General features: G+C 36.7%; 1 pseudogene; it reads right to left on the bottom strand.

Moving 5' to 3' along the window:
• Nucleotides 1–35,979: 35,979 nt before the first annotated feature.
• LOC128861982 (jerky protein homolog-like) lies at nucleotides 35,980–42,487 on the bottom strand (annotated as a pseudogene).
• Between the last annotated feature and the right edge of the window lie 29,602 nt (nucleotides 42,488–72,089).

The following is a 72,089-nucleotide window of genomic DNA, read 5'->3' as shown; positions in this document are numbered from 1 at the left end:
CCTCATTCTTTGATTCTTATACTCATTTGGGCGAAAGGCTGCGATTGACCTCGCAACGAAAAGTAGATGCGAGTATCCTTAGAATTTGGTGGGTGATAAATTTGCTGCTGCAATGCGCAGTTCGTTCGATGGCAGACATGCCATCAATAACTCGCCTTTTTGTAGGTGTATGAGTGAGTATGAATTTGCGGAGTATTGACGCCTCTGTCAAAGCTGTGTGTTTGACAATGGAAATTCAATTCAGTTTAGTAGTTCGCATTTTTACCGAATGTTTCCTTCTCTTTTCAATATTTACTTCTGACAGTACTCGTAGTGCTTTATTTGCTCTCCTAGCTAATGGCATTGGGTTTTTCGTAGATATTTTGTTGAGGTCGTCGAAAGTGGGGCGCAAGCGATACGGTTTACTTTAACTGAGATTAAAGTTAAAAGAATTTTGGTGCAATGGAGTTTATGGAAGTAAACATAAAATTGTAGTGGCAGTCCGGGGGATAGATAAATTATTTTGTGCCAGCTAAAATTATCAAATATTTTATTTACGACTTCGCGTTCTTTGGGTGTGAAATATTTTCATTGCGGTAGAGGAAGAAGATTGATAATTATCATATATATATGTACATAGTAGTATGTATGTATGTATAATTCCCACATGCATGCTCAAATTAGGTGTTTGACCGAACTACTTCTCCGATCTATGGATAGGATAGGATTTTTCGGGTTAATCGGTAAATCACTTATCAAATATGGGAAGATCGGGGTTAAAATTAAAAAAAATTAGGCCTTTTGTGATTTTCAAGTCTTTATATAAAAGGTAGCTTTAAACCTTAAATTTGATCGTTTAGAAAAAAAACACGTAACAATAAAAAATGGAATAGAGAAAACGTTATGTTAGGCCAGATTAGATTATAGCGACTGTGATGTCACATGGTGAACTTGTCCTGACCTACCTTAAACTTTCGACCGGGCTGAGATCTTCCACCTCATTGAAAGAGTGGCTATCTAAGGTAGTGAATTTCCGCCTAGATGGAGCAGGGCAGTGGAATGAAGGGGTACGTCTCTTCCTCTCCCTCATCTAAACAGGTGGGCTGAAGTCATGTGTCTGGGTACCTAGCCTCTGGACGTATCTGCCTATTACACATTGTCTCGTCATAACGGAAATGAGTGAGCTAAAATTGTGCTTGTGCAACAGAGATTCTGCACTTTAGCATTAAGAGTCGGTCAGACTCTTAATCGGGCTATTCTGCAGACGGAGTGGATAACCTTTTCACGTGCATGTACCAACGAACTTTGTTTTTTCGATTTTGGACAAAATACTATAGTTGGTAAAAAATTTAAATATCCAAGAAGAAATTAAATTTTGTTGTCCCTGAATGGATTTGAGGTTTAAACTTTCATCTAATTTATATCTCAAACCGGAAAATAGGAAGCGGATGCTAACAGATAGATAACGGATGTGGCAGATAGATACAGGATCTGACAATCAAGCACTTGGAAGAGTTACTTTTGACACTCCACGTCCTCATATTGGCAGTAATTGTCATAATTAATTAATTATGTTGAGTTTAGAAAGCTCCAATTAAGTATGGCCAACCACTATGTACAGAATGAAGAGGTGTGCCCAACCTCAGACTGTTAGCATATTCTAAGTATTAATATTTGTACTTTTGGGAGAGTTTCTGGTTTCGTTTTGTGTGTTAGATTGACAAACATGGTGACCAACTATCAAAGGAGAGGATTGAGACATCTCGGCCAATTGCAGCCAGCCTACATTCAATTCAACCTAACTTTACCCTGAGTTTAATGGGCCTGGAACTGGGCCTGGTGAGGTAACAGACCATGAGGTCGAAGTACAAAACCTCGAAGTAATCTTAACTAAATTTAGCTTTCAAAACCTTTGCCTTTAAACCAGCAAAGTGTAATCGTAAAAATGATGATGATGATGATGTAACAAAATAAAAATTGCGTACAAACAAATATTTTAATTTTTTTAACTATTAGCAGTACCGAACGCAGAAGTAGAACAGCTATATATCTGAACTATCTGTGTATTTTTACTTGATTTGATTGGTCAAAGAGCTCCCTAGTTGACGTTGTGGAACAATAAATGAGACTATTACGAAAAAGTATTTGGCAAAACTTTTCTCTATATTTTAATATTTGAAACATTCAAATGTAGCTCCTGGTTGAAGCGCATGACACCAAAAATATTTTTTAAAAATATGCTCTTATTTCAAGAATACAACTTGAATTTTGAAGTTTAAATAATATGGACAATTTTTTATGCAGATTAGAAAGAAATTATTGACTTAAAGGTGCAATTTTCAAGACCAACATTTTAGTTACATATACATTTGTTTTAGGATTGACTTTTGTAACTCATTACAATTTTTTGGTAATCATGTGATGAATTCTTACATTTTCTTCTAATATAATATATGTATGTACAATCATATGCAAATGAAGTATTTTAAAAATAAATCATGTAGTACTTTTTCTTATAAAGCCCTCAATATAAAAATTTGCAGCGCAAACAAAAAACATTTTTCGTGGAAATTTTTTAACATTTTATATTCACTACACAGATTGGCGTCAGTTAACAGGAGAAAAGCACACGGAGAGAGAGAAAAGGACTAAAAACGATTAGTACACTTTGGTGAACCCAGCCTAAAGTCGCTTATTGCTCCAAACAAGAAGGAACAAAAATTACCTTTAATGTGCTTGTCTAAACTCCGTTTGCCTCTTATATTTTCGGGCAGCCAACTACATAGCCTCTGCTCCAATTGATTCCCTGTGCGTACATTTTTTTGTAATTTGGAGGTACGCATATATTGCAATACAGTTCGATCCTGAAGAGTAAATGCCAGTTGCTAAATGAATGCCTACCTACAAATGTGAATTCCCGAAACACTGCGCCATCCATATAATAAAGATATGATGTTTACTCTGCAACACTTTTCTATGCAACATTATTAAAACGCGCGAGCAATGCCACAAAACTATTACAATTGTTGTCAGCAATAACATGAACAACAAACAACACTAACAACAAGCCAAACAGGGCCAGTGAGAAATTCAAAAATAATTTTGTCAAGGATTTTTCTGCTCACGCGCTTCCCTTCTCGTATTTACATATATATTTGTTCCATTTGTCATTGCTTGCTTGAAGTTTGCATTTTGTTTAGGTTTTAGGGTTGCTTAGAGAAATCAACGGGTGGTGGTGAGTCAGGTTTGGCAGCGCGCCCTCTACCCCCATGCCCGCGCAATGTTATTCTTGCGTCTGTCGTCGTGGCTTCAATTCAATACAGACGATATGGCTGTGTAGTTTTGCGAGAGTGGGTGTGTACCACTAGTCTAAGTATGTGTGTTTGGTGCTGGCCGGCTCGCCGGGGGCACTGTCCTATCGCATGTTGCCTTATGACTGCTTGCCGCTACCGCTGGTGCATGCGGAATTCGTCGTTTCCGTTGTTGCGTCATAACGGAAACGTCGCAGTGCAGCGGTGATGGTAACGACTACAACAAAAATAATAACAACATGAGCAACAAATCAGAAAAGTGTGCGCGTTGATAAAAATTAAAAATCTATTTCTTCCTTGCCACAGCACACTTTGCTCTACCTCGCTGCACTTGGCGGCAGGGTGGTCGCTCTACTGATTGTTAGAGTTTGTAGGATAAAAAAATCGTTAAATTTGACATTGGATTGCGCTTTTCCCCCTTTCGAGACTTCCGCCAACTGTTCATTTATACTTTGTGGTGGCTGTGGGTGGTGGCATTGCATCCCCGATTCACCACGAAGGGTAGGCTTGAGAAGTAGCAAATCAGTTATAAAATTTTTTGTCGCTCGCCAGAAATTTTTTTCATTTCTACCAAATTGTCTGCCTTTGAAACGTCAAATTGTAATCGAAATTAGAGACTCGTTTAAGTATTGCAAGGATGTTTTGCCACAACTAAAAGTGTATAACGAAAATGAGTTAAAGTTTAGTTGGCGGCGCATAATTTTTTTTTTCTTTGTTTCGATAAAAAATCTTTCTCATATCAAATGTATAATAAAAATCTGGAAAAAAGTTCCGAATTGGTAATTTTTCATTTTATGGAATCAAGGGAGATTTAAACGACCACCCGAAGCCGAATTCAAACATACGGCATGACGTTAGACATGCAATCAGGAGCTATTAAGTGGATGGATACATTAAATATGATGTTGAGTACGTTGCGCATAGAAATTCACTCCCGCGAAATCGAGACGAATCCTGCATTCAGTCCCAGAGGGTCTTCAGGCTAAACGTCCCTCTCGTTACCTAACGCTGCTACCATTTTCCTGATGGAGGTAATGGGGTGGATGACAAAGCTTGTAGGGTTTTGGTTTGCAGATTTGGCTCATTTAAAACAAGTCAAATACAGAAGGCCTTCTAGGTATATATGTGAAAAATTATGTTTTCAGGCTCATGGGCCCATATAGTCGTAACACCAGGAGCCGTAGCCGTTATGCTATACTGATTGTGTGGGCGACAGCAGTAGTAGGAGACTTCGGAATGTCTGCAATTTTTCAAGATTTTTCACTGGTTTTCGATTTCATCATTTACCATCCACCATTTAAAGATTACTATATATAATATGTTCGAGTTTTTGACGTACCAAGATATTGCTGATAAAGAGCGAATCTTATCTCTTTAAATAAAAAGTCGGCTTACCACGTCACTGCTGACAGTTATGATTTTGAAGTTGTAAGAATGTCACTTGTCAACAAGTGCTACTCTAGAATAAGTGGGCAATTTAGTAGTAAAATCCTCTCTCGATGAACAAAACCCACACTTTATAAATCTCTCATCATGCCTCTCTCCTGGTGAGGGTATCGCAAGTGATGCAAGAATGAACTGTATGAGCTTTACGACGGCATGGACATAGTGCAGCGAGTAAAGATCCAGCGGCTCCGCTGGCTAGGTCAGTTCGTCCGAATGGATACCAAAGCTCGGGCCCTGAAAGTATTCGATGCGGTACCAGCTGGTGGTAGCTAAGGAATAGGACAGGTTCCTCTGCGTTGGAAAGATCAGGGGGAGAAGGAATTGACTTCACTTGGCGTATCCAACTGGCGCCGGTTAGCACGAGAAAGAAATAATTGATGCGCTGAGTTCCGAAAAACGAGTTCTTATTTGCCAAACTACGCCAAAGACTTTGATACGGTGATTTAATTTTTTGTTTATTCTATTATATTATATATTTCAAAATTCAATTGATTTCAATTATTTACAATATAAATCTTTATGTGGTGCACCTGCGTTTGCTTGTTCACAGATAAAAAGACGGGCAGACAACCAATATGGCCGCATATTCGCCTCTTTTAATGTCTATGCTACAAGTAACCGTTGCATGCGCAAAGTTACAAGTAACACTTCTGTTTTGTGTGTAAACAACTAAAAGCGTGTGTCAAAGCGTTAGTGGTGGCAGCAGCAGCGTGTCTTGACAGCTGCATAAGAGTATGAAAATCGATTTGGTCACTTCACATCAGGACACATCACTTCCACTTCTTGCGCTACTAATACGATTACGGTGTCAAATGCAAACATCACTTTAATTAACGCACCCATTGACACGCAAACGCCAACAGCGTCACACACTCGCCCGCACCGCGACACACATGCCCACATCCCCATTCAAGGGGGTGTCGGGAGTTTAACTTAAATTACCATCCCTTATCATGCCAAGCTGCGAATTGGCTGGTGGTTGACTCGCACAATTCAGTTTGTTGAAGCGTGAAAATTGCAGCCCTCTGTTCCCACCTCGAGCTGTTCTCATCCCACAGCGAGCCCACATGTGTGCTTAGCTAAGTGTCTCGCCCTTTTCAAATCACTTCGAGGTGTTTGGGTGACTGTTGGTTAGATATTCAAATTTTATAACACACAAAATTTTCATGCATTCTAAGGGTTTGTTTGTTTTGCCAAAGCTTGAGATATCTCTGAAAAGCAGTAAAATAAGACGAAGTAAAAGGAAACAAAAAATACAGCGAAGGCGAATGCTGCAATAGCCGCATTATTTCCAGTTTGTTTGCCTACATATTCACTTCTAGCAGTTATTTACATACTAGATTGTGTTTGAGGTTATATTTGGACGAGTGAATTTTTCGTAAATTTGATTTTAATAGATGTCTCACACTTTTTTTCATTGCATAGTGCGCCGAGCCCTTGTCTCTCAGGCGTTTTGACGTGACTGATATAAGATAAACCTTAAGGCGTACCAAAATAAATAGATAAATTAAAAGTAGTGCTTGAGTGAAGTGCAAATATTAGTTCGTGTGCTTGAACATAGAAAACGGATGAGCTTGCACACATGAAGGGCATCTTAAGTTAGGTTAGTTTGGGCCTTTGTGATGGTACAGTGTTGTTAACAATTTGTTCTCAAACTGAACTGCGTCAGGCTCCCAGCATTCATAGGTGTGAGTTCTTAAAATTTCTGAAAGAAATGGATTGTGCCCTTCGCTTAGACAAAGGCGAACAGTGGCAGAGGAGTTTTTATACAGTATCTTGCTTTTCCACATCCTGATAGCTTCTGCTTAATATCTAGTGCAAGTGAGGAGAGATTTTCTGCGTGGAGCGCTTAGAGATGACCCGAGTGGGTTCAACTTGTAATTGTAGAAAACTATTCATTAAAAAATAAATTGGAGACATGTACGTAAAATATGGTGCATATCTAACTGGCTAGGTCGCTAGCCTTGTAGGTATTCTCTATGTTATCAACATCTTGTACCGCGTCTGATCACACCAAACTTCCCGACAAGTGCAGAATTGAACATGAAACAGTGTTCCAGAGGAGGTCGACTCATATGCACCCACGACAACTACATACGCTTGAGTTATCGACTCATGACTACATCATACGTAGACAAGACGCTAATGCACATGACATTATCGCACGCTTTCGAAGGTCCATCTCCTTTATAACGAAAGTAATGGAGACTATCAGCGGCGTATAACCTCCGTACGTCATAGGTAGAGAGCCTGGACGCAGGTTTCTTTTGCGGTTGATAGACACAATCAGGTCTCCACCCTTAACGTAGTGGAAACCCGGCCCCGGGGAGGGAGCATGCCCCACAGAAAACAGAGGTGGCGACATCCGCGTACTGCTATTTTGTTCTCAACGAATTTTAATAAAATATTTCTACTTATTTTGTGGTTGTATAGTTTTTCACTTTTATTGGTATTCACGATCGAATTTCCCCTACAGTGTCGCTCTCATTCTTATTTATTTGTTGTTATGTCTAAGCCAGAGTTACTTTCGTTATTGTCGCAATTTTATAATCTATAATTCATATGTGGAAACATAAATTTCATGACTAATAACACTGCCCTGCAAATTTCAATTTTTCTGATGCGAATAAGATGTGACCTAGTGTTCCCGAAGGGAATTTTCGCGCTGAGCACGAATCCGAGTTCAAAAATTTTCCATCACGTCAGGTTTTCAAAAAAAAGGGGGTTGAAACCCCTAAAAATAGCGTATTTGGTCATTTTTCAAAAATTGTGGAGTAGAACCCTGACGTGCTACGATCTTCGTTATTGTCAGTAATTGAAGGTTGAACTTTGCTCTTTGAAATAAGCTCAAACCCAAATCGTTCGCATGCACCCTTAGAGTAGGAGGTGTACTTATGTCTACGGGGGTAGAGAAAAAAATGAACATAGGAACATATCTACACCCAAGATAAGATATAAAGAAAAGTGCAGTGTTCCTAAGGTATTTAGTGTCGCTGATTACAAATCTGAAGTCAAACATTCCATTTAAAAAGAAATAAAAAAAATCAAATTCAAATTTTCAAATCTAATACATCGTCTTTTTTATGTATTTTATCAGGTGTGCGGTCGTGTGTCAGACGAGGTATTAGATTATAATCGCACAGCTTGCACAAATTTTCCCGCTCTTCAGATAGCTACGCGTATCACTCAAGCGATTTACCGATTCTTTTAGCATGAGAAAAAGCGAACTTTCCTTTGAAATTATGATTTTTCATTGCGGATATTTTGACTCTATCTTTACCAAATTTTTATATTTTGTATTTTTTTTCGAATTAATACAATGTTTTACATTGGCTGTTTGGAAACAACACAGTCAATTTTCTTTGCAGCTAAACGATAATGAAATATTTCGTCGGTTCCTACTTTATCTGTGGACTATGGCTTGAGAGACCTGCAAACTATATATTGTATAATATTAGAATATTTTGAGAAAATTACCTGGTTCAGAAAAACGGTACACAGATCCGTAATCTACGACCCAAAATGCAGGCGGATTTGTATATAAATTCAGAGCTTCATATTTTATTTCGAAATGTATATGGCAAAAATTATGCATACCTGGAAAGAAACATTAGAGAGCCTTAATTAGTTTATTATAACAAAAAATGTATAATTAAAATGTATTTTCATTTTGATATTAGCAGCCTTAAGCTGTATACGGGATAGTACTTGGATCAACCGATCAGCTTTAAGAATTGAAAAAAGAAAATAATTAAATAAATGTAACTTACGCTAAAAGACTTGCGTAAAGCGTAAAATAAACTCCAGTCGACACTTAACAATTTATAAACGAAATGGGAAAGGAAGCGATTTTAGTACGAGGGGTGCCTTTTATATGTCGGGATTAGAGAACAAAAACAAATTTTAATCATCGAAAATCACTTTATTGTTTTTCAAAATATTCTCCATGAAGATCTATACACTTTTGCATGCGTTTGAACCAATTGTCGAAGCACTTTTGCCACCCTGAATGAGGTACCTCCAAAACATGCATTCTGAATGCCGCAACCGCTTCTTCAGGTGTCGAAAAACGTTGACCTCTCAGTTTGTGTTTTACGTACGGGAATAAAAAGAAGTCATTCGGTGCCAAGTCAGGACTATACGGCGGATGACCCATTAATTCGATGTTTTGGGTGCTCAAAAATGCAGTTGTTTGAGTCGAGGTGTGAGAGCTCGCATTGTCCTGGTGAAGAGTGATCCGTCTTTGGCGATTGGTTTTCCTAATTTCTTGGAAGACAACTGGCAAACAAATGGTTGTGTACCACTCAGAATTTACTGTTCCACGTTGTTCTAGTGGTACGGTTGCGACATGTCCAGTTTTTCCGAAAAAACAGGCGACCATTTGCTTGGAAGTGCTTCGTGCGCGAACAACTTTTGTTGGATTTGGCTCATCTTGAAACACCCATACAGTCGACTGCTGTTTACTTTCTGGCTCATACGCGTAAATCCATGATTCATCACCTGTTACGATGTCATAGACGTGTTTCGAAGCCCCGCGATCGTATTTTTTGAGCATTTCCTTCGACCGATCATCACGAGCCTTTTTTTGAGCGATTGACAAATTGTGTGGGATCCAACGCGAACAAATTTTTTTGGCAATCAAATGTTTATGCAATACTGAATGTATGCTGGCCCCACTAATGCCTAAGATTGTCTCAATCTCACGATAGGTCACATGACGATCTTGCAATATCAGTTCGCGCACAGCATCAATGGTTTTCGGAACAATAACTGATTTTGGACGACCTTCACGAAATTCGTCTTGGAGTGAACTACGACCACGATTGAATTCACCATACCATCGATAAACTCTGGTCCTTGATGGAGCTTCATCGCCAAAAAATGAATTAAGTTCTTCCATGCAATGTTGCTGAGTTAATCCACGTCGAAAGTTGTAAAAAATAATCGCACGAAAATGTTCACGATTTAATTCCATTTTTGGGCCGAGATGAATCTTTTAAGTTACTGTAAACAACACAAATAGCGCTGGTATTTCAAAACGTTCCGAGTACGTAAAAGCCAAAAAATGTCAAACTTAGCGATACAGCTGTCAGTTGCCAGATTGCAACACCAGGGTTGCCAAATCCCGAAATATAAAAGGCACCCCTCGTACACTGAAGAGTCGCTGCATTTTGATAGATCTGAAAGATTACTGATAAATTTGAAAGTCTGGAAGTTTGTTTATAGGCTCCGTGAAGATAAATTAGTGGAGAAATTGCTGGAGTTTTCCATCTTATGGCCGTTTTACAGTTTTAACGGCAGGGACTGAAAATTACGCTAAGTTGAATTGAATTGATTCCTATCTGTTAGGGTTCAGTTAGTACCCTCACTAATATCTAAAGTTGCAGGTGGGATAGCTTCTGAAGCTCTCTTGACCGAAGTTGCTCCTGTTTATACCAGCAGGACCTAATGAGCTGACTTGATGCCCACTTGCACAAACGCCACTGTCTCTTAGCTCGAAGAGACCATCTCGAGGGTGCATTGTGCTATCAGAAGCTATCTACGTTTCCAAAAACAAGCGTTTCTTTAACTGGTTTCAATGCTCCCTAAATTTGTAGTCACAATTTAATTAACTCGTAGAAGCTTAATCTTATTCCGCGTCACCACAAATTTCAGATTTGTTCTGTGTCAATCGCTTGGCTTCATTGCAGATTAAATTTATGGCGCGCGTTTCCAAATCCATCAATCGTCTCGAATTGTTCGATGGCCTTCCTCGTCTACGGCTGCCTTGAGGATTCCACTCAATATCGGCGCTTGTTAGGCCATCAGATTGTCTACAAAAAACGTTTCCAATTCAACCCAACTTTCTTCTGCAAATTTCAAGGAGTATTTAATTTGGCAACGCTGCATTATTTTCGTTTCCGGCAATCGATATTGTGCTATGTTTTTGGCGTGGAAAAGCGACAAGAATGTAGGGAATATTGCACCACTTATTTTTTAGAGAAGCGCAGAAAAGATGGAGCTCTATTTTTTCGTGTGCTATTTCGAAAACCCTGTACCGCCAGTACAATAGTCGGAGGACTTAGAAAGCCCTGGGGACACCACCCCATTCAATTTACAAACTCGCCATGTTTACCGGTCATTGGACGAACGGCACACACACAGAAAAGCTAGATTTACTATTTAACCCCCATGCAGAAACAGTGGGGACTTTTCAGAGAAGGAGGCTGTGGGCACATTCTCTGTTCGGGCTTGGCCGCTAGACGATTAAGGTCACTGGGTGCTCCTTTCTGTGATAACCTAGGGTGGTGCACCAAACTAAATCTCATCAACCTTCTCCGGTGCATCAACAGCTCTGGCTGGCTGTAGATATCTGCATGTTAGAGGTCTCACAATAGTATCAGAACGATGCTTTTTTGCTACTTGGCGAGGGCCAGAATGGTTCGTAAGCAATATTAGAACCTTTCTTGGCTATTTTGAAAACGCTGAAACCCATAAAAACCATGTCCAAATAAAGTCTTACAAAAATGTAATTCCTCTATTATTACACTTAGTGTTTCAGCGCAACAAGGCTATCGCAAGTCTGATCTGTTTACAGAAGCAAGAAACTTTCGGAAGAGAAGGCCGTGCGCTCACATTCATTCGAAAATTTGTTTAGCGTGCTTAGGAGGTGGATGCTCCAAAGTTCCTGGGTAAAATACTTCTTAGTTTGCGACTACCTGTGAGTTGTCATTTAAGAAGTAAATGACGTATTTGAATCCCCCGTTGTTCCATTGGTCGGTAACAGTGCGATCCTCTATATATAGTCATCCCTCCTCTTTTCTAAGTAATTCTTGGTCCCATGCCCAGAAGAGTTGAGTTGGGTATTGTCTCAGCCTCCAACTCGATTTCCGTGCGTACTGCTTATACTTACATACATGAACAGTTGTCTTCTGCTAGAGTAATGAGTCTAAGGTCAATAAAGGCTCTATTTCGTACGACGTTGGGGTATTGGTTTATGAAAGATCTATTGAAATCTATCAGATATACCCAACCTAACCTAGGGCATTGAATATAGCGCGACTACAATTTAAGAGGCAAGGGACACCCCTAACATACTTCATACATACATACACATGTATATGTGTGCATGTGCATGTGCACCTACCATAGCTACGCGTTCCCCATTCGTCTCCGAAATTTTCGCAAAAAATTCGTATTTATTTATAAATGTTGCAAAGCAATTTACTCGTACAAACTGCTGGGAGAATAGAAAGAAATTGTAGCATAACGCGACAACGTTGTTTATGAGCGACAAAATCCACAGCAACACGTACACCAACTCCATATAAAACCAAATCTCTTATTTTGCTTTCTCAAAGTGGTGTGAGTGATAGCAAAATGCCACATTAATACCAATTTAAGCGACTGCTGGCGTGTTAAGCATGCAACACATGCAACATATATGTACATCATTTCAACGTTAAGTACAGAGCGTACATGTCTGTATGTGTGTCTGTAGAAGTTGCAACAAATGGCAGACTCATTCCATTCTTCATAAAGCATCAGCAATCTTTATGCAAGCGCATGCTGCTGCTTCTACCTTCTCCGCTGCCGTGGCGAGTGTGCGTGGCATGTGAATGAAGCAATTGATGCCACGCGAGGCAACAGTGATATAGTATGATGGCAAGTGATGGCCTGTGCCTTATTTGTTTCTCGCTTGTTTTTTTTTTTTTTGTGTGAAAAATGAACGAGCAATAAGGAAAGTCATCCGAAATGGAATAATATATAAACAAAAGACAAACAAAAGAAAAAAGTGCTGGGAATGTTAATAAAATGTTGCAACATGTAGGTGCCATCAAAGTGGGAGCGGTGAGGTGGTCTAACAGCTTTGCCATTATGACAACAATCTATTGAGGAGGATTATGAGTCATGCGCCCGTCCGCGAGCGCCTCATATTCTAGCATAGGCGCACATACACACACATGCATACACATATTGTATTAATAGCCATGCACATATGTATGGATGTATGCACCACCTATTTATAGAGACGATCTTCCATGCCATAATTCACTTTATTATTACACCATAAGCGAATATAGAGACAACAGCCAGATATAGAAAAAAAGAAACACTTTTTAATATTGCCAACGAATTGCTCCAACGGCCGCCGCTATATTCTCCCACTTTCTTTGATATACAGACGGGCGTAGTGGTAAATCCACCACGAATGCCCCCAATATGCCTCCACATTTTCGCCCTGGATGAATACAAATGTGCTACGTGTGAATATTTACCAATTAAATTGAATTTCCCGAAATGCATTTTATTTATTTTTCTGTTGCTGCTGCTGCTGCTGCTCTGGTGTTGGCTTAGTTGCTGTTTTGTCGCTTCTAGCATTTCATTCACTCCGCCTTCTATAAGTATTCCTATATGTACATACATATATACGTATGTATGTATGCGTGTATGCGTGTGTTCGCACATGTGCCATTATATTAAAACCTAAATGTCAAATGCTGTTTTGCATATTGAATGCTACAGGCGTTGTTGCTGTTGTCGTATATTTTTGCGGTGTTGAGGTTCTAAAATTGGTACATGCAAGCAACAGCCATTGAGAACTTAAAAGTTAACTGAAACTATGTGAATTTTTTAAAAACAAACCTTCCACCAATCGCAGTTTAAATTGGGTTGAAGTGGCGCCTTGTACATTGTCATACCACTGCTTGGAGCAGCTCTAGTGATTTTCTTCCTTTATATTCTTTTATACTCAATTACTGATTCCATTTAATGCTTGTATAGCATAGACGTTTATGTGTGCTTGCTATGTCGAATTCCGCTAGTCTTTCAAGAAATATTCCTATGGGGAAGTGCAGAAGGTTGTTCTCTGCATATTTCGCTTCCTTTCATGTATACCCATTAGACCCTCGTGTATACCCTCCGTTGGGCACCTGGGTCTGACCAGACTGACTTTTTCGACTTTGGACGTGACTTTAACATATTTCTATTATAGCTAACGACTTGAGCTTACAGTAGCTTCCTAAAATTTAAGCTTTCATCGATTTATTGATATAACTTTTTTAAAAATGATCAATGATTGAAAAAAGACCAGACCCGGATGCCCAAAGAGAGTCAATGTCGATCACTGAACCTTTGGAGAGACCTTCGAGCCATACTAACACCTGAGCCCTTTTCATCGACCTTTGAACAGATCTGGTTCGTCATCACAAATGTGGGTGATATGGATCATTTGTCATATTCATTATCAATGAAAGTCGTTATTCCACGAAGAAGGTAAGATGCTTACACTTTAGCCAGAATTCATTCACAATAACTTCAGTTCTTTTCTTACTAACTGATTCGCGGCTCAGTTCCTACGCACGTTCTAACGACCGAGAACGCAGGAATAAGAAAATATTAAAAATATAAAAAAATAAATAATTGGCGCGTATATTGTTCCACAAGTGGAGGGACATACAGTTTTAAGCCAACTTCAAACAGCAAATGGTTTTATATGAGGAGTTTTTTCATAGCAGAAATACACTTGGAGGTTTGACATTGCTTGCCGAGAAACGACCGCTATTAGAAAAAACGTTATTCATTTGCTGTTTCATGCACGGAGATTCTAACTTACGCACTCTCGAATAGTAGTCACGCACCATCCCATTCGGCTATGGCGGCCGCCAAGAATAAGAAAATATTACTCTAAGAATTTTTGTGAATGAGCCAAAAACTTGGGATATTTACAACCAGCAGTACGCCAGTTTCCACTAGGAAAGATACGCGGCGTTTTGGATCCAGCATTTCAGCGGACAACTTTCCTTTTGAAATCATCAAACCTGGGGATAAACCGACGAATCACGCTTGCTAATAGGTGTTACTAGGGTCTCAGAAAGCAAATGCGTAGCAGAGATCTCTCCCGCCCGACAAAACTGATCTTGACGCTGATCTTGCCCGTGCTACCCTATGGCGCTGAGGCATGGCTTGTGTCGCAGACTGATTCTTCGGAAAATCTTCGGTCCTCTTCGTGTTGACGATAACTACTACCGAACCATGAGCTCTATGAGCTCTACGACGAGGTGGACATAACATAAATATTTAGCGGTTGCGCTGGCTGGGCCACGTCGAGCGTACGGATGCAGAAGCTCCAGCAAAGAAGGTGTTCGGCTGGACAACGACGTAGGAGAAGATCATGCCTCCATTAGAAGGATCAAGTTGAGGGATTCCTATCATCGCTTGGTGTAACAAATTGGAGAAGGCGCGCGCAAAGCAAGACGCCTGGCGAGACTTGTTACAGTAGGCCTTAATCCGGTAACGGGTTCTGATGCTCGATCAGGCCATATAAGTAAGTAAGTACGCCAAGACAATCTGAGAGATTTATTTTAGCAGCTTTCGTGTAAGCAGACAGCAAATATCTTTATTAGATTGTTAGCGGATTGGTAGCTACTGTTACGGGACGAGTATAGAAACTGTAGCTAGCTGATTTGATCGAATGATCACAAAACCGCATTTACTAGCTGATGCGCGTTCGGGTTGCAGAGGTGTTAGGCCTCAAATGTGTTACATGTATGTATATGAGTCGCCTCCACTGGAATTTAGAATTTTCTGGGAATTCTGAACTTTACGGCCGCCAGATTTATGCACTCCTCAGATCTCTACTTATAGAAAAAAAACAGAACATCACGAAGACTTGGCCTAAAGCTGTTAATATTGCTTCCAAAAGGCAATTATCATATTTTTATAAAGTTAACTCTAGCAACAACCTGTAATGGCGCACAATGTTAAACATTAGTTTTGACACTTATGTGCATAAATATATGTATACATTCACTTGTACTACATTACAACTATGTAGAGCCTGTAAATGTGCCTGTGTGGTATGTACATATTTACATTATTATTTAGAATCTTGTCATTTACGAGTATTGTGCACATGACACCTACGGCATTATGCAGAGCTTTCCTAAAATTCCACAACACCCCAAATGTCTTGTTAAGTGTCAATTGTAACAATGGCCTATTCTTCTCACCATTGAGACAACCAAACAGGGTTATGTGAGCTTATTGTCCGACCCATAATAACAACATTTACATAAGTATTTATGTGCATATGTATGTGTGCACGTGCACTTCTGAATGTAAATATTTGTAAGTACACATGAAATCATGGGCAGGGCAACTGACACATTTGAAAGCACACTCTAAATGGGCAGTTGCCAAATGCTCAGTTCAGTGGGATTGCGGGTAATCGCAGAATATGTTTAGTGGAACTTCGCTTGAATATTGTGTATGCTTGAAAAGTGAAAATAGAAAATTCAACATAAAAATGTCCAGTAAGTGAAATACAATTTTTTCTCTTTTTTCATAAGCAGAGCTTCGGCATTCGAGCTAAATAGACAAAGCGCAGTTACAACACAAAATAGACTCTTGTACAACTACCTACTTAAATATATACATAAATAACATGAAGAAAGCATTGGCTAGAAAAGGTAATGAGCAGCCAATTACATGAATTTGAATGAAATCCGAAAAGGCAAGGCGATTATAGTAGCAGATCGAGTTTATGGGTGGCATACCGTCAAGGGGATATGAAATGTCAATAAGTTTTTGCCAAAGCGATCGTCTCTCGTCAAGCAATACTTTTGCTATGAAAATGCTTCTCACACAACCATTAACCGATCGGAGACGATATATGTACAACTTACCAGTCACTTACAAGGCGCACACCACGCACAGTGGGCGATTTGGCTGATCTAGCGTAACGAAATACCAATTTTCAACATTTAAAATTATGCGCCATTTGATTTCCCTCCGATAGTAATATGTTCATTTAGCAAATCGATAGCATTTATATCGATAATATGTATATCGTTAATCAGACCTGAGCTCACAAACACAAAATATCGAAAAACAGCTGTTCGTTGAACTTTACCCACGTGTTTACACAGATCTTAGATTGTTGAAAAAAACGTTGTTTTATTCATTTTTTATCCAGTTTTTTTGTATTTCACAAAGTGAAGGTATGTATTTTAAGAATCTAAATGTTTTGTGACCTGTGAATATATGTTGTGTTGTTTAATTGTACTTTTAACCATCTGTCTCTCTAATACCCTATTGTTAACCAATTTCATCTTCTGTAGAATAAAAAATTATGAGGCCGGTATTGGCCCGTAAAAATTTTATTTTTGTGATATTATATTGTTCGTCCACTATGTGAATTGTCCAACATTAGCTGCCCTGAGCTGCCCATTCTAACAAAGTACCTTTTTTTAGAAACCATGTCGGTCTGCAAGCGGCAACTTTTTATAGTATGGCATGAGGAAAAATGCGCTTTAAATAAGTATTCCGCACTTGTCGACTACATTTTTTCTAATGTTCTCAAGAAATCGGACTGTAGTGAGCAGGACTACCATTCAATTATGGATAAACTCAAAATTTTCCACAAAAAATTGTCTGAAAAGTGGAAAAAAAGCAACAGAGATAAGAATCGATTGGAGAGCAACAACGCAGCCTGGCTCAACGATGATTTGGTTCTTCTGAGTCCTGAAGAAAAATTTAGCTTTAGAAAATATACGATAGAAACTGCGAAGATATTTGTGCAAGAATATTCTTGGTTTTACATGCCCAGCTCATTGCACAAAATATTAATTCACGGAGCCGAAATTATCGAATGTGTACCACTTCCGATTGGCATGATGTCGGAAGAAGCTTTGGAAGCAAATAACAAAAATTTACGAAATTTTCGGCTCAAGCATACACGAAAAAACTCGCGTGTAAATACAATGGAGGATTTAATGAATTCATTATTAGTTGCTTCAGACCCACTTATAACAAGTTTGTGCAAAAACAAACGAAATAAATCTAGTAAAGAAATAGTGTTTGATAAGGAAGTTCGAAGTCTGCTATTAAATTACCCTTCAGATTCAGAAAATTCCGATTCGGAATCGTATAACTAATATTATTAATAATAATAATAGTTAAAATAATAGTTAATAATAGTTAATAATAGTTTATAATAGTTAAAAGAATAGTTAATAATAGTTAAAAGAATAGTTAATAATAATTAAAAATGCAGACAATAAAAATGTTAAAAACATGTAAATATAAATAAAAAAAAAGCATAACAAAAATTTTTAAGTTGCAAAAAGTTATTAAATATTGTGCCTTGAAGGGTCTAAATAATATAAACATTACCATTATTGCAAAATTGTTTTTATTTTTTGAGTAATTAATTTCGTTACGCTAGATCAGCCAAATCGCCCACTGTGCCACGAATCGAATTATTATATAAATGTTTCTTAGCCTGATACAGGGGAATGGAACTACCGAATGTGTTCATCGATATCAACTAACGGCTTGCTCAGGAAGTGTTGTCTTTCAGCGGCGTAGGCCAAAGGGAAATGCGCATTAGATGGCAAAAGAGGCTCAAAAAGACGCTTCCCCTAGCAGGGCATACCCATATATACATATATGTATATGCGAAGGTCGTATGAAAAATCCGTGGAAAAGCCAGAACTACAACAACAAGTGGTGCGAGATCTCCAAGTCTGGAGAATAGGGGAAGTGAAACGCATCGTAAAACCTATTTCCATTGACTCTGCTGACACATGAGCCGGTGCGTTTTCATAATGGAAATGGACACCAAACATGAAGCTTAGTGTCATTTCTTCCAAGAGAAGTTACTAACTAAACATAATCTCGATGAGGGCCTGTAGTGCCATCTCTCTGACTTTGCACGGATTTTTTAAACGCCCCTCGTATATACCTTTGAAGTGTTAGATAGCGATATGTAGGAGAGTTCAATCTGCTGCAATATCCGAAACAAAAATAGCACCAGTACCAAGTGGGTCTCATGGAAACTGGTGGGCGATTATTTGTTGTTGTGGTAACAACATATTTTATATAACATATCAAATATTCCATTATCGGAAAGCTTAGTGCGGAGTCGCGTAAGTTCAGTAACAGATGAAGATGTAAACTGCAGGCGAAACAAAGCAAGGGCGATGTTCGGGTGGATGCATACGGCATGCGAACAAGAATGATAGAAAGAAGATTGCGCCCATCAAGAGTGCGTGACGTCACGTTTGCCAAGTTGTGCAGTGTTGCCAACCATTTGCTCTTCACAATAAATTTAATGCTTTTTTATACCCAAAATGCAAACATGTTTAAGTTTCGTGTTTGTTTCTTTATTTTAATTTAAAGCTATTGAAACTTTAGGTCAAAAAACAAGCTATATTATTTAACAAAAAAAAGGTTAAAAAAGGTCACTCTGAGAAGATTTTAGTGCTAATGAAAATTTGTTTACTCTTATAAAATTTGATAATGTTAAAGTGCAAATTTAATTTTTGGCTCCATTTAAGGTTATGCAAGAATATTAAATCTTCTTCTCTCAACTCTTCTTAAGATTGAAAACCTTCTCACACGTTTTAAAAATCGTTTGAACTTACTGAATGCGAATTAGAACCATAGAAGTGTAATCGTTTCTTCCGGTCATCAATCCTTAGTGAGACATAGGACATTAAGACTTGTATTCTTTGTAAAAATAAGCCACAAAATACCAAAAAATACTAAAGAAATCATATGACATTTTCACAAAAAGGGTACCTTATCTAGTTACATAACCTCAAATATAGCAAAAAAGTCGTTTCCTTAACAAAACAGTCTCGCTTAACAAAAATAACTCATAAATTAAATTGTACATAACCATAACACATTTATTAAACAACGCATACAAAGTTCTTTAAGTAATATATTACAATAAAAATTTCGTGTTTTATTTTATTAAATGGGCATTTTAGTGCGTTTTTATATCCAAAGCTAGGCAACACTGCAGTAGTGAGAGAGAGATTTGACTGCCGAAAGCAGAAGAACACCAACAACACCTGCAATCGCGAGCAATGCCACCAGATGTTAAAAGTAAAGCTAAATAAAACTGAATGAATTATTTAAATAATTATTAAAAAATGTATATTTTACAATATTATTGTATAAACATTACATTTTAATTAGAACATGCTAGAAAAATGTCAGGAAGAAAGAACTAAAACTCTGAGACTAAATAGCAAAAACAAATGCTAAATCAAGTTACGATAATGGTAATCTGGCCATACTGGAGCTAAAATCACGTAACTAGTTGTCAAATTCGCTGAGAGCAAAGTAACGGAACCACGATAGGCGCCGTCTCATTATTCTCTCCATCGTGGTATGCGAATATTCAGCTTATGTGTGAAGTCAGTATTGCGAAACATGGCTGGTCTGTAACACCATCTCATAGAAGCTACAATCTTTCGTCAACAAATGTCAAAGAATACTTGAAGGAGATCGATGATGCGCCAGCTAGCAGAAGCCGACATCACATGGGACGGCGCAAAAACAACAGCCCAGAACCTTGTACGATGGAAAACGAATATATGTATATAAAATAAAAGTGCTAGGAAAATATATGTAAGTGCTGCGCTAAAATTGAGCTGAAGTTTGAGAAAATGGTGAACATAAAATGGTAAGGAATTCTGAAATTCAAGTTCAGAGCTATGCGTTTTTGAAATAGTGGAGCATACTTTTTCTTGTGTTTGCCAAATTTTTTTTACAAACTCAGCATGCATGCCACAAATAGGAGAAGGAGCTCGGTCAACACCTAACATTTGAGTGAACTGTATTTGCTTTAATTTTCGCAAGGAATCTTACACCGATATAATAAATATTAGTTGCATAATATCGCACGTGGAGGAAGCGATTCTTTTGATAACTTCAAATTAAAAACTGCTTATCAGCCTCCCTAAGACTGCTCATTGATGGTACACACACGCACACAGCCATAAACTATGTATATATGTATGTATGTATATACATGAATAATAAATCTATAGGAGGATTCTGTTGGTAGGAGTAGTTGATAAATTTGCCAAAGATAAGAGCAAATAAAAGAAAGCCTGAAATGGAGAACAAATGCGTTTGTCAGCCTTTAAGTGTCGAACGCAAAAAATAGCACTACTAAATAATGTAATTTAAATTAATGTCTCCCATTAGAGAAGCAAGCAAGAATGAGATTCGCGGCAAAAGAACGATTGAAGTCAACACATTTATTTGAACAACAAACTCACACGCAACTCCATACGCTCTCACGCGCGCCACCTACAAGAAAGTTCAATAAGAATATGCCAAACCGATTGACTACCTTGCTAGCGCCGAGCGTCCACTGCTTTAACCAAGCGCATACATGCATCCGTGGCTGTATGTATGTGTGTGTGTTTTTGTATTTGTTTATATGGGTATGTATGTGCCCCGAGTGGAGCGTCGTGGTCGTATGTGGGTCTTTGGAACTACCGGTTGTTTATACCTTGTATGTACGTCTGTTTATAGGCCTGTGTGTAGTACTACGACTGCCGTTGGTACCTCGCCAGTCATTTAAATGAATCAACAAAATGTCTAGTAATAGCACAAAATTGAACAGCAAATGTTTATTTGTATTGGCAATGACCGTAGTAATGGTTCCCACATCCAAGCAAGTAGTTTTATATAAATTCACTAAATACGCGTACATACATACATATACATATACTCGTATGTGTGCAATCGCAGTGGGCATGCCATCAAGGAGTGGGAAGAAAATGAAATTAATCCCGCATCGCGTATTCCAGGCACGTTCTACAACCATCCATACTTTCCGTGGACTTGCATACGTATATATGTGTGCATGTGTGCGTTGGATACTACTTAGCTGTACTCGTATTTTGCTATTTTGCAGGCTTCTTGTTCGTGATTGCTGTCCATAGTTCGTTTTCTTCGCTATTTGTTTTATTTTGACCCTGTTTATTTATTTATTTTTTGTTTTTGTTGTATTTATATGTTGTTTGCTGAAGTTGTTGTCTTTCGTTGCTGAGTTTGTTTTCGAATTGTGCTAATATGTGTTTTCAATACGTTTTTCTAATTTCATTATTTCCTGTTGTATGTAACTTCTTTTCTTCTATGGGCAGGCTACCATTCTTTCGCTTCCGGTTACTACTTTCGAAGCACGTGCTCTTTGGTTTCGGCAATCTTTTGCAACTCAAACAAAACAAGGTAAAGTGAATGAATGAATTTTTTTGTGTCAATTCTTCTACGGCTTTTTTGTTAAATGAAGAAATCGTACTAAACAGAATGTCTATACGGAATCTGGTAAACATCTTCATATCCGATTAAATGAGAAACTACAGTGGGATTCTTAGATCTTAAGCTGCAAAAAATGTATTGGTTCTTAGCAAATCTTCCGCCTAATCCCATTTCGTTTAAGTCAACTACGTTCCATAATGAAAACTGCAAGGAATTTATGAAGTAATAAACGAAGTCAACGAAAATGTATTGACGAATCGAGCTTTGAATACTCAGAATGAATTTTGCTCCTGCCGGTAAAATTAAATGCATACATACAAGGTGTGACTGTTAAATATGATGGCATGCCAGTTTCTCTTCTACAGGTGCAACGTAGTATAATCTCTTTGGTTTTAATGGAAATTTCCATCGCACGGCGATTAACAAGGCTAACCTAATATCGGGATGCTGCCTAATAGAAGGGCTACACAGGCGTGAGTCGTCTTCAACGTCCTCTTATGTAGCCCGTTTCAAAACACTCAAGCCACCAGTCAGAATCTAAACTGAATCTAGGTGCTGATAACCGTTTCTATCAAGATAATGTCGTAACTATTCTCATAACTTAGAAAGACTACCCCAAAGGTCTGACAGAGCGATACAATGTCGTGTAAGACAAGAATTTTGGATATAGCCTTAAATTTTTCTCAAAATTATTATATTCGTAGACTTGGGTAAAATAAGAAGTAAACTGAAAATATTTTGAAAAAAAATTATAATTTGAGAATTATCAACGTTGAAAAGTTTTGGTAGACATTTTTCAAAATTAAATATCATCGATTATATTTAATATTTCTTAATTTTTTTAATGAAGAAATCCTTTTTTTTTATTTCTTTTTTTGGACAAAAGCCATCGAGAGACATCCAAGAGAATATGAAAAAAATGTTTGTTTACCAAATTTTTTCTATTTTTGGTAATTTTTTTTTTTTTGTTATTTATTATAAATTAAATTTTATTTGAATTTTTTTTTTATTTCTTTTGGTGAAAACAAAATTATTTTGTCATTTTCAAAGCTACTTCGCTTTCACACTTTGTTCGTATTTTTTTTAGGTTTTTAGAATAAAAATATGTACTTAAAAAAATAATAACAAAATTAATAATTTTTTTGGAAAAAATTTTTATAAAAATTATTAAAAAAATATTTTTGTGGAAAACATTGTATTAATGTTGTTCAAAAGTTTTTTTTTTATAAATTACTGCGATGATGCTTAGTAATCCCTGATAGTTTCATAGTAGGAGTCCTCTCATTTTTGGAGTTATATTCAAGTAAGTGCAGCAGACCATGGAAAATATCGTGTATTTGCTTACTAGTGTACGTAGCAAGGTTTCGATCGGTTTGCAAACGAATGCGATATACGAGTACATAATCAAGTCGGCCGAGAAGTATTCTGCACTGATTTTCTACCTTGTTCGCTGAGCGTTTTTGAATATAACTCGAAAAACTAATGGAGTCGGACTGTGAAACTTTTAGGGATTACTGAGCGTAGTCTCAGCTAATAATAAAAAAAAACAACAATATAAGGAAAAAATCCGAGGGGATGCTTTTCATAAAAAAAAATCATGTTCTCTAAATACTTTGAACAAAAAAAACTGCTCCAAATATTTTGAATAAAAAACCAAAAAATGCCCAAACACTTAGAAAAAACCAACAATAACAAAATTTGTTCCAAATATTTTGCACAAAAACAAAAAAAAACGTCCAAGTACCTTAAACAAAAACAAACAAAAAACACAAAACTGTACCCAAATACTTTGAACAAAAAAACATAAATATTTCCCAAATACTTTAAGCAAAAACAAAACACTGTTTTCTAACTACTTTAAACAAAAAAATTTTTCCAAAGACTTTTTAAAAGGTATATTTTATAAGAAAATCAACAAAAAGTTTATAAAAATTTAATAACAACCCAAGGTGTTTCATTTTAAAAAACTCGATAACAAAATGTTCAATATTGAATAAATCTCAAAGATGTTTTGAAAAATTGTTTCAGTTTACTTCTTATTATACTCAATCCTACTTTTTTGTATTAATCTTTAAAATCATTGAAGAACAGAATAAGAATACTTGAATCAATCGCTCTTTTAAAAATTTTGAAAGTTAGAAAAAAACCTCGAAAACATCCTGTCTAGAACAGAAACGAGTTCTTAACAAGTTTAAATGAGTAGATTCCAATGCCAGGTATTCACTAATGTTGAAAAATCTGTCTTAACAGCCGACTAGTGGCAGCGAAAAACCCGAAAATCTCTTGAATTCAGTCCGTACGTATGGGCTTCAATTGGATGTAATGGTCACGAAGTACTTTATTCTCTGCGTTGCCACTCCTGCTAGTCTTTTCAACTTCCATGCACCTCTCATACGCCTATTACGCTTATCGGACTCTTTCACTTATTCGTTTATACAACCATTTAAAAGCCGTTATCTATCAGCTCTATTCCGGTACGTCTATCTTCGTACGGAAGGAAAACGTATTTCCTTTGTTTCGTATTTAAGTGCCGGAGAAGGTTTAAGGCGACGGATTTATACTTATAGTGCACGTTTTTTGCTCTTCACTGCCTACAGATTTAACGTTTTTTGCTTTGCATCAGAAATTTACTTTCCTACTGGTGGCAGCTGTTGCCTTTAGCCTATCAAAAAGAAAAGAAAACACAAAACTAACAAAGGAAGCATAAAATAAAATGGAAATGCCTATTTTGTTTCGATGGCAACAAATGCCCATGCAAGCTTTTTACGTGCTTGTACAATATATTGTTTGTGAAGCAGCAGCACCTTTATCGAGAAAAATTGGCATAATTGGTTTCGTTGCCTACATAACGTACGCTAGTCGTACATTCGCGTCTGTTGGCTGTCAGTTGAGTCAGTTACCTGGCAACACAAACGCCCGCAATGCGTGTCAGCATACAAAAAGTCCTTTGGCTCCACGACTCTATCGGCGTTTTATTGGATGCTGCCTTTTACCGTAGCTGTTATCTGCGCAGTTCTCACGCAAAATTGACCTACTTTCCGCCAACTGGCATAACCATAAGTATCACCACTACTCCCCCTCTTTCCGCTACAGATTTTCACTTTATCCATATGACTGTACAATTTTTTAGCCGCTTTATGTGTTCAATATCTCTTTTTTCCGGAATGGGTATTGCGAAATTCGTATTACCTGCATTGAGTTCGATTTTGCTTCACTGAAACGGCTTTGCTCGTTAGAGCAGCGCTCGCTTCGATATTGTATGTGAATTTCCATGAGATTGCTTTGTTTGTGCACATCCTCTGCAAGAAGACAGCTGAAGTTACTGGCCAACATTGATTTCCGGTAATGGTTTCAGCAGCACACGGTAGCCGAAATTGGTAATCTGTGTTTGAGTTCAACCAGGTGTATTGCTAAAGCTGCGGGTTTCTTTAGGTGTGCAGACCGCAGGTTATTGTGGTTGCCTTTGAGTGACTTTTATTGCTTGTTTGTATGTAGATGTGATGTAGGTGTGGGTGATGGCAACTGATGGCTTACTCATTGCAAATGTCTTAATTAAGGTGTATTATTTTATTTGTCGATTAGATTTAATGAAAATTGTGTGCAGTTAAGTAAATTTCTTGGATAAACTGGTTGGAAAATCGGACAAATGGTAGTGAAAACGTTTGCAGAACGCTGGTGAGAGAAATTCCTAAATTCCTATATAGACAGGTTTGCTCAGTAAACCACTTAGAAAGAAACTGTGCTCCAAACTCTAAAAATGTTGAGTGAAAGTAGAGAAAAAATAAAATTTGTAAGAAAACCATTCAGTTTTCAAAAGGATATGCAACAACTCGCTGCACTTTCTCTAACTTCCTTAAATGCAACTTTTATAAGGGTTTGTCAAAACTTGAATGCCCCAAGTGAGTAAACCTTTAATTGTCGAATCAATTAAAAAAAATTGTTTACATATACATGACGACTTCCATATTTAAGGGCCAATTACATCGTTAAAAATATATACAAAAAATGAGAAATTTTTTTTCTTTGGTTAACTACAGTCAACCATTAGTAAAATTGATACTGTGAAATGAAATTCCTATTTAACAACTGTAGAGTCAAAATACTTTTTTTTTATAATCAAAAAGTATTTGTACTACGTAGTATTTTAATTTAAATATTTTTCCTTGCCTTTATTTCTTACTCCAAAACAATCCGTCTCCAACATCACGTTACGTATACGCCACAGTACATATTTACTCTCCAGGCAGACGAGCAGTGATGGAAGCATTCGGTCGTGTCAATGCCAATTCATTCGCGCCAAAGCAAATAATTAAATTACCTTCAGCATAACTCGAATGCAGCCATACATTCAAATTTCATATTACATTGCGTCTTTCACGTGACATAAGCGCACATGCACGCATACAAACACGCCTTCAAATATATGTACATATGCTTTAGAGAGTAGGAGAGCGAAAAGTGTGCGAACATACTCGTTAACCTCTGACGACGGCGAGCTGAAATGATGTTGGAATGCGAAGGCTTATATGGAGAACCGCTAGTCACTGGCGTAAACAATCAAATATCAACATCCGCACACTATACAAAAAAGCAACAACTATGCAACAAAAGCAACATCTAGAAATCTAGAACAATAACAACGTGCTTTAAAACAGCGATAATCGTTTTATAAGTGGCACTCTGAGCGACGCAAATAACACTAGCAAGTCGCGTGTGTCGCCAAGCCGTGAGGAGAAGTGCAGGAGGTCAGAATCGTACGGTAAAAGAATTGTAATTTCTAGTGCAGGAAGTGCAAACAAGAAATTTTCACACCAGCGCAACAAGAAAAGCTGCGAACAGGGAAGGAAGGAAGAGCGCAAACCAAGATCGTTGGCAATAGGCAAACACCGTAGCAAGCAACAACAAGGGAGAAGAAAACTTGGTTGAACGGAGCTGATTGAAGGAAGTGAGTGCAGTAGCATACCGGCAGACACTAGTAGCGGTGACGCCAAAGCAACAGCAGCAATAACAACAACAGCAGTAGCAAAAAAGCAATACAAACCATGGCCGTCAACATAATCAACAATCGATTCAGCTGAAGGCAAAGTAAAGGTGAACGAACATACGCAAGTGCAAGAAAGAATGCAAGAAAAAAGTTCAATGCGAACAGACTACCGCATACACACACTTCGAGCGGAAGATGTTGACGCAAGCAGTTGATTGTTTTGTCAAGCGTTAGGAAGTGGCAGGGAATAATAGTTTAGAAAAAAATATAAGAATAAAAATAAAAACGAATATAAAAAGTAAAACAAATTCAAATGTATAGCAAATTGTGCATTCCCTTCCATTTAGTTGAACATTTATTGATACCCTAGCATTCACAAGGACAACTCGCTTGCGCTGTGCCTATAGCAAATCCCTTTACGATTTCAATTGTACAGCAGATGTAAGCGCATAAAAATGTTTTTCTTTTATAAATGCGTAGTTGTTATTTTTCTCCGCCGTTAAACGCAACTCTTTCGCGCAAAAATGTCCTCTTTTACTGCTCAGCATAAACTGAATACAAATATAAAAATGAATAATAAGCAAAATTCTACTCACTCCTATGTACATACATACATATATGTATACTACAGTTGATTGCTTTTTCGCGCCATTTTAAAAGAAATCCAAGTGAACTGGAGCGTGTAAATATGTAAGCAACAGGGATGTGATACGAGTATACTTATAAAATATCCTTTAGCATACAAAAATTTAAGGGGGCCTCTACTGTAAAACTTAAAAAAAATCGATTTTTTACTTTTTGTTGAAACATACTCAGAAACAACTCCAGAATGTTCCATGAAAATCTTAAAAAGAAATCTTGAATAGTTTTCAAGTTATAAAAGTTTTAGCAAAGCAGGTATAAACTGAGCGCTCGAGCGGTTTACGGTCATATGCGCTTGATAATGCGCTTGTTTAAGCGTGTTTTTCTCGAACCCACGTTTTCAAAATTGCCCACATCACAGCTCCGTGAAAAATTAACATATCAAGCTCAAACTTTGATAGTATATTTTTAACAATATTTACTAGTTTTTAAAGCTATGGTGGGAAAAAATTTATTATTTATAACCCCTTTTTTAATAACAAAATGACAACAAAAAAATGTCGATTTTTTAAAAAACTTCAAAAATTTTACACAAAAATTTGTTTTTTGCAAGTAATAGGCTTAACAACTAAATATATTAGCCAGCTTTGTACAATACCCGCTTTATGCTTTGGATCGTTATCCTGATAAAATCGAAAATCTGATTTTATACCCAGATCCTCGGCACTCTGCAACAAATTATCCTTCAGAATCTGTAGGTATTTAAATTTGTCCATTGTTGTCTCAATAAATGTCAACCTCCCAGTACCAGCAGCCGACATGCAGGCCCAAACCATGACGCTGCCACCGCCATGTTTCATTGTCGGTTTCAAATTTTCTTTATTGAGTTCCTTATTTGGTTTTCGCCAAACATAGGACATCCCATCCGAGCCGAATATGTTGAATTTCGATTCATCTGCGAAAATAACAGAATTCCAGTACTCTGACGTCTCTGAAACATGCTCATTGGCAAATCTAAGTCGGCAAAGTCTATTTTTTGGGCTGATAAAAGGTATTTTACGTGCTACTCGGCCATGAAAATCGTGTTTGCGCAGAATACGGCGAACAGTTTCCACACTACATTGTTTACCGAGGTCAGATTGAACTGCAGAGGTCAGTTTCGGAGCCGAGAGTCGTGGATTAGCTTTTATCCTTCTTACAATAGTTCGCTCATCAGCGTCACTGAAAATTTTGTTTGGTGGTTCCCTGCCCTTATTATGTACACGATTTTCATGGACGAAGCGCTCGATGATTTTTTGTACTGTAGGGGCGTTAATGTTAACTATTTCTGCTATTTTTCGCTGCGATTGGCCGTTTTTGAAATGGTGAATAACCAATTCACGTTGACCTATCGTTGTTCGCGGACCCATTTTATTAATCACATTAATTGACACTTCAAATACTAAAATCAAACTAAAAAGCGAATACAAAGTAATTTTATAAATAAGCGATGATATTACATACGCCTACTACTCTTAAATAAGGAAATATTTAAGTACCGTTGTACAAAGAAGCGACTGCATAAAATAAGCTGTGACCTGAAATTATGCAGTATTTTTGATTTTGGTTGTTTTATGTTATTTAAATACATATTTTCTCAATAAATGAAATTATTTTTCTAAACTTGAGTTTTTTATCTTTTTAATGGTACCAATTTCTTTTTCAAATTCTTCTTAGTTTTGTAGTTATAAAGCTTGGGATTTGAGACTATGCACTGCATAAAATAAGCTGTGAGCCACTGTATGTACTATACATACATAAATTCACTGGCACAACATCAATGTGACACAAGCTTTTAGGCAACGAATCCACTTTCATTAAGCTTAAATAAAATTAGACCGGAAAGCGTTGACACTCCTTAGAATACAAAGAAAGCGGCTTCCAACTTGCAGTAATAATTTTCGAATGTAGGTGATTGTTTTCTAGTGCTCAGGGAGTGATAAGCTATAAGATATTTGTTTATGTGTATCTGACACAATTTTATTGAAAATATGCGGCAAACATGCGAATTAGCTTAACTTTAACCTGAGACGCCATGAGTTAAAGTGACAATACAGTGAAAAGCCAAACTAGTGAGCAAATATTCTAGTGTATGAACTGGTATTTAATGGAAGAAGTCGTACTAGTTTGAGAGAGACTAGAATTGCACCAGTTGCAAAGTTGCGAATTAGCCCTCCGTTGGGCACTCGGCTCTGGCCAGACTGACTTTTTCGACTTTGGCACTTTCGGCTTGATATGTTCTTCTGCCGAACGACACGGAGTTAATCAAACCATTGTAAAATGGATATATTCCATGCTCTCTGAGAGGCTGTTAACCGCTGGTGGGAGCGGTGGCGAACAAATCACAGTCAGGGCTAGGCAAGGATGCTCCCAAGGGGGTGTTCTTTCTCCGCTGCTGTGGTGCTTCGTCGTAGACTCTCTACTTGCGGACGATGTCTGTGCGTTAACATCGGATAAATCCCTAAGGAGGCTTTGAACGAAAGTGCAGAGAATTCTGGACAAAATCGATGACTGGTGTTAATCCGTTAATCCGAACAAAACCACCATAGTCTAAATTACGAGAAAACGGAAATTGAATGATCTTAGTCTTCATACACTGAAAGGTGTGACACTTGGTCTTTTCGATGAAATTAAATATCTAGGAGTAATCTTGGATAAGAAGCTGACTTGGAAGACACACGTTTCACTGAAGGTGAATCGCGCATTAAGCAATTGGGCAGAGCCTTTGGTAAAACCTGGGGTCTGAAACCTGCTGTGGTCCTATGGATATACACAGCACTTATCAGATCAATCATCACCTACGCCTCTGTGGTCTCGTGGACGGACGACGGACTACAGTTAAGTCCACACTCCGGGAACTATACAGGCTGCATAGAAGTGTATGTTTATGCATTACGGGTGCCATGAGTACAACCTCCGGCGATGCTCTAAATGCTATGCTTGGATCTTAAGATACAACAGGAAGCAATAAAAGCAATGTTGAGGCTCCATAAATATGGTTTCTGGCACGAAGACGGAACTTCAGGACACAGAGAAATCTTTAGGTTGCAATCTGAGCAGTATCCTCTGATTTTGGCACCTAAAGACGACCTGATACCCACAGTTTCATTTGGAAGGAAATTTGATTCCATTCATTTTCCATTGCGTGATGAATGGTGCAATCCAGAATGCATGCAGGGAGGTTTGACGGATATTTTCTTTACCGATATGTCCAAGACGGAAATAGGGTCTGGAGCCGGATGGTACTTAAACGATAGTAATAAGCATCACTATGCTATGGGAAAAATGGCAACAACAAACAGAAGTTTTTGCCATCCTGAAAGTAGCCGAATGGATAATCGAGAGGAGATGGGGCGGGAAACATATTGGAGTTTTCAGTGACAGTCAAGCTGCACTGAAGGCCCTGCAGAACCCGAAGCAAACCTCAAAGAGTGTTCAAGAATGTAAGAAGAAGCTCAATTCTGTCGCAAGACAAAACAGGCTTGTACTTTTATGGGTTCCGGGACACTCCGGTGTTCAAGGAAATGAAATCGCCGACGAATTGGCCAACCGTGGATCAGCGCTGCCCCACAGGGGCCAGAGTCAATAATCGGAATCAGTTCCGCAGGAATCATGAGTTGGATCAGCGATTATGTAGGTAATCTGCATAAAGAACGATGGTCCGGTCTAGAACGCTGCAGAACTGCAAAGTGTTTTGTGACAAGTCCGAACAGAAAACTGACAAACTTTCTACTAAAACTTAGAAGGAAAGACATTCGGTTGATGGTCGGTATCATTACAGGACACAACCCATGGGGTCAGCATATGACCACCATTGGAATCATTGAGGACCCATTGTGCCTGTCATGCTTGGAGGAGGCGGATAGCACTGAGCACTTTCTCTGTTAGTGTCCTGCCTTTGCTAGAGCGCGACTACGAGTATTGGGTTCCGATCTCATGAGAATGAGTAATATTCGTTCTCTAAAACTGGAGGATATTTACAGATTTGCCAAAGAATCTGGAAAATTCTCACAGGACTAACTACCTTTATCTTTACCTCTATTCTTTCCTATCTCTTTCTCTGATACTTTTCTCCTTCCCTCCTTGACTATCAACCCCCTTTCCAGAGCTTTAAATATAATGGGCTTTTTAGCCTGAGTGTTTTAGGAGCCACCAAATCTCCTGGTGCTCCTTGGCTCGAACTTTTCAAATTTCAAATTTCACAGTGTTTAATTATATTTTTAGTGACTTTTTATCTACCGCCGCGTACCAAAATATTATCTTGAGTGTTCTAAGGGTTGTTTCTTTAGCAGATTATATTTAAAAATTAAGTATACGAAAAATTAATAAAAAAAGTTACTAACGATAATTTTCATCAAAAATGTTCCAAGACCATATCTTTAAATATCCTGATTCCGGACGAATGAAAGAGAACACCACATTCAAAAAAGCTCAATAGAAGACACCAGAAGTCAAAATCAGCATGCAACCTGTTCGGCGGCGCCTTCTAGAAGGCGAAGTGGATGTATGTCGTCCAGCCAAATGCGACAAAAACGTCTTTTATAGGCTTAATTGCATAAAATATGGACCAAACGGAGTTGGAGAAAAGTAATATTTTCGGACGAGTCTAAAATTTACTTTTTCATGTGGTATGTTCGCAGAAGATTCGGTGAGCATTTCAATAATGAATGTGTCAGACGTACCCTGAGGCAGGGGGAGTCGGGTGATTTGGGCGTGTTTTTCCTAGCATGGGGTTGGGAAGTTGACTTTGATGGATGGAAATGAATATTTACTCCTTTTATTCTGAGTATTTTAACTTCACTCTATGTTTTGTTCTATCTCCGCCTGAATAGTCCTTTTCCAAGTGTTAGATGGAGTGCCTCTGCGCTAGCTGCCGTTATTAGGTCGGCGTAGTGTGGGGCCAAAGCACCTTGAATGGTATTCCGCCAGAATATGCGGATGAGATTACGCAAACAGCGGTTAACAAAAGTTTGAAGTACTTACGCATCTTTTTGCGACTAATTCCACGTTTCACGGGCGTAAAAAGGAACCGATTTTACGTTAGACTCAAAAATCCCTTAGTTTGATATTTCTAGATACCAGTTGATACTTCTAGATATCAGAGTAAACTTGCTGAATGCTATCTGCGCTTCCTTTCGGAGCCTCTATTCGTCACGATAACACTGCCAAGGTAAGTAAAGAAGTTTCCTTCCTCGATCGGAGATCCGTTTGGGGTGAAGATGGAAGATTGTGCCCAATAACTTTCATAGCCTTAGTTTTTGGGATATTTATTTTCAACCCCGTTTTGCTTACATATTGTATAACTGCGTTCAAATTCGTTTGCATGTCAGTATGAGTAAGCAGATATCGCTTGCATAGTCCAAATCTTCTAGATGATCTGATAGACCTCAGCGAGTACCTCTCTTCATTTTGAGTACCGATGTCAGTATCACATCAAGAACAATATTAAATAGTGGGGAAGAAAGGACGCATTTCTGGCGTACTAAAGATTGAAATATAAACTCAATTAAATACCAGCAGCTTTTACAGAAAAACCTGATTCTTTAAATTGATGACCATTTGTCCTATATGGGCGACATCATCTCTCATGATTACTTTGCAAAATGTCAGTGAGCCAAATTTGTAAGTAATATTTTTTTGTAACAGTAAAGTAACAGTGCTGATCTAAACCTCGTGGCACATTATGAAATGCAGATAAGAAAGAAGAGACCAAACATTTGATCGGAGCTTGACCAACCAATTGAAGACATTTGGTACGATATCTCGGTACAACTTTTACTTTACAAAAAGGAAAGTAGATACTACAAAATTTAATACAAAACATTTGAACAAGAAAATAGTTTTCTATTGTCTCGCATTTCGTTTTAAATACAGGTTTTATAAGTACATGAAGGCAAATGAGGTATAATTTTGACTTCTAATAACAAACGAAAAAATGTATCCTCCACTGAAATATATTTCTATGTTGGTAATATCGGGTGTTTTTAAAAGTTTAAGAACTTTAAATGATAATACAAAACATAAATTTATCCGAATGAATTTTTTTATTATAATCTGTTTTATGTCATTTATTTTTTGATTTTGGTATCCAAGATCCTCACATAAAATTTTCCACGTAGTCGAAGGACAAAGGCCAACAAGTTGAGAAATACGACGAATCGGCATTTCAGTATCTTCTTCAATACTTCGCTCCATAAGCTTCCCGAACAGATTTATTTTTTTCAAAGTAAATTTCCCCAATCTGGAAGAGTTTTTCTGGAGTTAAATGGCTCATGATGACTTGCTAAACCTTACTGAACAGAACCCAGCTGTTAAACCATAGTTATTGATATCGACAGTTGTCATACAGGTAAAAAAAAAAACACTTTATACTTGTATGAAACGGCGTCTACCACACATTTTGTTAAATGATTGTTGGTTTATAAATAAGTCCAATTCTTCTTCTTCTCCTTCTTGATTGGCGCGATTACCGGTTACGCGATTTTGGCTAACCGGCGCCAGTTGGACACACCGAGTGAAGTCAAGTCCTTCTCCACGTTTCCACGGCAGTCGGTTCTACGTTACCGAAACGACCCGGATTTATATCCGGCCAAGGACTGTCACTCCAGCAGCATTCCCCGTATATAAGTATGGGGACTGTTTATCCTGCTACAACAACAACAACAACAAGTCCTTCTCCACCTGATCTTTCTAACGCAAAGGAGGCCTTCCTCTGATCCCACCAGCTGGTACCGCATTGAATACTTTCAGAGCCAGAGCGTTTGTATCCGTTCGGACGACATGACCCAGCGAACGGAGCCGCCGAATCTGCGGCTATGTCTATGTCGTCGTAAAGCTCATACAGCTCATTGTTCCATCGTCTACGATACTCCTCGTCGCCAACGTGCAAAGGTCCAAAAATCTTCAGCAGAATCTTTCTTTCAAACACTCTAAGGGACGGATGTTGTCATCGTCCATGCTTCTGCTATAATAGTCCAAATAATAACATATTTGTAAGGTGTCCTCTTTTATTTGTCCGATACTGTCTGTAGGCGAGACAAAAAGAAACATTTCATGTCCGAAATACTCGTACTCATTTAACATTTTCCTACAAACGCAATTGTATACACGGTTAAAAGCGATTCAGAAATTTTATTTCATCATATATGAAGAATCATTTCAAGTTTTCAACCCACATATTTCACAGAAACTCGTAAAAATGTGGAAACATGAAACCAAATACCATAAAATTGTAAGAAAAAATATTTTCCCTTACGATCCTCATTTCTCTATATGCATTAGGTTGGGTCACTTTCCATACAAAAAACACTTAGTAAATTTTTTTCCACGTAAACTTATTATATTTTAAGACATCCGCAAAAATATTTCGGTAAAACATTAAAAGCTGCTTGAAAATCGAGTTTTTTATAAATAAAATTAGTTTTTAAAATATTTTTTCCAATCACTTTAGATGATAAATAGTTTAAGCTTAAATTCTCTGCATAAAAATGTATAAAATTTGTATCAAAGCCAAAATAGTGATATTTGCGAAAGAAACTGAAACGGGTTAATAAAAGAGTGAGAAAATAACTTTCCAAAGATGCCTGGAAGCAGCGGTCTACCCAGGACTGTCATGCTAATAAATAAGAAGAATGATGCCCTCGGAGCCCAAAACCGTTAAGGTTTAGTTTAGTTATTCAAGTTTCCTGTAAATATATCTTCCAAAAAAAACTTCAAAATAAATTATGTTAAGTCCCTTGATAAAATGTTTAAACATTTTTATACAGACCTTCTAAGCTTAATCTCCTCTTTAAAGGGTTATTTAAAAACAAAATGTGTTTAAAACCTAATATTACTTGTAAAAAATTCGATTTTTGGAGGTATTTTCAAATCCGCTCAGCTCACGTAAGACTTAATATTTTCCGAAATATTTTGGCAGAAGTTTTAAATAATAATAAACTTTGCGATTTGAGTGGAAAAAAAACTTGTTTGGTGAGGCACTCTAATGTGCATGCCATAAGTTCAGAAGTTTCTACCTTCATACATATATGTACATATGTAGGTATGTATATGTACATATGAAGTCAACAATGAATGCATCTACGAGGAATAAATAAAACATTATCTATTATATGTAGAATAATAAAATGACTTAAAAGTCAGTGGCGCTTAAAAACAAGCAATTTTTGTTAAAAAATATTGCATCAACTACATTTCAAGCTTCAACTCACATGTAATTTTGGCATTTTAGTATTACGAGCATTCGATTAATACAATTTTTTACATCATACACAATTTCTACAAGAGGCGAATCCACTTCCACACACAATAATTTCCTCAATTAGTTAATTACTCAAAAAACGCACTCAACTTAATTAAATGGTTATAATAAAATTTTGTTTTTAATTAATTTCAGTTTAACTGCTTTCTTTGCTAATTGCGTTTTATCAATTCAGTTTTTGTAGTTAACTGCAATTCCGTTCAACGTCGTCGCGTCACGTCACGTCACTAGAAGGTACTACACGATAAGCGAACGCATCAACGACCACCACCAGCCAACGCGACCATTGAAAGCGAACGTTTTATTATAAATAAACACAAAAATTGCACTCATTCACCGCCACCGACATCGACATCAGCAGCAACGGTAGCAGCAACATCATAAACTACACTGCCACATGGGACAAGCCCCAAACTTGTGTAAGGCGAACGTCGAAATTTTGCAAGTGAATGAAGAAAGTAAATATCAAAGCAGCGGTGGCACGCAACAAACAGGCGCAGGCCGGCGGAAAAGCAGGCGGGCAGACAACTGAACGAGCGCGGCAGCTTATACCGCTCCGAGAAGCACCGAGTTGTAGAAAGCGCGCAGGCAACACGCATTGGGGGCACACTGCTAGAGCAAATTAAATATGTGAATGTATGTGTATATATATGTATGTGCTTACATACACATATATGCGTTTATTTGGTTTGTCTATCATATTGACTCCTTGACTTTGCCGCTGTGAGCGGTAAGCTGTAAGCGTTGCGCTGTCAGCGGTAGCGATAGCAGCGATACTGAGACAGCCACAGCCACGGTTCCAAGCAGTTCCGTGCACCGTTTGCTTATTTATAATCATTTTGTGGAACGTATGTGAGGTTACACTGAGAGCACAATGTGTTCAGTGTATTTGTTTTCATCTGCACTATAAGAAAACGGTGATGGTGTACATGATAACGTATGCCTCTATAAACAAATAAACAGGGTCTTTGCAGATCGTGCTTCTTTTTTAACAATAGACGTCTTCGATTCGCCACTTCTCTGCTCGCTATCTCTGGGCTCTGCTCAACAGAATTATCGAATAAGATTCGCTGCTAGCGAGTAGAGTTATACCTAATTAAACTGGTAAACTGAGAACCACGAAGCGATGCAAACAGGGAGTTGAGTCTCCTACTCAACTATTCTTCTTGGAGGAATCATTGTGGAAAGATTTCAGATCTTCCGAATGCTAACCGTCTCGAGAAATGGGATATGTACCCTGAAAAAGCCAGATGATAGCTATACCAAAAACCCAGAGGAAATCAGTTATCTTCTACTGGACACTCATTTCCCTAGTAGAACTTATCACTTCTATTGACAAGGAGAGCCTAAAGCTGGCTAATAAGCTATTCTACTCAAATCGGATACAATGCGTACCCAATAACCATAAAAATCGTCTCGGCTTGATGGGAAACTCCCTTGCCTTCTGCAACAAGGAATCTAATACATTGTCCCTACTTTGTCCAGACTATGTAAAACAAGCCTATTCCTACGATACATACCTACGAATTGGGCTGAGGTAGGGAAAACCCCGAACAATTACCTAAGACAAACAGACCGATTAGCCTTAGCTCCTCAAAATCATGGAAAAAATCTTGGATCAGCACATAAGGGAGAGCAACTCAGTTAGTTTCCCACTGCATCAACTTCAATTTGCCTACGAACAAGGTAAATCTACTACGGCTGCAACATACAGTCTTGCAGCTATTATTGAAAAAGCTATTGAATCAAACCAAATTGCATTTGCGCTTTTATTGACATAACAGAAGCTTTCGATAATACAACCTATGGGGCAATCAACAATGCCCTATCTCAAAATGGCGTACCTAAACCCATCATAAGATGGATTATTTCGATGCTGGAATCCAGAACGATCAGTAGGAAGAGTAAAGTCTATCAAGGCCACAAGCGGTTGCCCGCAAGGGGGAGTACTCTTCTGTGGACACTAGTAATAGACGAACTTCTCCATTAACTAAACAATCTAGGATTCCACACTCAATGTTATGCTGATGACCTGGTAGTATACATAGTAGGCTGGCATGAGGAGCCCATTTCTACCCGCATGCAACAAGCCTTCAATGTAATAAGCAAATGGTGCACCGACAAAAGGCTCTCTATTAGCCCATCTTAAACTGCGCTAGTGCCGTTTACTAGGAAAAGGAACATATACATTAAATGTCCTATCCTAAATGAATTGACTCTTCAACTCTCCACAGACGGGAACCACCTTGATATCAACCTTGATAAAACGCTCACTTGGAACTTTTATCTTGAGAAAGTTACTGGACGCAGCCCCAGAATGATTTACAGGACACTCACTACAGTGGTTAAACCTATAGTCACCTACGCTTCCATAGCAATGAAAGACGGTAAATGATCTCAACAAATTATACTGCCTCATTTGCGTCGGTATACCAGGAGCGATGCTTCCCATTTTAATTGAAGAAGAAGCATGTTTGAGCGCTTTAAGATTAAAAGGCATCTCCGATCTAAAACATGGAGATATGAAAGGAGATCTAAAGATCTTAGAAGACTTCCGACATACTCCTATTCTTGATAGCGTGAATACAGTACCTCCCAAACCCATTATCTTCAGGAACTTCCAAGTTCTCATTAATGAACGTACGGCCTGGAAAAATAATTCTATCACCTTAAAACCCGGATCCAAGATATGGTACACTGATGGTTCGAAATTAGAAGATGGTAGTACAAGGGCGGGAACCAATGGGCCTAATTTCAAAAAACCGATTCCAATGGGCCCCTACCCAACAGTCTTCCAGGCTGAAATACATGCCATCGAGATATGTGAAAGGGAATGTCTCCGTAGAAAAATAAGAGGAATTCACATTTACAATCTTTGAGATAGTCAGGCGGCTTTGAAAGCCCTTTTGTCAATTATAATCGCCTCAAAAATAGTACATGATTGCCTGAATCTTCTTAACATGCTAGGGAACTTCAACACATTATATTAAGTTGGGTTGCTGGGTTGCACGAAAGAAACGAGGAAAATTAATTAGCGGACCATCTAATTAGTCTTGAACCTTTCTGTGGGCTTACAAAGAGCCACGTCAACAAACTTCTCTGTAAGTGGGAGGAGAAGAAGTTCGTTGAACACTGGCGAAATTCTATCGGTCAGCGACAAGCGAAACAATTCCTCACGCCGGACAGAATTTCTGATAAGCTACTTTCAGTCAGCAGAGCAGACTTAAGACTTCTAACTGGTTAATTTACAGGCCAAAAAGATCAAAATTGCGAATAGGAATAAGCCATTATGCATTCTTTGTTTTTGTTTCTTTAAAAAAAGGCACACAATTTTCCTCTTCAATTACATTATCAGCAATACTTGACTCGCTATTTGCGTCACTGTAGGGAGGCATTTTGCTAATCTGAAACCAGTTATTCAAAAATATGATTATATGAAAAATAATTGTGCTTATATATGGACCAATAACACAAAACATTACTGAGTTCAGTTACATTTTACTTTAGTCCTTTTTGACAGCTATAAACCACTCAATCACTTCCGAAAATATGAAAACGATAGTACAAATATCGAAATACGGGACCCAAAATGGGATTGTGGCGCATTCGATATCGAATTAAGGTATCGAGCAAACGAGTGTCGACTATCGAATTACAGAAAGTCACCCCAGGTATTTTGGACATTGTCGTAAATTAAAAAAAATGTATTTATTGTAGGCTTGAGTAATAATTTAATTCAATCTTTAAAACTTTGAAATGTTTAAAAATGTGGTCGGTTCTATTGAACATTTTTTTTAAATTTAATTTTTTTTAATTAAGTTCAAATATATATTACTTTTCAAACCAAAATTTGGGAAATATTTTTTTATATTTTACAAAATATATTTTATAGTGGGATTCTCATAACTTTTCCGTACAGCGAAATATCAGGGCAAAATACTGTTCTAGCGAGGCGCTGCCAAATCGATCGAAGGGTTTTAGTAAGGGTGAGGGTGAATGTTGCATAATAGATTTTAACAATTTAGGTATACCTGTACTACAATTATAGCTCTTTCTTGCAATTTTTTAGAAATATATGATTATTTGAACTACTGATTTACAACAGGTAGAATTTTTTAAAATTCTTTTCACATAATCAAAACACCATTTGTAAAGTTAAAAACAGCAACGTAGCATACTTTCATATACATAAATACGTACATAGACAATGAATATTCATTTTTCTTTGCTTTATTCGTACATACCCAATCGTAGAGTGAAAAAAGATCCATCGCTGTTAAAATTTTCAGTTACAAGTACACTTGTCAGTATCTCGCTCTTTTACTCGGCAAATTTATGAAACAGCATCCACAAAGCACATTATTACAGCCCGGTGGAAGGATGCACATGTGCGGCAACAATCAAAAGCAGTGCTCGTACATCTTGGTTGTTTTTGTGATATTCAAAATATATCGCCTTATGCACATATACATTTATATGCATGTAGTTGTGAGTATATAAATATATTGTGGAATCAGTCACTAGTGTGCCAATTGCACGCCTCTCAACGAACAGCTACGCAGTGGGTGAACACAAAGGCTAATGCTATCGCCGCTAGGAATTGTTGTATTGTATAATTGTATGTATTGTCGCGTAGTTCTACGTTGCAGGTGAATGGGAGAGAATGAGCGAACGTTTTCGCTTTTAAGTTTAAGCATTTTGGCATTTACAGAAGTTATTCAAGTGCGCGAGTGCCCAACATTCGCTGAGTTCATGTGGAAACCTCCCTACTCACATATGTTTTACTATTAAATGTCTATATGTGTTTAAATTACTTAAGTATATACCCTGCAGTAAATGGGACTAAATTTGTACTAGTCTAATTTGGAGGCATACCATTCCTTGATTATGTGGCGATGTTTTAGATTGTGGATATTACCACATTTTGCACCCATTTTGGCCTAGTTTGAAATTGGCCAAAGTGGCCCGCGAGAAGTATCAAATTCCGAAACATTGTGAGTAAAGCGATCTGTAAAGGTACCTGGCAAAACTAATCACGCTATCGGAAGATTTATAACTTTTGGAAATGGCGACATATGTACGACTATTATATTTGACACTTGTGAACTAGGCAGCTGCAGTATACAAGCAGACAAGAATTGAATGCGTAAAGATCAAAATAGAGATTTCCATCACTCAAAATAGTTTTTTTATTGATTTAGTAAAAAGAAGTTAATCAAACACAAAACGCCACCTTGTATAAACGAAAAAGCCTCTCTCAAAAACTAATCAAACGATTTTATTAAGCTTAGGATATATTGAAGAGGTAAACAAATTTTTTTTACTAAATGCCCATCTACTCTGAAGTTTTTAGGAGTTTCGAAGTACTAAAATATTTTTTTCTGTTTTTCAAACCAACTTATTAACATTGTGTGAAATTACCAAACGATGCGCCAACAGCTGGCTTGAAAGATTTTATGAATATATATGTACATATATACAGCGCACTCTCGATAACGTGAACTAATTCAAACCAAGGCAGTTCACATTAACAAAAGTGTTCACGTTTTGGAATGCCCAAAAAGACTAACTAAATATATTTTTTACATTTAAATTCACATTTTATTCTTGTTTTCGTTACATACAAATTGAAAATTAAGTCATACGATGGTTTTATTTAAAAAAATCACTAATCTTTTTTTGTATCTACTGTTTTTCTAAAACTTGAAGCACAGCTTTTTCCCTTAACCGTCTTAGCACACTCATATCATTTTGATCGACGTCTTCATGACCAGCCCATATTAACGCCTTGTTGAAAATTTTAACTGCTTCAGTCGGCTTAATTTTCTCCAGTACTCTGATACGCTGTCATCATCGGATTCGTCCTCTTGTTGATGATGGTCATCTGCATTGGCCTCCTCGATATATTCGTTCCATTCATGAATGGCTGGTAACGTGAATTCAATCTGAAATTTTTAATAAAAAAAAGTTCTTTCAATAACCCACATACATATCTTTGAGCATATCTGCGAACACGAACCAACCTCAGGATTTACACTACTAAGGAGATTGACGGTGTAGCTCATCAAGGTGCGAAGTTCAGCTTCCCATTTTTCTTTTAAAACCGCCAACGGAATATTATCTTCGGGATCATCATTATTTACCGCAAAATTTAAAACACTGTTCTAGCACTTAGCTAATGTTGCTTCACCAACACGAAACCAAGCTGCATCCAAAAGATTTATAACAGTTTTTAAGTTAACTTTTTTCAACGACTCGAGCAAATCAGACTTTGCCGCTGCTATTGAAGCTAGAAGGCTGTTTCTGTAATGCAACTTAGTGATTTTTATTGCATTCTGATCCATCGGTTGAATGAGGGGAGTAACGTTTCGTGGCATAAACATTGCCGATATTTGCCCATTCTCCGTTGTCAGTGCAGCTTCATTTGGAAAGGAGCGTTGTCGATTAGGAGGAGAGCTTTAATTGGTAAGGCTTTCTCCTTTAAAAACGATGGAACCTTAAAACACCACCAGTTAACATTAAAAAACGGACAAACCTTAAAAGGAGTATTCACCTGTGGAACAAATGACTCATGAAACCATTGCTTGAAAATAGCCGACGTCATCCAGGCGGATTTGGAGCTCTTATAGTATAGTCGGTGGGACACTGAAAGTTTTTAAAGCAGCGTGGATTTTTGGCCTTTCCAATTACTAAAAGCTTAAGCTTGTGGGATTCAGTCGCGTTTGAACAGTATAAAAACGTGATTCGCTGCTCCTCAGACTTTGCCCCTGGGGCTCTCTTCTCCAAATAACGCGTACGTTTTCTTTGGCAAAAGTCCCCAGAATAACCCCGACTCATCAGTATTATATAACTGATCGTTGCACAACTCCAATTTGGCCATTTTAGCTTTAAGTTTTTCTTTAAACGAATCCACTAGCTGAGGTTGCGAAGAAAGTTTTTCGTCTGATATTTTAAGAAGACGAATACCGTATCTCTTCTTGAATCCTTGGAGCCACCCATTACTGGCGAAGAAGTTTACTTCATTTTCTTTAAATTTTGCATGCAGTGTTTTTGCCTTTTCTTTCAACATTAGAGCACTTACTGGCCAGTTTTTATCTCGCATTCGGATCAACCAACGGTAAAGAGCTCTCTCCATTTTGGGCAACTCTGAAGAACGCAGTGTTTTTCTATTTCCAGGTCTGCAATACGTGTTGTTTACGCATTTTAAAATCACTTGCTTTTTCGCTTTAATGTTACAAATTGTTGATTTAGCAACATTATATTTCTTTACTAAAATCGTCACAGATGAGCCTTTTTTTTAGAAGCCGAGAATTTTAGCCTTTTTTTTTCATGTCAAGCACACGGGTTTTTTAGAACTCATTTTCACCAGAAAACATAAGACGAAACACTCTTTGCAAAGCCAAAACCGCGACTGAAATATTTTACTCCTTACATGCAATTACGAATAAAATACCTATTTTATAATTATGGGATTCCCAAATTTTAGAATTACTTGAGATCAATGTAAACTACATTCAAATAATTGTAACGTTTATTGTTCATGTTATAGAGCTTTTTGGGTTTGTTCACGTTTTAGAGTAAACAATGCAGAAAAATGTATGTTCACGTTTTGGGGTGTTCACGCTTTAGAGCGTTCACGTTATCTAGCGTGCGCTGTATATACATATAATAGGCGCTTACACCCTTTTTGGGTGTTTGGCCGAGCTCCTATTCCTATTTGTGGCGTGCGTCTTGATGTTTTTCCACAAATGGAGGGGTCTACAGTTTCAAGCCAACCGCTATTAGAAAAATGTTTATCTTAATTTTAGTGTTTCTCCGAGATTCGAACCTACGTTCTCTCTGTGAATTCCGAATGGTAGTCACGCACCATCCTATTCGGCTACGGCGGCCGCCAATGAATAATACCAATAAAATTATATGGAATACAACTTCATACAAATGACTTCCACGGCTAGCCCACTCCCTCATCCAATTTTACAGCACATTTCCAATTACCCTTCTCTGGATTGTCTTCGAAACAACAATTTTATATATTGCACTCCGCAATAAAGGTCTAATGCTGTCAAATCGTGGCTGTGTGGGGGCGAATTGATATTACTAAAGTCGAACTACGCTGGGGGCTCGCCCAAATTCAATTCCTAAATAACTATGCTGTCAAAAAATTGGATATCATGTCTCTGTTGTACTCTCTTAGTAACCAATTTACAAAATTTATGAATGCTGTTTTACTGTACTGCCTCCTACGAGGGTTTATATCAGGTCAGTCCATAAATTCGTGCGTATTTTACCCATAATTTCACTTGTATACGATTTTTGCATACAAAAAACTATTCGCGGAATATAACGGAACTATTTACATTTTCTTTGATATATTGTGCATTCAACAAGTGATTTTAATCGCGGATAGAAGCACGTGTTGTTAAAAAAAAATGGAATTTTCGAACGCGTATAAGAGGCATATTTTGTATTTTTTTATAAAAGTGGTAAAAATGCAACAACTGCTGCTGCAAAAATAAACACTGTTCACGGAGAGGATACTGTGAGTATAATTACAGCACAAAAGTGGTTTTCAAAATTCCGAAGTGGTAACTGCAACGTGGAAATGCCCCGCGCGCTGGTCGTTCTGAAGTCTTTAACTCCGACGCCTTGCTCGAACTCGTGGAAGCTGAGCCAAATTTGACAGTCGATATGATAGCTCAGAGGTTAAATTCATCGCATGGAACAGTTCACAGGCACCTGGTTCAGTTGAGAAAGGTTTCAAAGCTGGGAAAATGGGTTCCTCATAGACTTTCCGTCGCCACCCTACAGCAGAGAGTGAATGTGTGTTCTGAGCAATGTTTTTTTAACCATATAGTTGTTGGTAATGAAAAATGGGTCCTTTACAATAATCATTTTCGCAAACGCCAATGGTTAGATAAAGATGAAACACCAGAACCGACCCCTAGAGATGGCTTTCACCCCAAGAAGATTCTCTTGTCTATTTGGTGGGATATGGCCGGTAATGTTTATTATGAACTTCTTGAACCAAACCAGACGATAACTGCTGATTATTATTCCCATCAGCTATCTAATGCCGCATCCACCATACTCTCCGGATATTGCACCTTGTGATTATCACCTTTTCCGTGGACTTCAATCCCATATGAGTAACAAGAACTACTCCTGAAAAGCAGCTATAAAAAGGGATATCGAAGCGAATTTGGGCTTCAAGGACAAACAATTTTTTGAGCAGGGAATTAAAAATTTGCCTTAACGTTGGAAATACATTGTAAATAATGAAGTATAATATATTATTGATTAATAAATACTTTAAACATCATTTTTATTAATTTTAAAACAACTTTGAAAAAACGCACGAACTTATGGACTGATCTGATACTTAAGTTTTGAGAGAGACAAATAAAGATAAATATTTTTAATAGAAAATGGATTTTATGTTTCAATAACTTCTTTCAACCAATTTTCCAGGAAATCTACATCGTTCATACAATACTGAATAATGCGAGTGAAGCTAATACACAACCAAGCTTCAATTTCACGGTATGTACCAAAATGATCCTGCAAAAATCCACGCACTAAAATTTTCACGATTTAATTGTATATTCCTTTACCACAATTACATTTTCAGAAGTATTATGAAACCTTCAGGGCATGATTGTAAAAATGTAACATTTTACCATGACAATGACAGATTTCACATATTTTTATTTATTTATTATTATTATTAATTATTATCATCTCAAAACTTAAGTATCCATCTACGAATGACGTGTCAAATTAGCTATTGTGACGCCTGAGTTTGTCCATATTGAAACAATAGGATAACTCCTGGAATCTTCAGGCTGGTACAAAATGAATGAAAGGTGAGATACAGTATAAAATGAAGGGACCGGATAGCACATGAATGACACATGGCTTATTTTTGTGGCTTTTGTTTATCGCAAGGAAAGTAGAGAACCGAGAAATGCAGGAGTGTTACCTGAGCTTCTAAGAGAGCTCTTTTACGCGTTCAAACACCTTTTGACAAACTTATTGAGCCTTGTGGCTCGGGTGTTCTTCGAAAGAGCCACTCTTATCGGGAGGCGTTTATGCAGTGAAGTATGTAATTTAGTTTAATACTTGTAATAATAATATATTAATAAAAAAAAATTGGTTTTTTTCATTTCAGATTTTTTTTAAATGCGCGACAGTGTGGGCAGATTTCAAAAGGCGTTTCGGGGGAGCGGCTGTACAGCTGCCATTTTGAAATGAAAATAAATTTAAAAAATTTTTTTGTACACTCAAAACCTGTGTTTATGTAACCCTAAACTTTTTTTACTAATTAAATTAATACAAGTATGAAAACAAAATCCATGAAAATTTGATTTTTACAGTAGAATCCCCCCTTAAGAGGAAAAGACTTGCCTAGAGCAGAAAGGCATACAACTTTTTCGAATTATACTCAATTAGGAATCGGAAATTGAGGAAAATTTAAAAATATGATATAATTAAGCCGTAGCAAAAGATGTATTGACCAAAAGCGACGGTTATGAGTTTTCAAGCTCCTTATGGGCCAAACGAGGGTGGAAAATTATGAATGTTTTCACACGTCCTGTGCAAAGCTTTCAGAAATGCTGTCCACTTAAACGCTTCTTAAGTAGACTGATAGAGACAATGGAAGTTCAAGGCAGATAATGCCGCTTTTCCCCACTACTCGCATAGCAATAATAATAGTTTATAGCCAAAGAAACCCAAAAACAAACGATCCAATTCCCATGTAACATCTGCCGCTCAATTCGAAAATCCATATAATTTTGTAATTTTTGAGCTATCACCAAATAAAGATTTTGGTTTAAAGAAAAAAAGTAGATCATGAATGTTTCTAATATCTAGGGATTTCGTTATCCGAGCAAATTAAAGGCACTTAATTACTTTTTCCACTTTTAGTTAATATTTCAATATAATATAATATAACATTTTCAATACATTTACAAAGTTCAAAAAAATTTGTTTTTGTTAGCAAAAATATGAATATTTTCGATTTATGTTGTAAAAAATATATGTAGTATATCAGAAACCGACTTTTACAGAATTTTTGTTTTTACTAACTTCTTATAACTTACATATCTAGAAAAAGAGATGTTACATATCTAGAATTGAGATGTAAATGAAAATCCTGAAGTAAATATAAAAATTATTCGGGTGGGAATAAAACCACGATTGACCCTAATATTGACTTTACTTAAGTGAATTTTGCTTAACAAGTGGCCAACTCAAAGCCCATTTTTTAATCCTTAGTTGTTTTCCCAATAACAAATTCCTTAGGGTAGTAAATTTTAAATGTAACACTCCATATTAGATAGTTAAGTAGGTGGAAGTGGCACTCAGTTTTTAAACCAACTCACTTAAACCGTTGCCGATCTGTTGTGATACCACAGTAACAGTTTATACCTATGCTACTTCTCGTTAAACCATTTTGTTTTATATTTTTTTACATCCCTAAGGTCCATTCAAGAACAATGAGATTAGGTATCTAACTAAGATAAGGCCGTGCCATACAGAACAGTAACAAAAAAGATGTCTGACAGGCTCTTCCTCCGCCTCATTCTTGCAGCTTCTGCAGTAGTCAAAATGAGGTACGTTCAATCTTGGAGCATGTCGACCTAGGAGATAGTGGCCCCAGAGTAAAGCAACTAACATAGAGACGCTTTTCCTCGGTCGAATAAGTAGCGTCTGGGTGCGCCTGGCGTCCCATTTTCGCCAAATTCTTTTTGTAGCGTTACATGTCAGACAATCAAACCCATCTCGTATTGAATTAAGCAACATTGCTGCTTTCCCCTCGCAAAATGTAGGTAGAGAGGGGTATATCTGCAATATCCATACCAGGAGGGAGGCGAGTGGTAGTGCTCCCTCTCGTTAATTTGTCTGCCTTACAATTCCCTGATATGTCACTATGCTCTGGCGCCCACATCAAATAAATGAGAGTATTGATTGCGAGCAATAATGGAATAAGTGGCATCCCCACCAAGAGATTTAATCGCTGCTTGGCTAACAGCATAAATAGAGGCTTCTCTAAAGTTAGTGGCATTTTTGCTTAACCAGATAGATACCTCATCAATGGTTAGAACTTCAGCCTGAAATACTGATTAGGAAGACGAGCCGAAACGCTCACTTTTGGTTTTTTAATTTATCGTCAAGGTATGAGCCATCGGTAAATAATCGTAAGCAGCTTTTCCAAGGAATATTGTCAACCCTAGAATTCTAGTACAAATAACCTATTAATACATTAATTTTGCACTCAAGCAGTAGTCAAAAGGACTGGTTGGACCTGGACCGAGTTGCAGCGGTGTTATCTGCATTCTGCTTACTAACCTCCAGACTTGATTGGTAAGAAGAAAAGGGGGTGGTTCTAAGAGTGGAATTTCATATTTCCTAGAAAACACTACATCTAGGTTCTGAGGGCTCACACCTAAATCTCTACATACTTTTCATAAAATCTTATTTTTTTTTTAAGTGAACTAGGATAACAACACTACGGGTAAGCCCTTTGAACAGCTCGTGCAATAAGTGATACTTAAAGAATTGCGCTATTTGGATTCCACCAGGCAGCTTTAAATTTTAATAGAGAGCAGTGCTGATTTAATTAAGTATTAAATTAAAAAAATGTTTTGTAAAAGAAATAGTTTTAACCAATAATAACTTTTAAAACTGCAGAAAATGGCAAAAAGACTTCGAATTCAGGTGAGATAGCTGATATGTTTCATTCCCTGATACCAACGCACCGGCTCTGAAAATATTCGATGTACTATAGTACCTGCTGCTGGTAGCAGAGGAAGAGCTCCTTTGTGTTGGAAAGATCAAGTGGAGGAGGACTTGGCTTCCCTTGGTGGGTCCAACACGCGTCGGTTAGCACGAGAATGAAACGACTGGCACGCTTTGTTAAACTCGGCCAAAATCACTTAAGCGGATGTCGCGCCAACCAAACAGACGAAGGTTTGCATTGAGGCAGTTACAGGCAACTTTCATCTTAAGACTCGTATACGAGGTTGTATACATAGATATATGCATAAGTATGTAACCAATATTATTTGAGGAGTTTAGTAAATATAGTCACCTATGTATGAAAGAGGCATGAAATCTGCTGACTTCCGTGTTTGCGATCCATCTCAGTATTCAAGTGAGTTGTTTTACTCTTAAATGAAGCTGTCATTTACAAGCGAACAATGTTTATTGAAATTTATGGGTGTCATACAAACAGGAAATACTTGGTTATAAAGGGTGGCGCAAAATTAATCGGGTGGCGCAAAATTAACCATTCAACTTTTTACTAAAAAAAACAAATTATTTTGAATGACGGAAATCTTTATTTTGACCCTTACGTGCTCCATTGCTTGTCTGTTTGTAGGCTGCAGCTGTCTAGCTCACAAGTGTCAAATATGATTGCCGTAGGACGTTATTTGCAAATATTATAAATCTTTCCATAATTGATAAATTTTGCGCCACCTGTTATTTTGCTTCATATAAATATGATACACGATTCATTTCGAAGATTTTGCTGCATTGGCGTAGTCTTGATAAATTATACAGTGCCACTTATTTTTCTTAGCTTTCCTGGTTTTAATAAAATGTTAACTACGTTCGAGCTTTTTAAAATTTATTTACCTTTATATAATATTAGACATTGCGATTTCGTACGCCTTTATTTTCAAACAGTAATATTGTATACCTACATATTAAGTCAGCTAGCAGGTGCAAAGAAGAAAATAAAAGACAAGAGTTTCTGCAAATAAACTGTAAATTCCTTTTCACCTCGACTGCATTTAAAAAATAAAGTACCTGAAGGACAATTTGTGTAGATTAGTTTACATATATTTTTATACGAACTTATATACAAATACTAAGCCTGCATTAAAAATTGAGAACGGTATCTTAAATAACTAGTTTCGTCCCACATATTCCGTAACTATATCGGAACTAGTGAACGATGCACAGTGCGCAAGTTCGTGCCCAGTTTAGTGTTAACAAAGCCAGCGCATATGCATCTGACGTGACTTTGAAAACTATAAGATCAAAGCACAAAAGAATTTTGGCCTCTTCCGCGTCTTTAACAATATTCGCCTCGATGACTACAGCTTCGACTAATGAACGATTCTTCGTTATAAATTTAACTTGGTGTTAAAAGGAACAGAGAAAAATAGATTAACGAGTTAATTTGCATTCTGTAAATCCTGTGTTCAAAGTACTATGATATATATTTTTTTATTTTTTTTTTACAGTACCCACCTCGTCACTAAATTAGAGACCTGTGTGGAAGTGTCAGATTTCAGACAAATAAAATTGCTACTCCCATACCGGACACTAACTTATTCTAATGTAAAAAGTTCCTGTTTCAAATTTTGCTGAATGGCTGATGTTGCTACGAAATTCACCAGAGTTTCATAGAATAAAAATAATTTTAAAAAATATGTATTTGCGGTCACATGACCATGTAAATGATCAGCGCTTTCGTGAGCTGTCGCGTAACAACGTCAACACAAGTCTTTGTAGCTTGGTTGCCCGAGCTTCACCTCCAATTTGTGGTGTGCGTGTTGATGTTGTTACACAAATGGTGCGACCTACAATTTTGCGCCGCCTCTACACGGCAGATGGTTTTTTTTTTATGAGGAACTTTTTCATGGCAAAGTACACTTGGCGAGTGCCGACGACTATTAGAAGCAACTTTTCCTATTATTTGATGTTCATATTCATGCACGGAGATTCGAACCTACGCACTTCCGAATGATATTTACGCACCAACCCGTTCGGCTACGGCGGCCACTGTGGTAAATATTGTTCCATAATATAGTGGAATTTCGGAAAACAGTAGCTATCATCTTTTCAGCCGATTATGACTCCTTGAGCTTCTTAGGCAGTTTTGCACGTTTTTGTTCTAATTTTTGTAACTTTGTGGACCCAGAATGGTAGCGGTGAACCCAAGTTTTGTCTACAGTAGTAAATTCATACCTTTTCCCGGTGAGCAGTGCGATGCGACGTTTCTGAATTAATGAGCGCACCCATCTTGAGCTGACCTTAGTCATACCAAGATAATCATGGCGGATGTGCAAACTGGTCGTTGGCGATTCGCGACTTAATTCTTTTTCAAATGTGGATCTTCCAGAAAAAGTTTACCTAATTTTTAGATAATATCTCAGAACGTCGCATCAATCAATCGGCCTGCACGCTGATCTCCTTCCATTGACAATCTTGTTTGCTTGAGCGCACTAAGCTATCTCTTACGGTTGTACTTGGCAACTTCCTTGCTTACTAAGGGACTTCATCAATATACAAAACTCAGTTTTCTCCATAGTTGATGTTAGCTTTCAGATTGACTGTGGTAATTCTACTGTTTACCTAGAATGAAGTGCGGCTAGTATAGGCCCTAAATGCGCTAGTTTCGTACTAGTTCAAAGGGATTCAAATTTATTATGGTGTATATTTAGGTAACGGTATACTGCACGACTCTTTTGCAACGTTTACGATTTAATTGTGCAGTTCGATTTGCTATCATACCCAACCCCGGTCTGGCCAAATCTCACCTGCTGCCGAGCAAATCACCTGCTAAAATACGTCTGCTCAATCGAGGATAAGACGAAAGTAGCGGGCTACTGCAAAACTGCAATACCTTGGCTACAGCGCCAAAAATAGTATTTAGGTAGTAAGTGAACGCCGTGGAGAACAGAAACATACAGGGGATGAATGGTTGGGGCTGAACTCCATTTAAACAGCTAAGGCAGACATAGCTTCTTTGCTTAGAGACCACTTTGCCGTTTTACCTTTTTACTGATACATCCTTTTTGGAGAAACTTAAAATTTACTCACATGTATTTTATTTCTTTGTCAATACTAATCCTTTACCGAGCGCACACAAGAGAGAGCGGGGGAGCGGGAGAGCCAGGGGGAAGAAGTTTGCCAACCAGCACGTATCGAAATGGCAGCGCGACACAATTTGGCTTAAAGAAAATCGGAGCACACAAATAACTACCAAAGCAGCATACACATACACAAGCACGAGAGTGGTTACGTGAATTGGCAGCAAGGAATTGTATAACGATATGGATGCATGTTCGATTTTAAAAGTGCTGCTGCTAGTCGTTCAATGATCCTTATAACAGACGGCAAAATTTGGAAGTTTGCAAAGCTGTGTATGTAGGTGCACACTTCTATATATGTGTGGGCATGCGCTTATGTGAATGTGGTAGTAGAATTGGTTATGGTGCTGGTTATTCAGGTTGTTCGTTTGATTGTTACAGTGGGAGTTCGTTTTATTTAGATATTCACACGTATTGGCATTCGATTACTGTAATGCCAAACTGTACTCGTACACCATCAAGAATCAGGGTAATGGTAATGCTTTTGAATAGCACGACAATCTGATTTAGTTTCGTTGTAAGCTTTTAAAGGTGTTTAGAGGCCAAACCAATAAGGATTTTACGACACATGAATGCTCGCAAATACATACTTAGTGCATGCACACATACATATATAAAAGTATGGTTGTGTATGTGTGAAGCAATTGTCCTCAGAGATTATGTTGGCTTACATATGGTTACCAAACATCTATTAGCCTCAAATAGCATTCACAGAGGTTAAACGAAATTGATACAATGCGTTTACGGTTAAGTTAGGGAGCTGACAACATTGCAAAAAGGTTAGATCTAAATCGACTCTTTGAATTCTTCATTACCTACACATATTTAAGTAGAATTCAAGGTTTTAAACGTTGTGCAATCTCTTTGCTAAATGCCACTTTTCCTTGCTGGTCTACTCGTAATGATATGGGCACACCAGAACACTACGCGTTTTCGCTAAGCAAACTCTCTATGTCTGCAATGCAATTTTCCATATGCTTTTATCCCCTGCCAGAATAACTACATTTTATGTATATGTAAGTGTTGGATAATAATATTATTAAAGGGTCTTATGTTCTCCGGTAAGCTACCCACACATCCCCCATAGGTGTAAATGCATGCTGCCAACCAACAACCAATCCATGCACACACACGATTCCCTACTTCCTCAACCAGAACTGTCTCGAATTCATCTATGTGTGTGTGTGTCTAACGAATTTGTTGGTTTAAAACTAGGTTGGGATTGTGGCATGTAGAAGTCACTACTTTGAAAGTTATTAGACATTCAAATCTGCATAAATGCTGTGTATGTGTGTGGGTATGTGTCTCTGTGTGCTAATTGTTCCCTGCAGCAGCATGTTCTCGATAATTATGAAAGGTAGCAGACCAAAATTAGTATTTAGTACTACAAGTAACAAGTTTGGCTGTAAGATAATCGTTTATTTTTGGCAGAAGTCAAGCAATCCTGCAAAAAAAAAAATTGTTGTTGAAAAATAGTAGTTCAAACGCTTCTCACTGGCACCCGAAGGCTTTCAAGGTGTAGAAGAGCATAAGCAAAGGCGAGTAAAAGGAAATAAAGGGTGATCAAATTAGAAATATTGGATTTTAAATTGAAATAAAACAACGGAAATCTTTATAATTTTTGTGTAGATCCATTCATACCACTTATTTTTTAAAGATAATCCCTTTCAAATATTGGCCGCCACTCCCACGTAATTCAGCCATCCGCAAACACCAATATTGAATGACTCGCAGGAGGGCACAAAGCATTTAGACTTTACATACCCCACAAATAAAAGTCCATTGGTCCCAGACGAGAGATAAATTGCTCACCGAAACGGAGACGCAGTAACTCAATTGTTTCACGAGCTGTGTGGCAAGTAGCACCATCTTGTTGGAACCAAATGCCGTGGAGATCACGGGCTTCAATTTCGGCAACAAAAAGTCATTTACCAGTATCATTCAATGTTGCATTAGCGCCAGCCTCGTCTTTAAAGAAATATGGGCCAATGATTCCTCCAGCCTATAGCCCGCATCAAACGGCTGTTTTCAATAGATGTAATAGCTGTTCTTGGATGGCTTCGGGTTGCTTTTCAGCCCAAACTCGACAATCTTGCCAATTTACGTAGCCATTAAGCCAAAAATGGGCCTCCTCGCTGAACACCATAAATCGGCCTGAGCGCGCGATGAACACTTTTCACAGAGCGTCGTTTTTCATAATACAATTGGGCGATTTGTAAACGTTTTTGAAGCATAAATCTAGGAATACTGAAACAAAGTACTTTACCTTTAAACAAATAATTCTGGCCATCAGTGCTGTTAGAATTCTAAACCAGCATAAAAAACGGCATTTTGAGATGAAAAAGTTTATTTGCAATCACACGAAGAAATGTCTGTGTTTCATTTCAGAAATTTCGGCGGCACGACCGTGTTCCCACAGATTTCTTTTAGTGTTGTTAGTTTATAGCCGACAACAAAATTGAGAAGAATGAAACACAAAACGAGTTGTCCGTCTTCCCTTCTTCCACAAACTACGATTTGCTTCACCAAAAGTTACTCCTGGATGCCAATAAAATGATAAGGAATTCACATTCAAAATATGTATTAAGTTCGAATTTAAAAAAGAATATTCGAACCCACGGAAAATACATATTTTTTTTATATGAGGGGTATGGGAACAGAGTATGGTGGAGCGATAGTAGTTTCAAATTGATAAAAAATATTCTACAAAATATGCAGATGCAAGTATTTCTCAGCGAAATACACAATTTTTAATACTTTTGAAACTGGTTTCCTGTGCTTTTGTCGCAACTGAAATGCGTTGACTGGCATTTTCCGTTAACAGAAAACCGGCATCTCGCAGCAGCATACATAAATGTTAAAGAAAGTAAATTCTATTATCGCAAGCTTGCACTCTGCGAAGGCAGTTCAAATCGAGATTTTTGCACTAGCAGTCTTAGCGAAAAAGTCACGTATTTCATTTCGCAATTTTCCTAAACGAATTTGCCACTGAAGTGAAATAGTGAAATCTGCGTCACGACCAGGAGTTTTCTCTCAATGAGTCCTAATCAAAGTAAGCTTTTCATTTCAAATAAGCACTTGCAACTTATATTTCGTCTCAACCACGTTTCTACATTTAACCAATTTCCACTAAATTCAAAAATTTAGCGCAATTATTGAAAATTATCGCAGCAGCGCTTTAAAATATCGAAATATGACCGTCTGCTGTTTGGTTCACGAAATAGAATTCAAAATACTTTAGGGTGTCCTAAGAGTTGCATACCACATTGGCGACTGAAATTTTTGCGAAAAACTATGCACTATCACTGCTCCCTTAGCAAAATGAAAAATAAAAATCAATGAAAGAGTGGCAAATATGCGGCATGGCAGCAGCAAATATTGGAGTATGTTGCAAGTTTTGAATACGTATACTTGCTATTTTTGGTGGCAGATTCTAGTGCCAGTTGTGTCCTCTGGGAAAATGTTTCAGCAAACAAAGTGTGACAAATAAAAAATATTCTAGAATAGTTTGGCATTGCCCGAGTGCGAACGTTTCCCAACGAAGCGAATGTGTAAATTTCCCTCAATTTGTGACGCAAGTTACGTGCAATGTTAAAATTTAAAATGCGCCACAAAAATGTGTATTTGGGGCAATTCGCACTGGAATAACAATTCAGCCACAGCTCAAAGGGGTTATTACATATCTTTTAGTAATAATATTTTTATACAAAAGTAGTTTCTAATCAGGACCGTATTTGGCTTTATTAATTTTTAATTGAATATATTTTATACTATTTTACTTAAAGTATTTTATATTAATTTAGTTGTAATTTCGTTTTGGTTAATTAAATTTTAAATTAAATTTCATGGAATTTTATTTTTGTATCTTTTTAATTTTTTTACGTAAATTTGTTATTAATTTTTGTTTTATGTTTTAGCTTTATTTTTTTATGTTTTTATTATTTTTTTTTATTAATTTTTTTAATGTATTTTACTTTATCTTGCTTCACCTCATTATATTTTATTTTTTTTAGATCTTTCTTTACACTTTTATTTTATTTAATTTTTTCAATTATAAATTTTTAAGCTTTATTTATTATTTTACCTTTATTTAATTTCTTTCTATTTTGATTTATTTGACGTAATTTTTTTATTTCGTTTTTTTTTAATTTCTTCACTTTATTTTCTTCTTTCTTTCTACATTTGATTTTCTTCTTTTTTCTCCTTTATTTAATATTATTTTACTTTATTTGGTTTCATTTTATTTTAATTTTGCCTTATTTTCATTATTATTTCATTACTATTTATACCAATATTATTTTTTAATATTTTGTTTTATATTACTTAATTTTTTTTTACTTCATTACATTCTATTTTTTTAGTTTTAGTTTACTTTAATTTATTTCATTATATTTTTTTATGCCATTATAATTTTTATACTATTGTTAAATCTTAATTTATTTTGCTTTATTTCATTTTGTTGTTTTTTTAGTTACACTCTATTTTTGTATTTTTTTTTATTAATCTTTTACTTTTATTTTTAATTTTTAATTCTTTTTTATTTAATTTAACTTTTTTTTTATATCATTACACCTTATTTAATTAATCCTTTTATATTTATTTTTGTTCATTTAAAGTTTAAGATTTATTTTGTATCCTTTTTCAAATAAATTTTGTTTTACTTTATTTTATTTCATTTGAGCTTAATCCATCTCGACGATTGCCGGAGATTACACATCCCGGATAAAATTTTCAAGGGATTGCGCTCTGGTGGAGCGTATTCCAAGTTCTACGCCCATGCGATATTTAAAAATCTGCGAACTATTGCACATGGGTCCAGTTGGTCGACTTCTGCATGTCTTATTTTATTTTATTTTACTTTATTTTAATTTAGTATAATTTTTTATTTTTTTATACTATTATTAAATTTTTATTAATAAATAAATAATTGGCGTGTACACTTCTGTTAGGTGTTTGGCCGAGCTCCTCCTCCTATTTGTGGTGTGCGTCTTGATGTTGTTCCACAAATGGAGGGACCTACAGTTTCAAGCCGACTCCGAACGGCAGATATTTTTATGAGGAGCTTTTTCATGGCAGAAATACACTCGGAGGTTTGCCATTGCCTGCCGAGGGGCGACCGCTATTAGAAAAATGTTTTTATTAATTTTGCCTTCACCGAGATTCGAACCAACGACCTCTCTGTGAATTCCGAATGGTAATCACGCACCAACCCATTCGGTTACGGCGGCCGCCTTTTTTTTTTATTAACGACATATAATTTGTTTTATTTCATTACACTTTATATAAATATTTTTTATCAATTCTTATTATTATTTTTTTATTTATTTTATAGTTTTAGTTTTGTTTTTTATTTTGTAAGTAAGTCTTTGTAAGTCTTTTTAATTTAATTTTCATTTATTTTGATTAATTTTTTTTGTGTATTATTTATTTTTTTAATTCATTACAGATTGTTTTCGTATCCTTTTTTATAAATTTAGTTTACGGTTCTTGTTTCTTTTTTTATTTCGTATTCCATTTTTTATTTAATTTAATTTTGTTTTATTTTATTTTACTGTAATATTATTATTATATTATTTTACTTTAATTTATTTCGTTATAATTTTTTATGCCATTATTATTTATTGTACCGTTATTGAATTAAAATTTATTTTGTTTTATTTCATTTTTTTCATTAATTCTCTTAATTTGGTATTTTACTTTTTTATTAACTTTTTTAATTTATTTATTTATTTTATTTTTGTAGTTTTAGTTTTAATTTAATTTCATTTTATTTTGGTTTGTTTCAGTTTGTTTTTGTTTCACTCATTATATTTAATTTTTTAATTTTATCCGTTTTATTTTATCCCTCTATTTTCCCCTGGTTTGAATTGTTTTTTTTTTTGTTTTTAGTTGCTTTTAGAAAGATTATAGCAAAACGGTCTGAGCGGCGTGAAAGAAGGCTAAACATTTTTAGCAGCAAGAGTGATTATGGTTTTGTGATCTCCACTCCCATACCTTACTCAAACGAAAACAACAAGGGATGTGTGCTCAGCCCTTGAACTCTTGAACGAAAACAGCTTTTAAGTTGCACATGAACACACGAAAGTGAAATAAATAGAGCTAATTGCTTTCCTCTTAAAGTGGGTAAAATTACTTTTGCAATGTACTATTAATAATAATAAAGTACTCAAAACATATGTAAATTGTATACATTGACGTTGGCCAAATCTGGTCTAGAGGCAGGAGATTTAAAACAACTTAAAAAAAAAATACCAGTCTAACGGTTAGACGCGATAGAAGTGAAACCTTCCGTAAAACAAACTGAGAGAGAATGAGACGAAAGCAGCATTAGGAGCGAGATAAGTATAGGTTCATTATAGTATTGCTATAAAGTTCATATTTTATTTTCTTCATTTTATTATTATTCATCCTCAATGTTTTCAATTTCAACAAATGATACGAGTGGCTAATGATAGCTAAAATATGATACAAATGCTTTGGTTTCGATGTTGTCAACATATCTTTGAAATACCGCGTCAATTGTTGTTTTTGATCGTGTTGTCGATTCAGTGCGATTGTTACACATTTTTAAATTGAATGTTGTATTGAGAACGTCAATTAAAGGAACCGCTGTGTCCAATGCATTTTCTATTCTATTTATTGATTGATTCGGGGAAATATAAATTGCCACAATTAAAACTATTTTTCCATTGCTCAATCTGGTCTCGCATGCACATATTTCTCCCACTTTAGAGAGCTGAACATACAGTGATTCTAGTTGCTGTGCCTTCAGATCTATCTGTGGTACGAGCACCGTCATTTTGATTGTGGTATATTGCAACACAGATCTATCTGTGGAGTTACAATACGAGCACCGTCATTTTGATTGTGGTATATTGCAACACCACCTGTAATTGCGGTAAATATTTAAAAATGAAAATATTTCCGAATATAAAAATACGGACGCAATACAGCACACGCGGTTGCTATTATGAGCGTCGTAACGCGTATATTACACAGACGTACTAACATACACACAAACAGTCGTAGGACGCTTGGTCTAAGCAAGTATTAGGTAGTGGAGTATAGGTATACATAATGCCTTCTCGCCTTCACATACAAACATACATACGTATGACACTTGAACTAAACACCAAAGCAAGTAATAGGCAGTGTAGTATACATACTACAATACTCACTATACTGGCGTGGCTCAGCAGTACGCAGCCACACACATATAGGTATATCAACATATAACGCTTCGTAGTGTCGCTTTTTCGTTTCATCGAGTCTCAAATCACTCCCAACGATTCTAAAGAAGTTTTCACTTCAAAATTTGGCGGGTATCTGAACACTTTTCTCGTGATGACGGCCTCCTTTTTACTTCCGATGGTGCTTTATATCATTCAGTAAAGAGAGCAGGTTAGAGCTCAAACCGGTCAAGACATCCTCTGTCTGTCGTTGGGATGATCGAAGTTCACTCTTTGCATAAAATATTAAATTACAGAAAAACGTTTTTCTAAACCGGTTCCGAATCGCCTGCGAAAGCAATGGCAAACCTCTGAAAGATTTTCTGCCAGGAAAAAAGGTTCTCATTAATACCATCCAGCGTTTGGAAGGGATTCCTACATCAAGGAGCAAACTACAAATAAAAGAAGAAGCTCTGCTAAATACCTGAAAAGGGATGTACGAGCCAATGATACTTACACATATTTTTATGCATATACATATATACACCTACACACACATTTAGACTTTAGTTTCCTCACATTCAGATTTCTAACAAAATTTCTGAGAAAAGACCCACGCACTCTAATCACATATTTAATTGAGAATATGAGAAAAAATTAAAACTAAATAATCAAGAGATTCCAAGCTGCTAGTCGCAAATATTATATTTTCAAAACTATACATTTCTTGATGTTCACAACTAAGTTACAAAGGAAGTCTATGAAATAATGTTATATGAATTTACAATAAAAAAACGATATACTTGTAACACTATACGCTGTATACACTTTTTGATGATTAAAAACAATAACTCCGGAGCAAAAAAACAAATTTATAAACCGAATGATGGATTGAAAAAAGCAAAAATTTAATAGAAGCGAGTAATAGGTAAAGAGAAAAATTCAATCGACGCAAGCCGCCCACAAAAAAGAAAAATGGAACAAATGTCTGTACAAAATTATATGAGATAGATAAACCAAAGATTGAATATATACATTTACATACATATATGTGGATAAGGTTTAGAGCAAGCGTAGCATACTTAGTGTTAAATGAGGATGGACTTTCGGTGCGGTGCGAAGGCAAAAGGTTAAACTCAAAATATTACCGAGCGTATATTACAATAATAAATTATGCATGAAAGTAATCAATCACTGTCAGTTGCGCGGCAAAGAAAGTGACAACAACAATATAGCTTTATATACTCGTAAATACATTTGCTTCAATGTACGTACATTAAGGTGGAGCGATAGTATATGCAATTTTTTTTTTATATATATGTTTTTTTCTTTTTTTATTGCATAACAGCTAAATGCTTTCTTTATAAGAAGTAATAAAACTCACAAAATATTATCTTCTTAAAATAACGTTTTGAGGTGCTAATCAAATTTTGAATAAATAAACGAAATTTTGCATGGATATTAATAGAGTTCGTGCATATATGGAAGATATCAAGTTTTATGTTATATATATACAATATGAAAGATTGATAGTTGCCCCACCTTGAATTTGTGGTGTGCGCCTTGGCGTACAATTTTATGCCTCCAGTCGGAGGTTTGCTATTGCCTGTCGAGAGGGGTTATCGTTATTAGAAAGAACTTTTTATTGCTCGATGTTTCAAACCCAGACTATACCGAATAGTAGTCATGCACCCACCCATCAACCACTTGATACGGCCATTGGTAACCTGGTTTTAAATGCAACTTAAAGTAAAATATTAATAATACAATAAAAATAAATAATAAAAACTGAAAGTCATTTAATGTACACAATTTTTGAAAGTGAAAAGGAAAAGGTTGAATTTAATGTTTTTTTTTTTCAAAAATTAATGCTGTCGGGGGCACCTCTTAACATATGATGCACCCTTACTTCTGTGATAAAACCCAACTTTTAGCAGATCTGTCAAAAGCGACTCAACAAACATTCACACCACCCTAATGTATGTACATACACAAATGCCTGCAGATGCGAGTGGAGTTATCATAGAGGCATACAGCGACACTAAAGGCCTACCTACAAACAATCAAGTATGCATACACACATCCATTTATTAAAGTGTTTTTGAATACGGCAATCTATGGAGAAGAGCCTGATTTAATAGCATTGGAACTCTGCAGATAGGCAAAAAAACAAAACAAAAACATAGCAGCATTTTTGACACGGGTTAAGGCGAGCGGAAGAAGTGGATATTACAAAAGTATTTTTTTCATACACATGCGCATATGGCCACCCTCTGTTCCAAAAAAAAAACGATACACTTTTATACATGTTAAGTGAATATGGCGAATATTTCAAAGATATAAGTTCACTTTTTATCAGCTGTTCATTAAGCCGATTTTTGCTCTTCTATCGGTTTGTGTGGCACAAATCCTTAAAATCATTTTAATGATTTTTACTGACAATTTTGTTTTAAGTATATTACTTTTAGTGATATTCTTTCCTGAAGTTCTCTTGCAATAATCCGCTCAATCGGGTTTCCCCATTATTTTCATAATAACATATCGTCCGAATGAGTCGCTAATTCAAAGGTTGGTGAAAAAATTTCAAAAAACCGGCTCTATCGAAAATAGAAAAAATACTGGCGACCAAAAACTGACCGTTCTGTTGAAAATATTGCTGCTGTAACGCAAAGTGTGATTGAACAGCCTTCAACATCAATATCTCGACGTTATCAACAATTAGGCATTGATGAGTCGACTGTTTAACGGATCTTACATGTAAACGTGCTCATGGTTTCACATATAATTGTTAAGTGTCGTTTTTTGAATAAAAGTTGTTAAACCTGAAAGGATCTAAGTTTTATTTTTACATGTTTTATTTTAAAGCTACATCGAGGAGCGTATTTTGAAAGACCCTTTATATATATTTGTTATATTTAATGTGTATTTATGTGTAAACAGCTTAAACAATAAAATGTAAATGAAATCTAATAAAAAAAAATTAAATAAATAAAAAAATGTATTCTAATTTATAGAGTTCGGATTTCTTTGGCATAGAGGGTGGTTGTATTTTTTCACAACGTATGTTGCCTACAAAGAAGTATAAAACAGCTAGTGGCAGCTTCATAGCATGGAATGAAAAAACAAAAAAAAAAAAAAACAAAAAATTAAAAAAAAATAGTAGGCATAATTGTCTAGCTTTCAAACCCAATACGCGCAGCATGGTGTTTAGTGCCATTTGGAGGCACATCCCGAGCACAAATGCCTGCCTATTTTGATGAAGCTTGATTTGTTAGCTTTGTTGTTCTTTTTCTTTATTTTTCGCTATTCAATAAGTGTATGTTTTGCTAAAGCTCTCTGCATCCGCCTGTCAGTTGTTGTTCATTAACCAGCGGCATCATTAATTTCAATGCAGAGTTTCCAATTTTATAAAATATCTACATATGTAAATGTGCATATATATGTGCGACAATTGAACTCGAAAAGATGATAATTTGTGGGGCCATAATTGAAAAATACGCCATAAAAAGCCCCGCACCCGTGTGCCATCAACTTTCTCCACATCTGCATGCGACTGCCAGCCTGTGTGTGGCATAAATCGAATTGTCACCCATAGCAGCATTCATTTCGTTGGTGAACCGTCCCGCACTTACCAGATCGTCGCACTTTATCGCTAGTGAATGGCTCCTAATATATAAAACTGTCACTACGCGGCGCGTTTTGTCATTTTGACGTTTCGCCTGCGCTCGTGCCGCACACAGAAGCGGTGTCGTCGTCGTCATCGTCGCCTTGGTTGTTAGCGCAAGCCAATGTTTTTGTAAAAATATTTGCTGTTACATAGATACATTTTTTGCTCACTTTTCTCTTATTGCAGTTGTTCGCACATGTGTTTCGCATGTTAAATAATTGCGAATAATTTTTCGTCGCCGTTTGCATTTTCGCTTAACAACAATGTTGCCTTTGTAAGTTTTGCTGTAGCTGTTGTTGTAGGAGTTCTAGTGTTTTGCACTGTGTAATCGTGCCACTTTTGACACCTTGCCCCGTGTTTTGACAGCCAGCGAGGCGAACGAGTTTGGCCACGCACGCACACATGCACTCACATATGCAGCATTGTTTGTGTGCTCGTCTTGTTGACGTTTTGATTGTGACAAGTATGAGCTTTTTTCTGGACTTGACAAATAAACAAACAGTTTTTTATATAGCAATTTTACGCTTTCTGTTTTTTTCGTTATCGGTATATATGTACATATGTACATATTTACGCCTGTTTGTTGTATTTACGCCTATTTGTAGTTTATCGCTGCTATTTTCACCGTTACTGTTGGATGATTTGCATTTTATTGCACTATAACGGGGTTTTCCATAAGAGCATGACAAAATTGTACCAAATCCCCCTCTGGTGATTCAAATGATCACATCCTCTGATTTATCTCCTTAAGTTAAGTTGATCGCTGTAAGAGTCTTCACAGACTAAGATCTCTATGCAAATTGCGTCACTTTAGGAATTGAGACAATTCAAAGTCCTTGAACGACGGGAAGTTCACTGATTTGGCTCATTTTTAACTAAAGCCGTTCCGTCACGATATCTTCACTCACTTTGATAAAAATGTCACATTTCAGAGAATCTGGAAAAAGTCTGGAAAATTCTCTAAGGTCTAGCTGCCTCTATGTCTCTATTCTATCCTATCTTTTACCTTCTGTTATTTCTCTCCTTTCCTCCTTGACTACCTACCCTTTAACTTTCCAAAGCTTTACACACAATGGGCTTTTTAGCCTGAGTGGTTTAGGACTTGCTAAATCTCTTGGTGATTCTTGGCTCAACTTTTCAAATTTCAAAAATTGCATGATAAAAATGTAAACCTTGAGTGATGCTCTGGCAGCGCCCCCGACCAAAAAAATTTAAATGTACTTTTCCTTTCAATACAAAATTATTATATTATATTAATTAACAACCCGTTATTCTGCTTTGCGAAATAAATCATCATTGGTTGTCATGTTATCATCATTTGATGTCAAAATATCAAAGCGCCCATTGCGAGGCGTAGTGTATTTCTCATCTTAATTTTAATAGGAAAAAAATTATAAAAGTATCTTATAAGAGAAATTACCTAAGCCTAAAGAGGGTTTATGCGTCAATCATAGACTATTGACAAAAAAATATTCCTGTTGTCTCATGGTTAGTTTTTCTGATAAAAAAAAATAATAATTGGCGCATACACTTCTGTTAGGTGTTTGGTCGAGCTCCGCTTGTGGTGAGCGTCTTGATTTTGTTCCTTAAATGGAGGGGCCAACACTTTCAAGCCGACTCTGAACGGCAGATATTTTTATAAGGAGTTTTTTCTTGGCAGAAATACACCCGGAGGTTTTGCCATTGCCTGCCGAGGAGCGACCGCAGAAAAGTTTGGAAAAAAATGTCTATGGTTTTGTTTCTGACAGCTTATGGAAAATAAGGAGCCACGTATTTTTCCAAATATTTGTGTCGGTAATTTTTCTCACTTTATGCCACCTCAAAGGTTGCACTTCTTATTTAATATGGAATTCTGATACATGATGGCAAACAAGAAAAATTGGAAACATCCAGAACAATTCTAAATATTCTTAGTTTACCTTATTTTGACTTTTACTTGACCTCGCTTCTAATTTAAGCTATGAAACTTGAAAATGCGCTTCATACTTTTTACTTTTTTTATAAGCAAAACTGTTAAACCAACTGACCAACCTGTCTCCTTAATTCCGATATGAATTTGGAAATACTTCATATGACTGTTCCTTTTGACAAATAGACCACTTTCTGAAATTATTGTTTTATTATTGTAGTTAATTTCCATGAAGAAAACCGCAGTTTCTCTAATATTTCAATACCACTTTCCTAGAACGATTTATTTTTTACACCAATATAGCGAATACGGTGGATGTGGAAGCAATTCGAAGTTCAGTTCATGTAGTTTTGCCATTGTTTTGATTGGCTCAAACGCGGCACCTAATTGGAACATAACTTCCTCGTAGTGATATGATCATGCAATATAAAGCCAACGCATTCCGTTGATATTTTTACGATCTCAGCTAACTCACGCAACTTCACTTTTCGATCATTCAAATCGATTTTGTGGATTTTTTTTGGTGTTTTCTGGCGTTACCACCTCATTTGGACGTCAGCAAACCATCGTTTTATTGTTGTTTCTGATGGGACGGAGTATTTTTTCTCATCAAGAAGCAGTGTAAAATTAAAACACGAAATTACTTTGGATCCATTGCTTTGAAAATAACAAAAGTAGCGTCACTCTTAGCACAATAACTCACAAACTAATGATAAAATGTCATGAAATTTTAACAGGTGTATCAGGTTAGTACTAACTGAAAAAGAGCTGAATGTAATGAAACCAGTGCCATCTATGTGTTAGGCCGGACCTTTCAGCACAAATTATATAAATATATTTTTCTTTGAAGCTCCTACTAGAAAGCCCATTTTGGTCAACAGTGAGCGCTACACAGGCGTGATAGAGCGAAGCGCCTGCCACAGAGCCAAACGGGTTTTAGTTCTTTCTTCACAAAGATAATGACTCAATCGGCAGATAAATTCAGGTTCCAATACAAAATACTTTAAGTGTTGAAATGAAATTTGAAAATTTGTATATAGCAACCAAGTTATAGTATTCTCGTAAATATAATATCATTATTGTCTTACAACGACAACACAGCTTGCCTCCACGCTGCTAAAATTCTCTGCTTTTTCTCCACTGCAGCATTAGCGACCACACAAGAAGATCTGCAAACATTGTTGAATCCACACTTAACTTGAGGTTCGCAAGGGCAAGTTTTTCGGTAGTTTGTCTTTCAGTTCCCAAAACACACACTTTTGCATATTGCTGATCTGCTTACATACATACATACGTACATACAATCTGTCTTTCAAGATGTTAGGTAATTTTTCTTTAAATTTGAACAGCTGATCACAACTTCGAGAAGCAACACCTTGAGCGAAGAGAGTTTTAAGTCTTCTACTTGACGCTGGCAGCTTTAAAATAAAACTGTTTATCGAATTGCTGACGTCATATGCGCCAATTCAAGTGCTTCTGACGAATCGTGTGTGTGAGCTAATTGGAAGACAGACAAAGCCTGGAAACTCACAGCAATTCTCAGATTTCACCAACAGACGCATACTGCAGCGGTTCTTGAAGTTAGAATACAAAGTAGGAGGTATATACATACATACATACATACACTTATACTCGCACATACTTAAATATTATCGGTTTTTATGCGCAGAGCTCGCAGTAAAGTTTCTATTTCTCAGTCTCTTTACAAATTTTTCGAACAAAAATTCGTAGCACAATACGCCATACATACGTACAAAGTACCGAAATGGTAGTAAGGATAGTCCTGCATAACGAAAAATGACAGCTGCATTTCGGTTTTACTGTGTCTTGACAAAAATCCCGAGAAAAGCAAGGCGGTTCATGATATGCCTTTAATTACCGGAGCAGCAACAAATCCAGGAAGAACAATCTGATATGCGTAGATATATGCATATGTATGTGTATGCGTGCGTAATTCCATGCGTTGCAGGGCTAGTCGCTCTGGCAGTATGACACATAAATGAAACCTCAAACGGGATAAGACAAGCGGCTGGATGTCAAAGCAGTGAGCTGAATGCAGACATTTTAGTAGTAGCGTGTACACAAACACACACACCCACCCAAGTATGTATGTATATGCCACCGATACAACAACAAGCCTTAAATGCAATAAACCGAAAAAAAGATGTGAAGACAAAAGTAAAGAAATGACTTCCACGAAACTTGACACATTGCTCGAAAGGTTCGGTTCTGATGGTCGATTGCGTGTATGTATGTATGAATGTATGGATGGATGTATGTTATTATTTTTGCTGTGCGGCACTGTTTACCGCCTGCAGTTATAAAAATGTACCGACTGCGTAAATAAGGGAAGAAAGGATACCGAAAACGCCGACAATAGGCTGGCACCGCCACATGCAGCAGCTTAGCAATATAGTCGAAATTTAAATTTACACATGTGCATACATAGACACATGCAAGGACCCTGCAGAGAAACACCAAACTGGCCAGAAAAGATACTAGTTTACAACTAGAATTTCTCGAATGAAATCGAACTAGTTCGAAAAGGAACAGATGTGTACCGATGCAAAACGATTTATTCAGGCGAAAATGCAAATCAAGCCGCTGAAATTGTAAATGGTGTTTAGGGTGCCGGTAATGTAACAGCTAACTACGTGCAATTTTAGTTTCGTCGGTTCCGTTCAGGCATTTTTGATGTTAAGGAAACTTTCGATAATGTCTATCAAATCACGGAAATAATCGAAGTTGACCGGCATGTTAGTAGTCGAAGCATCGCCCAGGAGCTAAAGATCGACTACCGAATAGTTTTAAACCATTTCCGCAAAAATTTTACGCAAAAATAATGGATTTCTTATGATTGCAATCGTCGCTTCGCCAACACAAAATATTTAATATTATTCGGAAAGATAACAAAAATTATTATTTATTGTACTTGCTATCTTTTACTTTTGATAATTTGAAATTTAAAATGCTTTTATTTGCTTAGAAAACTTAAAAAGTGTAAATCTGGCACAAAATTAATCATCGAATCCAAACAATTTTTAATAACTTTTTTACTAAATAAAGGCGCGATTTTGGCCGTGAAGCCAAGTCCTTCTCCATCTGTCTTGTTTACAATAATTATACATCTTCCTATGGGATGATTAATTTTGCGCCGCCTAAGCTAAATAAAATTGTGCAATAATTTAAATTATACTTAAAAAAAAGATCTTTATGTGTATTCATCAATTTATTTCATTTTTAACTACCATTCTTACTCCCAAACTAGTGGTTTTGGTGTATAATTGGACTAGTATTGTCTTGGCTGCATACGGAACCAGTATGAGATGGTATATTTCGGATCGAAAACTGAAATTGAAATTTCATAGGGCACGGGCATGTAAAAAAATACCAGTTGCTGGTATGAAAGAACACAGTTGCCTGATTAGTTGAGGCTCATACTAGTTCTGAGGTAGTTAACAACATTTCACTATAGGGTTCACATGGATGTGTATCAATGTCCATGCAAGAGCATGCATTTGAGTTTGTATTTGTATTGACTGAAATTTACAGCCTTATTTAGGGATATGGCAATCACTCACGCTAGCATGGGCGGTAATAGAATTCAGGCGATTCAATGGCAAACAAAAGCAAATGGGTATCTCATAAAACGATACGAGTATGCAAGCGTGTGTGTTTGTTGGTGTATGCGATTTAGCAGTTTTTCGTGTTTCAGCGGGATTTGAACGCATGACGTGACTCATTGGTTCCTTTGAGCCTTGCAACTCTGCCGGTGGCTAACAGCAATAACATTTTTGGAGCGTATGACAGCAGGGTGTGGGCCTTGCAAGCAAAGCGACGTTGTCATTAACACTGTCAGCAAATGTATAGCTGTCAACTTTGTTGGATGTTTCTGCAGACAAATATTTGATTTCACATTGAATTATGAATTTTCGACAGGAAATGGAGTTTCGAAAAAGTGTAATATACATATTTACATAAATATCTGCGTAAACCTTTTCTGTGTAGCTGAAAGTACGGAAGCGATTTGTGCACTTTATGCCTTAGGAAATAATAACCAACTAAAATGTGAACCTAGAGAGATAATTATAATTATGGATGTGCATAATTGTCAATTGAAGTGGATAAGAGATGTGGATAATTAAACAAAAACTGCTACTGAGCGACTCCATGCCAAATGATTAAATTTCTCTAAAAATTGGTTTATTTTTAGTCTTGAGTAGAATAAGAAGTAAACCGAAACAAATTTGAATGCAATTCAATAATTTTGAGACTTATTCAATGTAGACTTATTGGTGTAGTGTCTTTCAAATTATTGGGTAGACGAAAAAGTGTTTTCGTATTTTATCAATAGATGTCGTTGGAGTCATCTATCTCCAGTGCTACCAATCACATTGTGTCATATCATATGGTGTTAGAAAGGTGGCATTTTAAGCCTCATTTAACCAAAAAAAATTAAATTCGGAGATGTTGAAAAAAGTTATAGCTATTCAAAAATGAGTGAAAATAATGAAGAAATTCGCTATAGTTTGAAATTTTTGTATAAAAAAGGGAAGAATGCCACGCAAGCCAACAATGAAATTTGTGAAGTTTACGGAGTTGATGCTGTATCAGTTTGTGTAGCACAACAATGGTTCGCTCGCTTCCGTTCTGGAAATTTCGATGTGAAAGATGCACCTCGTTCCGGTTGACCTATCGTTGAAAAAGTCGATGAAATAATGGAAAAGATTGACCAGGACCGACACACAGGGTGCCAAGGCACGAAACATTCATTATCAAATGGTTTTGAACCATTTAAAAAAGGCTGATCTTTGATGACTCGGCAAAAACTGGGTGAGCTTGGCTGGGAAGTTTTAATGCATCCACCATATAGCCCTGACCTTGCACCATCGGACTACCATTTGTTTCGGTCAATGCAGAACCCCCTTAATGGAGTAAAGTTGGCTTGAAGAGAAGCCTGTGAAAATTACTTGTCGCAGTTTTTCGCCGAGAAACCACACAAGTTTTACACTGATGAAATAATGTCCCTAGAAGAAAAATGGCAAAAGGTGGTCGACCAAAATGGTACATATTTGGTTTAATAAAGTTCATTATAAATTAAAAAAAAAAGAGTTGAAGTTTGATTAAAAATACGAAGAGACTTTTTCGACTACCCAATATTTGCAACGAAGTCTCATTAGTTTTTTAATATTCAAAGGGATATGAATTTGTCAATTAGTTCTTTGATGTAAATTAAATGGTAACATTTCAGGTAACATCTTTGGTAGTTTTATGGGCAGAGCCGAAGATTTTATTAAAGAGGTTGGCTAGAGCTGGTTTTACGTCCTTTTATTTTTTGATTTCATTAATATATATTAGTGCATACTTTGGGTGTGCGGATCGAACCGAAAGTATCAATCTGGTACTTATTTCCACAGGTGCCCAAAGGCATCGGGTACTAATTAATATCCAATTAAACGGAATATATACATATCTTGAAATGAGGATACGTATTTAAAAAAAAATTGTTGTTTATTTCCTATAAAAATTTAATTTTTTTACGCAAGCATTAACTTTTTTTTCTAATCCACAAGATGCCAGTGTTTTTCCGTTACATTACATTTCAACAATTTCAAGTGAAATTTTTCCGGTAGTAATATTTGTCAGCAATCGGCTCTATGTTTACGCAAAATTTTAGATTTTCTATAACTTGAACGGGATTTTGAATTTTTTCTAACACTGTTTGAATTAACACTACCCAATATATATACGGATCTCAAAGTACACTCGTTTCAAACCGTACACGCAAAAACTGACGCAAAATTTTCATGTGAAAGCAGCAACAAAATTATAGAGCAAGATTCCCCACTAGTGGGAATTATTATACCTCATAAAACTGGTATAACTCACTACTTTTAATAGTGCCAACTCTCTTTAAAAAGAGATTCATTAGGTTGCCTTTATACAGGGCGCTTATACTTTTATTGGTTTAACTTTCCGAACTTTAATGTTCCCGTCGTGTTCACACCCCTTGCCAGTGGCGGCGCTAGACCAAATGTGTACGTCGGCGACATCAACTTCGCGAGGCCTCTTTAAATCTCAGTGAAAAAAACCGTAAAATTAAGTGAGCCAAATTATAAAATAATTTATGAGTTTAAAGAGTTTTATTGTTAATAAAATGATGAAAAAAACTAATTACACACAAAAAATAAAATAGTCGAACTTTTCGGCTTTTAGCCGCTATTTCAGCTTCGATTGACATAACTAACGAGGATAGTCTGTCTTGGCTGATTGTGCTTCTCAAATAGGTTTTTATCTATTTCAACTTTGAGAAGCTTCTCTCAGCGGAAGCTGTGCTGACCGGAACTGTGAGCATGATTCTAATTGTAATATAAACATTTGGATATATTTCTTCTAAATTATTTTCTAAAAAGTATTGAATGAGTTGTTTCGCGTCGTTGATAGAGTCTAGTGAATTAGTTTTTAAAAGCTGAAGTTCTTCATATAGTTCGAACGGCTGTATATCACTGTTACTGTACCTCAGTAAAATGTTTGAGAAGATCCTCTTTTGGCATAGATTTCAAATAATTGATATCATAAATAAAACCAAATTGCTCAAAATATTCATTGAGCGCTGTAAATCGACATTCGGTATCAACTATTATAGCATCTACCATTGTGTTAAAATAATTAACTCTGAACTGCATTTCAGGAGATTCAACTGGTTCATCAGTATGTTGGCAACTAAGGATTCGTTTATTTCTGGCTATTCTTTTTTCCTTAAACTGAGACTGAATTTCATAAGTACTTTTCTCCACAAATAATCTAGCTTCTGTTACGCTTTTTGCAAATCCTGTATTTCGGAATTCTTGAATCTAGCTACAAAACGAACGTAAAGTATCAATAGCGACTTGCAAGTTGACTTGAACCGATTGCCATAGTTTACTTTCTTTACATCTCTGTCTCTGGAGGGTCCTCCAGACATGATAACCTTAAATATTTTTTCGTTAAGTTTGGTAAGAACGCAATATTACAGGATACAGGTTATAAGAGTTGGTTGATGATTATTACACAGGGAGGTCCTGGATAAAGTGAAAATACGAAAACCATGGATTACGATACATACCCGGAACATTTTTTGTCGGAAATGAAAAAAAAACGACTATTCAAAATTTACGAGTCAGCTGCCAACTTTGTATCATCATCATCATCATCTCACCCGCTAGGCAACTACTGCTGGATATAGGCCTCCCCTAAGAGCGCCACCTTGATCTGTCGCGGGCCGATAATCTCAATGGTATTTGCACTTTATCCATGACCACCCTGTATATGTATGAACGTACGTGCCACAGATCGAATATTTTTATTTTATAGTCACTATTAAGAAGGCAAAGGTAAGTAGTACCAACCTACTTATTTTGTTGAATACGTAATGCAGAAGCAACTCTTTATAAGCAAAGTCTTTCTATGGAGAATTGAAATAATTCGTTGTAGGTACCTATTCATTCATATGATTTTGTACTTATTGTAGGAACACCGCATGAGATATAGGTATGTATGAAAAAAGAATTCTGTGAAAATAATTGTTACGAATTTTGACGCATACAAAATATACTCGAAGGGATTGGTCGGTAGGCGAAATATTTTTATTATTTCGAGAAAAAAACACTAGCGCAGGTTTAAAAATAAGTAGGTAGGTACTTTACTTATCTACATAGGTAAATATAAAATTGAATCTATTTCTTTATTAACATTACGAGTATTTACGACTTATAAAAGATATAGGTAATTATTGATTTTGACGAAATAATTTTTCTTGATCACTTTG

Source organism: Anastrepha ludens, chromosome 4 (genome assembly GCF_028408465.1).
Source record: "Anastrepha ludens isolate Willacy chromosome 4, idAnaLude1.1, whole genome shotgun sequence".
NCBI lineage: Eukaryota > Metazoa > Arthropoda > Insecta > Diptera > Tephritidae > Anastrepha > Anastrepha ludens.
The sequence above is the reverse complement of the archived record's forward strand: the minus strand, read 5'-3'. Positions and strand labels throughout refer to the sequence as shown.